General features: G+C 37.6%; 2 protein-coding genes across 3 annotated transcripts; both read right to left on the minus strand.

The window, feature by feature from the left end:
• Positions 1-10,121: 10,121 nt before the first annotated feature.
• PLIN3 (perilipin 3) lies at positions 10,122-45,713 on the minus strand. Of its 2 annotated transcripts, XM_074308427.1 has the most exons (9): positions 45,694-45,713; positions 25,485-25,692; positions 20,448-20,527; positions 18,121-18,316; positions 17,559-17,641; positions 14,844-15,207; positions 13,182-13,381; positions 12,551-12,673; positions 10,122-11,061 (listed from the first exon to the last, which is right to left on the minus strand). In XM_074308427.1, exons 3-9 carry the CDS (start codon positions 20,508-20,510, stop codon positions 10,696-10,698), a joined length of 1,395 nt encoding a protein of 464 aa, XP_074164528.1. In that variant the 5' UTR covers positions 20,511-20,527; positions 25,485-25,692; positions 45,694-45,713; the 3' UTR covers positions 10,122-10,695. The 2 variants fall into 2 exon arrangements, with proteins under 2 accessions (XP_074164528.1, XP_074164539.1); XM_074308438.1 differs by lacking the exon at positions 45,694-45,713 and having other exon boundaries at positions 10,122-11,058; positions 25,485-25,689.
• Positions 45,714-69,007: 23,294 nt separating this feature from the next.
• On the minus strand, positions 69,008-70,396 carry LOC141552206 (putative E3 ubiquitin-protein ligase TRIML1). Its single transcript, XM_074284647.1, has one exon. It carries the CDS (start codon positions 70,394-70,396, stop codon positions 69,008-69,010), a length of 1,389 nt encoding a protein of 462 aa, XP_074140748.1.
• Between the last annotated feature and the right edge of the window lie 1,693 nt (positions 70,397-72,089).

Consider the following 72,089-nt stretch of genomic DNA (forward strand, 5'->3'; position numbering starts at 1 on the left):
ATTCATAATACAAGAAAATTTCAAAACACAGAAATAACTTACACAATATCATTTATTTAAAACATGAGATGAAACTTATTGTCATTCATATGACATCAGCCTAGTTGGATGTTTTTCCAAATTATCTTACATAGAAAAAAATGCATTTCATCACTTTTAGGATTCTACTGGAAGACCGATCTGCTTAGATGACACTTTTTGCATTCTATGACAAACAAAAGTATTGCAGTATTGAATGAAATATTGACTACATTCAGAACTAATATAGAGTAATTTTTATAAGATTTTACCTTTAGCAAAATTTGCAGCTCCTAAAAAGATTGCCTTAATACGAAGTGTCTTTTCCGTTAAGGTTTGATTTCCTCAAGTGATTCCACACTACAAATGTATTTCTATGTTTTTCATACAAAGAATAATAACATAACATTTTTCAATTCCATTTATCTAAAAAGGATCAAGAACCTCCCTCAAATTTCAAATCTTTTACTTTCAAATCTTCTATTTACACTTAGTGCAAACAGATAATAGCTTTCTTTCATGGTCTATCTTTTCTTCCCTCATCCCTACTTGATTAAAATTTCCTTCCTTCTTTTTATATGCCCTAGTGGACTTAGATTAAAATCCTTCAAAACTGACACTTTTTTTTTCTTTCCATATTCTGATCTAACATTTCTCTTACTTTCTTCTATTTGCTTAATTTTACTTTTGTCTTTACTTCTCAATCATATCCCAGTCTATAGATAGAATTTATCTTTCTTACTCCACTTCACTGAATTTCTCCTTACAATTTTAGTACAAGTTGTTATAATACAATATCAGTTCATTGCAATATTGTTACCTTTTGGAGGTTCTTTAGAGCTGACAGATGCATGATCTATTCCAAAATCTTTAGATGACTTTACTTTTAGTTTACCTAAACAATTACATTTATGTGATTTAAGTTACAGAAGAAAATAGTGGTAACATAAAATGTTCTCCCAAATTAAATTTTATTCATTGAAGGGTTTTTTGTTTGTTGTTTGTTTTTAAGGCAATTAAGTGAGTTGCCCAAGGTCATGCAGCTAGAGTCAAGTGAGCTGAAGCCGGAATACTTTGTTTACTGGCTGGTGCTCTATCCCCTGCACCATCCAGCAGCCCAATTTTATTTATTTGTAAATTGATTCTTGTTGTAAGCAAGCTTCTTTTCTTTTTGTAGTTAAGAAAAGAGCTAATAGTGGGCAGTTCATAAGTACCAAATAAATTCAAATTACAAACAGCAAATTAAATTTTATTGCTTCACTTTGGAACTTTACTGATATTGCTTTCTAAACTAGCTTCAGTTCTTTTTTTTTCTAGTTAGTAAAATAACTTTCATCCTTGCACAAAAACACTTCTCCATTGCCTGGAGAAAAGAATATTTAAAAGTCTAATACCTAATTATTATTATTTGTTGTTGTTGTTCTGAGGCAATTAGGATTAAGTGACTAGCCCAGGGTCACACAACTAGGAAATGTTAAGTGAATGAAATTTGATTTGAACTAAGATCCTTCTAATTTCAGAGCTGGTGCTCTATCCACTGCCACCACCTAGCTGCCCCCTAATATCTATTTCTATGTAACTTTTGCAAAGTTTTATTTTTATTTTTCCTTAAAATGAATTCTACAGAGCAGTACTCCAAAACTTACTAACATATTTTAGCATTTATTAAAAACATTCAAACTACAATTTGGAAATTCATAGTATTTACATTTTAGGCACAAATTTGGTTCCTAACAAGTTTATGCCATAAATTTCTGCAGATTGAGAGGGGGGGAAGATTCCCTTCCCTTTCTCTCTTTTTTTGGTCACATAACTTTTTAATTTAATATTTTATTTCCCTTCAATTACATGCAAAAATAGTTTTCAACATTCATTTTGAAAACTGATTTACAAATTCTCTTCCTCATTAAGCAATGTAATAGAGATTATACATGTGTAATTATGCAATATTTCCATAATAGTCATGTTGTAAAAGAACACATAAACCAAAATAAAAGCCCAAGAAAAAAAAAGGAAAGTTAAAAAAAAAAAAAAAAAGTTTGCTTCAATCTGTATTCAGATTCTATTAGGATGGATAGTATTTCTCTAACGATGGATAACATTTTTCATGTTAAGTCCTTCAGAGTTGTATTAAACCATTGTATTGCTTAAAATAGCTAGGTAATACATATAATATTACGTATTTCATAAGACAATTCTGACTACACACCTGTCAGATTGGCTAGGATGACAGGAAAAGATAATGCTGAATGTTGGAGGGATTGTGGGAAAACTGGGACACTGATACATTGTTGAGGAATTGTGAATACATCCAGCCATTCTGGAGAACAATTTGGAACTATGCTCAAAAAGTTATCAAACTGTGCATACCCTTTGACCCAGCAGTGTTACTACTGGGCTTATATCCCAGAGAGATCATAAAAAAGGGAAAGGGACTCATATGTGCAAAAATGTTTGTGGCATCCCTCTTTGTAGTGGCCAAAAACTGGAACTGAGTGGATGCCCCTCAATTGGAGAATGACTGAATAAATTGTGGTATATGAATGTTATGGAATATTATTGTTCTGTAACAAATGACCAGCAGGATGAATGAGTGAAATGAGCAAGACCAGGAGATCATTTTATACTTCAACAATGATACTATATGATGATCAATTCTGATGGACGTGGCTCTCTTCTACAATAAGATGAACCAAATCAGTTCCGTTTGTTCAATAATCAACCCCATCATGCGACTTGTGTTAGGAAGTATCTTTGCAGAGTTTCTACTTAACATCAAATTTACCCCCTACTACAATAATCCCTATAACCATACCTACCTTCACAAAACTCTCCGCCTTAATCGTAACTGTATTAGGAATCCTAATTGCCATTGAACAGTATACCCAGCAAAAGAACTCTGGTAAATGAGTGTGAACTACTACATAGCATTTCCAATCCCTCTGTTTTTGTCTGCTTGCATTTCTGATTTCCTTCACAGGTTAACTGTACATTATTTCAAAGTCTGATTCTTCTTGTGCAGCAAAATAACTATTTGGACATGTATATGTATTTAACATATACTTTAACATATTTAACATATACTTTAACATATTTAACATGTATTGGACTACCTGCCATCTAAGGTAGGGAGTGGAAAGAAGAAGGGGAAAAGTTGGAACAAAAGCTTTGGCAATTGCCAATGCTGAAAAATTATCCATGCATATGTCTTGTAAATTAAAAGCTGTAATAATAAAAAAGAAAAAAAATACACATTTCATTTTGTACCAGTTCATATATGTTCTCCAGATTTGTATAAGTCTGCTCCAGGAGAGCATACAGCTTATCAATTTCTTACATCACAATAGTATTCCATCACAATCATATAGCACAAATGGGCCAGTCCTTCCTCAATTAATGGGTATCCCCTCAATTTCCAATTCTTTGCCACCAGAAAAGAGCTGCTGTAAATATTAGGGCATAGTTCTAAATTGCTTTCTAAAATGGTACTATCACTTCACAACAAATAGTGCACTAGGGGAGCAGTTTTCCTATATCACATCCAACATGATCATTCTCCTTTTCTGTCCTATTAGTCAATCTAATAAGTGTGAGGTAATACCTTAGTAATATTTTAGTTTGCATTTCTCTAATCATTAGTGATTTAGACTAAGATTGGCTAAGATGACAAGAAAAAATAATGATAAATGTTGCTGGGGATGTGGGAAAATTGAGACATTGTTGGTGGAGTTGTAAACTGATCCAACCATTCTGGAGAGCAATTTGGAACCATGTCCAAAGGCCTGTAAAATTATATATGATCTGGTAGTATCTCTACTGGGTCTGTATTTCAAAGAGATCATAAAAAAGGAAAAAAGACCCACATGTGGAAAAATGTTTGTAGTGGCAAGGAACTGGAAACTGAGTAGATACTCATCAGTTGGGGAATGGCAGAATAAATTATGGTATATGAATGTAATGAAATATTATCATTCTATAAAAAACAATTAGCAAGATGATTTCAGAAAAACCTGGAGAAACTTATGTAAACTGATGCTAAATGAAGTAAGTAGAACCAAGAGAACAATGAACACAGCAAGAAGAAGATTATATGATGATCAATTCTGATGGACTTGGCTTTTTTCAACTGTGAGGTGATTCAGGGCAATTCCAATAGACTTATGATAGAAAATAACATCCACATCCAGAGAGGAAACTATGGGGACTGAATATGGATGGAAACATAATATTTTTACCTTCTCTTGGTACTGGTGTTGTTTGTTTGCTTATATTTTTTTCTCAATTTCCCCCTTTTTATCTGATTTTTCTTGTACAACATCATGAATATGGAAATTATGTTTAGAAGAATTGCACATGTTTAACCTATAGTGGATTGCTTACTATATAGGAGAGGGAGGAAAAGAGGGAGAAAAATTTGGAATGCAAGGTTTTGCAAAGATGAATGCTGAAAACTATCTTTGCATGCATTTGGAAAAATAAAAAGCTTTTTTATTCTCCAAAAATATATATGTAGTGATTTAAATCATTTTATATGGTTATAGATAGCTTTGATTACTTCATCTGAGAACTGATGTTCATGATTTTTCATCATTTGCCATTTGATCAATGGCTCTTATTTTGTAAATTTTAATCATTTCTCTATATATTTGAGAGATGAGACCTTTATCAGAAAAACTTGCTTCACAATTTTTTTTTCTACACTTATGGTTGCTATTTTTCTTCATCCTTCTTCCTCCTTGTTTATTCTATCCTCTCTCTTCTTCCACTCTGTTCTTTCTTAAAAGTATTTTCTCTCTGACTATTGCCTCTCCAATCTATCCTCCCTTCTATGTGCAGCCTCCACTCCCTTCTGTTAACCCCTTTCCCTCCTACTTTCCTGTAGGGTAAGATAGATTACTATGCCCAAGAAAGTGTATATGTTATTCCCTTTTTGAATCAATTCCAATGAGAGTAAGATTCAAGTATTCTCTGCCACTTCTGCTATTTGCCCTCCCTTCCCCATTATACTTTCTTGCCTCTTTTATATTAGGTAATTTCCCCCCATTTTACCTTTCTCTTTCTCCATTCTTCTTTCTCACTTTTTAATTTTATTTTTAAAGATATCATCCCATTATATTCAACTCACATCTGTGCCCTCTGTCTATACACTCCTTCTAACTGCCATAATGAGAAATTTTTAAAGTTACAAGTATCATCTTCCCATGAAGGAATGTAAATAGTTTAACCTTAATAAGTTCCTTATGATTTCCCTTTCCTACTTACCTTTTTATGCTCCTCTTGAATCTTATATTTGGAAGTCAAATTTTCTATTCAGCTCTTGTTTTTTCATCAGGAAAGCTTTAAAGTCTTCTATTTCATTGATATCCATTTCCCCCTAAAAGATTATATCCAATTTTTCTGGGTAGGTGATTTTTGGTAATGATCTTAGCTTCTTTACCTCCTGAATAGCATATTCCTAACTCTCTGATGCTTTAATATAAAGGTTGTTAAATCTTGTGTTATCCTGACTGCACAATATTTAAATGATTTCCTTCTGGCTGCTTGCAGTATTTACTCCTTAATCTGGGAGTTATGGAATGTGGCTATACTATTTCTGGGAATTTTTATTTTGGGATCTCTTTCAGGAGGTGATGGGTGGATTCTTTCAATTTCCTTCTGGTTCTAGAATATTAGGGCAGTTTTCCTTGATAATTTCTTGTCTAGTATTTTTTAACCTAGTGATGTCACTATTAGGCATGAATCTCAAAAAAAAATTTTTTTTTAAAAAGGATAATGACTTATATGTATAAAAATATTTATAGCAGCTCTCTTCTCCTGGCAAAGAATTGGAAGTTGAAGGGGTGATCATCAATTGGGGAATGGCTGAATAACTTGTGATGTGTGATTGTGATTGAATATTAGTTCAATGGGAAATGATGAGCAGGATGCTCTCAGAAAAACCTAAAAAGTCCTCCATTAACTCAAACAAAGTGAAATATACTGGGTACAAAGTAATAGCAATGTTCTGGTATGATCATCTGTGAATGAGCTTGTTATTCTTAACAGTATGATAATCTATAACTATTCCTAAAGACTTATAATGGAAAATGCTATCCATACCTAGAGAAAGAAGGGATTGTGTTTGAATACAGAGTGAAGCCACAATCTTTTTCCTTTTAACCTTATTTTTCTTGATCTTTTTTTTTTTCCTAAAGGGGAAAGAGATCTATGTTCGTTTTTTACAACATAACTTTTATGGAAATATTTTTCATAACTTCACATGTACCTTCTTAAAGGGGAGAGAATTGGAACTCAAAGTTTTAAAAAACAAATGCAAAAAGTTGTTCTAATGTAATTGGGTAAAATAAAAATATTAAATTATAAAAAATAAATATAGGAAGAAAAATAAACATGATGTCTAGGTCTTTTTTTTATTGTGGCTTCCAGAGAGTCCAATAATTTTCAAATCATCTCTCCTGGATTTGTTTCTAGGTCAGTTCTTTGTCTAATAAAATATTTCACAATGTCTTCTATTTTTTTTTCATTCTTTTAATTTTGTTTTATTATTTCTTAAAATCTCATAGTCATTACATTCCATTTGTCCAATTCTAATTTTTAATAAGTTCTTTTCCTCAGTGAATTTTTCTGCCTCTTTTGCCATTTGGTCTATTCCTTTTTTTTTTTTTTTTTTTTGCTGAGGCAATTGGGGTTAAGTGACTTGCCTAGGGTCACACAGCTAGGTAGTGTTAAGTGTCTGAGATCAGATTTGAACTCAAGTACTCCTGACTTCAGGGCTGGTGCTCTACCCACTGTGCCACCTAAGCTGCCCTTATTCCATTTTTAAGATGTTTTTCCCCTAGTTTGTGTGTGTGTGTGCACACACACAATTGTGCGTACCAATCTGTTGACTCATTTTTCATTAATTTCTTATATCATTCTAATTTCTCTTCCTGGTTTCCTCTACCTCTCTTACTTGATTTTTAAAATCCTTTTTGAGCTCTTCCTTGGCTCAAGACCATTTCATATTTTCTTGGAGGCTTCGGATGTAGGAATTTTGACTTTGATATCTTCTTTGGAGTGTGTACTTTGATCTTCCTTGTCACGATAGTAATTTTTTATGGCCAGAATTTTTTTCTATTGTTTATTATTTTCCCAGCTTATTTCTTAACTTTTAAGTATTTGCTAAGGTGGGACTCTGCTTCCAAAGTGGAGTGTGCACTGTCCCAAACTTCAAGGATTTTGTACAGCTGTTTCCAGAGATACTTCAAGGTGGTGTGATTTAAAGAAAGATGTGTTTACAACTCTTCTGGCCTATGGTCTGGTCTGTGAGCAATCACAAGCACTCTTTTCTACCCTGGAATTATGATGAGTCCCTGCTGCACTGGAGCCCACAAGCTCTGGTATGCTAGTGCATCTCCTTGCCCTGGGATTGCTACTTAGGACTGTGACCCAGATTTGAGTATGGGCAAAGCAACAGTTCTACCTCAGTGCTAGCAAAAAGACATCTGTAATCTCTTTCTTACCAGCTGTCCAAACCCTTTACGGTCTAGCTAAGAGTCCTGGAAGTAGCTTGAGAGCTGCTGCCACTGGTGATCCATTCATCCACTTTCAAGATCTGCTCTTGATTTGCTGGGGCCTGCTCTTTATTGCCAAAATTTTAATTGTTTTTAGCTAGAACATTGTTGTACCCTATGCTTTTGTGGGTTTTGCCACTCCAGGATTTATTTTAGGGCATTAAAGGTCTTTGGAGGGATTTTGGGGGGAGAACCCAGGCAAGTTCGTGTCTTCTCAATTCCATTTTATTTGTTTTATTTGCATCTCTAACTTAGCTAGAGTTAGAAATGCGAAGACTTTCTTTTTGAAAGCTTTGTGAAGGCACAGAAAATTTTTCATTCTTCACACATTTTTTCCTTTGTCTGATTAAATATAGGAAGAAATCAACTTGGATTTATCAAGACACAAAACATAGACAACGCTCACAACATATTGAACATTATACAAATACAAATACTTTAACAGAAACAAAGACACACATTAGAAGCCCTTGCTGGCAAAATCGTTTTTGAATTAATCCAAAAAAACCAGTTTTTAACCCTGAACCAAACCAAACCAGACCAAATCATCTGATTAATTAGATAAGGGTGGAGGTGGATTGTTGCCATTTACAAATTAGAGCAGCACGGCAAATCCATGTCCAAGGTAGTGCAAATATTCATCAGATTCTCAGTAGCAACCTCTTCAAAACTCTCCTGAGTGCATGGTATTCTCAGATCATGATTCCTAGAATACCCTAGGTCAGCCTATTTAAGAATCCCATTGCCAGCCACAATTTATTGTGGTTAAAATTGTCAATGCCGCCACAACCCAGAACCAGAACCAAAATCCCAAACTTAATACCACAAATTTAGGAACTAATGATGATAGATTGAGCTCATCAGCAAAGGATTTTCCACACACAGTGGCTGTTGCTGGGGGTTGGGACAGAATGAGAGTTTTGATATCCTGTGTTTAAACAGAACTTGTTGCTTGGGACTAGTAACAGGACTCTAAATCAGATTAGCACTCTAGTAACTCCAACCTACTGAATAGGATAAATTGTCCTCCTGATTTCAGCAGTAAGGAAAGCAGGGAGGAGGGAAAGATTGCATATAGTCAGGGGCAAAGAGAGGAGCTACAGAAAAACTGGACTTTAGCTTTCTCAGCTACCCACAGCATCTAACGAAATAAAATGTGCAAAGAACTTCTGACACTGTTCCTGGTACACAGTAGGCACCACTTAATGCTTATTCTATCCCACCACCACTACCCCTTAATTTTCACATTCCATAAAGAGATACACAACTTCAGACAAAGGTGTAGTCTCCCATTGTGGGAAAGGAAAGCTGCTCTAGGACCAAATTGAGCTGTTGTCAACTAGCTTTCTTTCAACACTACCCCTACTCTTAACTGTAAAGCTGAGACTTTTTTTTTTAATTGGTTAAATGGGGAGAAAGAAGAGAACCACTGCCTACTTCATAGGATCTGATGATACTTTTTTGAATTAAATGCTAGGCCATCCTGGCCCATGTTATTTAGTATCTGTTCTATTTTCTTTTCTACATGGTTCCAGAAAGTAGGTTCCTTGGAAATATGAATTTAATTTATCATTACCTCCAGTACCCCAAAGGGACTTTATAAATGTGTGCAGACTACCATATTTGTTGGGTATGTGAGCTTGGACAAAATACTAGCCTCTTGTGATCTTCAATTTCCTTATCTGTAAAATAAGAATGTTAATTCTTGGAAGTACCTATTTAACAAGATTAAAGAATACTGTAAATTTTTTTTTTTTTTTTTTTTTTTTTTTTTGCTGAGGCAATTGGGGTTAAGTGACTTGCCCAAGACACACAGCTAGGAAGTGTTGCAAATGAGAACAGATTAGAGCTCAGGCCCTCCTGAATTCAGAGCTGGTGCTCTATCCACTGCACTACCTAGCTGCCCCAAACACTGTAAATCTTTATTATCACACACACACACATGCAAAATAAAAAAAGGGCACAGGAAGAAGAAACTATCAAACAGAAAATGACTTAACTTGCTAGAACTGTTACTCAATTTTGCCTTTATCTGCCACTTTGTGAAATTAAGTCTCAAAGTCACCGGAGTTTGGCTCTTCTCAAGAGTTGAATGTCACATAACAGCTCCTTTTTCATTCTCTCAATTTTTCCCATTCCCTTCAACCTACCTCACTGTCTCCAGCAAGAAACCAAGTGCTTTAACCCCCAGCTTCTTAAACTATAGTCTGAGATCCCATATAGGGATCTTGTAATTGAATGTAAGGTCCATGAAATTATGATTTATTATTAGCAAATGTTTGATTGGCATACCTATTTTATATACTGTTTACTTGAGGTGGGATACAAACGAAAAAAGTTTACAAAGTCCTGAATTAAATCTTTCATCCTACTTTTCATTCCCTCCAAACTATATGTGAAGCAGGTGAAGACCAAAGACTTTGTTGGCTACCAACAGCATTGAATCTAGTTTGTTTTGCAACTGCCTGCACTGCTAAATAAATTGTTTATTCAGATACTACTGTTTTTTTAACTTAATATTTAACATTTCCCTTTCAGAAACACACACTGTTAAATGCAAGTAAGATTTATTTGAGGCAATAAAGTTTAGTATCAAAAAAAAGTTTATCTGCAATGTTGTTTGGAGGAGTAGAGCAGAGAAAGAAAAATGTTATGTCTCCCCATTTCTTCCCCACCAAAACCAGGGAGTTTACCTCTTACTATTTATGAAAGGGTTATTACTAGTCTATTAGCCTCTATACCACCTGATTCAATTAGTAAAGTATAATTTCTACAAGTAGGGACGGGTTCATGGAAAGACAAGCATGAATTACTGGTTTCAGTTCAGACACAACATCCCAGTTACTCAGGGATGAGGTCTAGAAAGGTTACACTTCTACTTTCTGTTCAAATCTAGACCCTGGAGATGTGAGGGGAAGGTCTATTTCCCCTCTCACTTATTAATTAGAATCAAGACTGGGGTGAACTATAGGCTACACTGGTCAGCAGGTTTTTTTAAGCTGAGAATATCATAACCCCACTTGCCAAGAGTTAGGTTTAAAACACAAGTCTAGCTTTCTGATAAAGAATCTCAGAAATTGGGTAAAGATTCTATCCTTCCCTGTCTGTGCCATGGCTGGGGTCTCTAGTTGGTCTCCATTTTCTCTGGAGTTTTGTCTGACTCAGTAGAGGTCTGGCCAGATGGAAGAAAGGGTCCCACAAGCCACGTGAGGGGTGTGTTGTGAGCAACGTATTCAATCATCTCATCCAGGGACTCTCGGGCTTTGCCGACTCTCTCTTTACTCTGGGCCAGGACGGTACTGGAGAGGTCCTGAAAGGACTGGACTCCTGAAAAGGTGGCCCGAAGCTCTTCAATCTGGGCGTGAGCCTGCTGTACTTTGTCCTGGATGTTGCTAGGAAGGCCTTGGATACTGGATACAAGCTGTAAGCAGTTACCCTGAAGCTGTTGGGTGACATCCCGGAACATGGTAAGAGTATGAGACTCAACCTGCTGAAGAGAGGGAAGAGAGGGAAAGGTTGGCCCATCAACTTTGCTGTTTCCAGTGATTTGGGGACTGATTTAAAGTGGAAGTCACTAAGCTAAGCATGGCCCCCAAAAGAAATATGAAAAGCTTATATAATACATAATATTAGATGTAAACATATTATGATTTTGCTGCATTTTCTTTTTTTATCATTATTACAAGGCAGAGGTTCTTATATTTCATAGTGTTCTGGATCTTTTGGGCAATCTGGGAAAATCTAATGAACTTAGACTCATGGTTGAAAATACATAAAGATGTAATTATATTAAAATCATAAATCAGAAATTCTTTTTATTTAAATGGAGATGATAGACTTTGGGTTAAGTATCTCTGGGACAAAGGAAAAACCAGGGAGGCAGAGGAATCTGACCTTTCTTCAGAAATTAACAAGGGACACACTGAAGACAGGACAGTGTCACTATTAGATCTGTGACTAAGAAAGACTTCTCTAGCAGTGAGAGGATTCTGGATCATAACATAATATTTTCACTTTTTTTGTTGTAGTCTGCTTGTACTTTGTTTTTTTTTCTTATTTTTTCTTTTTAATCTGATTTTTCTTGTGCAGCATAATTGTGGAAATATGTATAGAAGAATTGCACATGTCTAACATATTGGATTATTTGCTGTCTAGGATGGGGGAAGGAGGGAGAAAAAGTATGGAACACAAGGTTTAGCAAGGGTGAATGTTGAAATATGCCTATGTCTTGAAAATAAAAAGCTTGAATTAAAAAATAAAGTTGGCCTTCTAAGTTTCACTATACCTTTTCAACACTGATCCTTCCATAGCCTTGTGTTCCAAATTTTCCCCTCCTTCCCTGAACCCCTCCCCCCTAGATGGCAAGTAATGTAATATATGTCATACATATTAAAATATATGTTAGTCACTACACCTTCTCAGTGAGAATACCTTGTTATAGGCATCTAGACTTTTGGATACTAAGGCAAGAGTGATCTAGATTTTTCAGTCCAGAAGGTTTATTAAAAAAAGGATGCAGAGTTATTTTATCAGATCTCAGTTCCCTCACCTGTAAAATGAGAGGCTGGATGATTTAAGATTCTTTTAATTTGGGTCATTCTTAGCTTCTGTGACTTGTTCTTAGTAAATTCATGCTAGTTCCTGGTGCTCATTTTCAGATACAAGGGGAAAGTAAGAGGGTGAAGAACAATGGAAAGCACTGCTTCTAGAAAAGAATCAAGAACCTGCTCTTGTGGGTAGTCCAATGGATATAGTAAGATCAAGAAGGCCTATCTCTGAATTCAAACCCAGCTTTACACACTTAGTAGCTGGGTGATGCTGAGTACAAGACTTTATCCCTGTTTGCCCCAGTTTCCTCCTATACAAAATGAGCTGGAAAAGGAAATGGTAAATCATTCTAGTACCCATGGCCAAGAAAACCCCAAATGGGATCAGTCAACCAAAACTCAACAAAAACAAGAACTTGTGGGTGATCTTACCTCAGGTTTAACATCATCACTAGAGTCCTTAAGTTCCTTCTGGTTCCAGCTTAGCCACATTTGATGAAGTTTATCTTGGCCATCAAGCAATTTCTGAACACCACCCTGTTTTACAGTTTCAATCTGCAAAAGGGAGAGAAGGAGAAGGGGGTGAGAGAATGATAAAGAAAAAACTCCTGAGAGAAAAACCATTGAGTAATCAGCAGAGAGAACATCTTATATATCTGAATAGCCTAAAGAACCTTAGAAAAACACAACATGACCTCCAAGAAATTTGCTGGGAAGATAAAGAATATTAATTCCTTCACACATAGGGATTAGGTCTGAGGACTTTGTCAATCTGGGAGACAAGCCATGGAGTGCTTCTGTGCTACAAAATTATATTATGGGCAAGAAGTTCTTTGAAGGACAGGAATTGTTTTTTGCCTATCCCCAGTGCCTTAACATAATGCCTGGCATATAGTAAGCACTTAAATGTTTTTTTGGTTCATTGATTGATTGAATAGTCTTTTCAACATGAAAGAATTATTCTTGTAGGATTTAACTAAAATTATTATTAAAGATGTCCTACAGAATCAAATCCATCTTAATGCTTACTGTCTGGATCCTAGGCTGAACAGTAAAACCTTACCAAGCTGATGGCCTGAGAGAGCTGTAGGAGGGCCTCTTGAGTATTTTGCTTGGTCTGCCTCAGTTTACCTAAGGAATGTTGGTAAGCCCGCTGGTGGAGCTTGGAGGACAGAGAGCCCAGGCGAACGAAATAACCTTGTTGCTCCTTCTGTTGCTGGACAGAGGCCATGTCAAATCCTTCTAGAGAGGTAGCAATCTTAGCTGTGGGGAAGAAGGAAGAAGTTCAACATTAATCAATCAACATTAGGAGAGGTAACATGCATAGTACTAAGACTTCCAGTCCTCAAGAATCTCACAATCTAATGGAAGAAACCTCCTAATGAGAGGCAAAGAATAGCCTCCTCATCTCTTGGGATAAGGCCAGAATACATCCAGCCATTAAGAGGGCTGAAAGGAGGAGAGATTTCTATACATTCATTTAAAGGGTCAATTGAATCCAACCAGGGCCAGTTATAACAAAAAGACAGTCCCTCAAAGAAATTGTATGCAGGTACAGAAGTGTCCCCAAACAAGCAAACCCCCCAAACAGGAATTAAAAATATCAAGAGTAATTTCAGGATATAGGAAGTCTTATAGTGAAAGGTTGTGAAATGAGAAAATAAAGGAAGTTCCCTTTGCATAAGAGATCATAACTAAACCTTACTTGGAAGCAAGCAATTCTAAAAAGCCAAAAGTGAAAGGGCTTGTGTGTGAGTTGGGAGGAAATAGGGTTTTCTTTCTCCACCAGAGCTGTAGTTTCAAGATTTTCTGACTTAAGGAACACAGGACTCACTGCCAATGCATACTAAGAAACATTAACTGGGGCAGCTAGGTGGCAAAGTGGATAGAGCACCAGCCTTGAATTCAGGAGGACCCGAGTTCAAACCTGGTCTCAGACACTTAACACTTCCTAGCTGTGTGACCTTGGGCAAGTCACTTAACCCCAACCTCAAAAAAAAAAAAACCCAAAAACATTAACATCTGGTAAGGTCAGGTTATACAGAATGGTCCCCTTGGGATAGTAACAAGAGTTGGGTGAGTTATTCTTGAGCATGATAATCAATAGATGAGAAGGTACACTTTTCAGCTCCTTTTTTCTCTTCCAGAGCTGGGAGTTGAGGAAAAATATGTAGAACGTTACACATAACACTGCCATTAAATTTACTTTTAATTTTTGCTGAATTGCATTTTTTTAGTCTTCATAGGGGAGAATTACATTTAGAAATTAAATTTAGAATTACATAAAAAAGGGAGCATTGATAAAAATATAAGAGAATCCTGACTCCTAGGACTTCACAAGTCACTTCATGTTTCAGTTTCCTTGTCTATAAAATAGAGAAGGAAAAAGTTATCTCATATCTATTACTTTGATGCTATTTTTCTTGCAATTGGAGACTGCATTAGAGTGATAAAAATACTAGTGTAATTAAATGATGTTACTCAGTGCCTTAAAAATAATCATAGTAATACAGGAATATGTGCCTTGTGAGATCATAATGTAAAGAATTTGCTTGAATTTCTGTGGTTGAAACATAATAAAGAACTGCCTGCTCTTACCTGTAAAGAGAGAGAAATGTGAGCTAAACCCAGAGGGGTTTTATGAATTTAAAAAGTCTACTTTACAACTTGGTACTTAATTCCTAAAGGATCTTCTCAAAGCAAGCTGAGGACAAAAAATTGTTACCTAGTTCTTCATCTGTCATGGGCAGGTAGTTGTCAACCCATTCTTCAGATTTTCCTAACACAGTATCCATGCCACTGAGGACCATTTGTCCTACTTTGGAGCCCATAACTGTGTTGACACTACTGGTCACCATTGATTTGGTTATGTCGACCCCACTCTGGACAGCTCCTCGGGTCATATCGACAGCCTCTGTCACTCTGGTGGCCACAGCATCCTTGGCACCCAAAACTGTACTGGAGACTGCATCCTTGGCACCTAAAACTGTATTGGAGACTGCATCCTTGGCACCCAAAACCGTATTGGAGACTGCATCCTTGGCACCAGTCACTTTGGAAGATACAAGTTCCTTAGTATCAGCTATAACCTATGAGGCAGAGCATAAAGTTTAATATTCCTGATGTAGAGCACCTCCACCACTATCCAGGCTCAAGTAAAGACAACTAAGTGGCTATAGCTCCTGTCTCCTCAGCATCCACAACTACTAAAGACATCAGAGATGTCTTACTACCAAAATTCTTGATATTATCAAATGGCTTATTATCAGAAGCTGATATAGTTTTATTAATAGAAAGGAATTAGATACATTACCATACTCTCTCTTTTTTTTTTTTTTGCTGTTTAATGAGGCAATTGGGGTTAAGTGACTTGCCCAGGGTCACAACTAGGAAGTGTTAAGTGTCTGAGGCCAGAACTCAGGTCCTCCTGACTTCAGGACTGGTGCTCGATCCACTGCATCACCTAGCTGCCCTACCATACTCTCTTGATGCTATTAAGGGCTATCAGGATCCCTCCACTTGAAATCCATGCCACTTTATTCCCTCTTAGAAAGTAAACTCTCTTGAGAGCAAGACTACTTGTTTTTTCATTTGCATCTTCAGTACATAGCATAGAGCTCTGCCTAGAGGAAGCAAGGGTTTACTGGGGGAAAAAAATTTTTTTTTACAAGAGTTCTGATAAATGCCTCATTTCTAAAACATCTAGAGAACTGACTCAAATATATAGGAATACAAGCCACTCTCCAATTGATAAATGGTTAAAGGATATGAACAATTTTCAGATGAAGAAATTAAAGCTATTTCTAGTCATATACAAATGCTCTAAATTACTACTGATTAGAGAAATGCAAATTAAGACAACTCTGAGATGCCACTTTACATCTGTCAGATTGGCTAAGATGACAGCTAAAGATAATGATAAATATTGGAGGGGATGTGGGAAAACTGGGACACTAAAAATAGACAATAGTTTAAAAATCTATTTTAAAATAGATTTTAATGAATTTAAATGAACTAAAATCAAATTTAAAATTTTTTTAAGAATAACATGACATTTTTTAAAAGGTAAAATATGAAGTTATTGTTCAAAGGGATCTGCAGGATGTTGGCTGGGTGGATATACTGTCTCCAGCTTGATTAGTTGTACCATTGTTGTGCCATCTAGTGGCTGCTTTCAATGTTATACATCTCTCCTCCATCAACTAGTTTTTGCTTGATCTAGCATAACCCTATCTTGTAGGATAGAAAAAGGCTTTGATCAAGGTTAGAAAAGCACTATGACAGCAGAAAATATCGACTGGGAGTTAGGAACACTGAGGAGGAATCCCAAACCTGAACATGAATTAAGTAAAACATGTCCCCAGGAGGCACTAATATGCACAGGAGCCTAGAGACAAAGATACAATTTGGTCCTTGTGGAGGCTACATTTTACTTTGAGGACAAGGAGGGAAGGGAGAAGGAAATATTTATAGCTAGATGAATAGAGAGAGAGAGATAGTAAACATATGTTTGTAGCTAGATGTTTACAGAGTAAACACAGAAATATTTGTAGCAGGATAGTAAACAAATATTTGTAGCTACATGTTTGGAGATAGTAAACAAAGTTAAAGGTAAAAAATCACTCATGATTCCAAATGACTGATAAAGAACAATGTTCACTTCATGATAGAGATGGTAAGTTAAGATTAAGAGTAAGGAATGCATTTTTTTGCACATGGCCAACTTGGAAATTTGTTTCCTTGATAGGGTTTCTATGAAGCAAGGGTTCTGTCTTTCTTTACAGTGGAGGGCAGTGAAATGGGAAGGAGAATAATAATAAATGCTTCATCATTGAAAAATTTAATTGAAATTATAAAAAAATTTTTTTAAAGATATTTGTTGAATTGGGAGAGGGAAAACAGAACCAGTAATTCACAGAAAGTGGCCATATAGAACAGCATTCCAGGCACAGGGGAACGGTCAGTACACAGACACAGAAATAGACAATGTCATGTCCTTCAGCCTTTGGAGCAAAGAGGCCCAGTAGTTAGCCTGAATTCAAGTGTACAGGAGAATAGAAAATATAGGTCTAGGAAATTAATGCCAGAGGAATTTGAATGACATGTTAGATGTTTTTTAAATATTTGGCAGATGTGTAGAGGACAGATGGGAGAGAACAGACACTTGGAATAATCCAGGTGAGAGGTGCTGAGGGCTTAAAATAGGATAAGGGCTCTATGAATAGTGTCATACCACTTGAACTAGTTTTACTGGGCACATAAAAAATCTTTATTGAATGATCTTTTCATCCATTGTCAAATGGGAGTAACTTAAGCTTTCCTTTCAAAGTTAGGCCTTCAAGTACCATCTGAGTTCTAGATTTAAGACAGAGTTTGAGTTAGAACCCAGCTCTCCCAGCTTTGGCCCAGGAAAGGTAGAAAAGCAAGGAAATGTATCTACCTTATCACTTGGCTGCTGAAGAATTGGCAATTTCTCTTCCAGTCTGTCTAGTCCTTTATGAGCATACTCGCTGGCTGATGCGACTTGAAGAGGAAGAAAAGGGAGAAACACAATGTTACTATTAAATTTTCACTGACACCAAAAGCTCCTTACAAAGGCCCACTTGGATTCTTCCTGGCACAAAGGTGACCTTGGGTCCTCAAAACCTAGGCCCTGCCAAGGCACTTCTTCTGAAGACATTTTCAGCACCAGCTGTCCCAGCCAATCACCAGGGTAGCCAAGTTCTGAGAATCCCCAGTTTAACCTTGGGCTGTTAATGTTTTTCCCCCTTTTCAAAGCAACTTTGAAGGTTGAATAGAATGTCACAGACCTCAACATAATCAAATCAGATCCCTTAAATACTAAGGTTCCGTAGTTGTCACTGTAGTACTCTAGTTAATGACGTGCTGACATGCTCTAATACTCAAAACCGTTAGATTACAACAGAATTAGGGGTAGATTCCCGTTTCCCAAGAGGAAGTTGCAATATTTCTAATGAGCTCTCCTGGAGGCCATTACTCACTCTGAGGCTCTAGTTTGGACAGGAGCGGCTGAGCCCCACTGGCAGCAGCTGCGGCGAGACTCTTCGCTCCTTGCTCAGCAAGACCACACACAGACTTGACATAAGGGTGGTTTTCTTTGGTGGATGCGTAAGCGGCAGACACCATGTCACAGGTGGAACTCACAAGCGGCATACTGACCACTCTGTTGACTACACTCTGACATAGAAAACAGAAAGGTCAAACTGGCTGTAAATCAAGGCACCATAGTATAGGAAGAAGAGGAAAAGAGACAGAGGCTGGTGAGGGGGTTGTGGAAGGAGGGAGAGAGAAAGAGACTAAAGAGACAAAGGGGAGAGAGAAGGAGGGAGAAGAGGAGATGGAGAAGGGAAAAGAAAAGGAAGAGTGGAGGGAGGAGAAGGCAGAGAGAAAATACAGCATTATAGATATTATCATGATTCACAGCCTGCTGAAAATACTTTCTAGCCATGTAACTGGGGGCAGGTTCCTTCTCCCAGCCATCTAGACCTTTTGCTTTAACTTTCCAACAGAAAGGGCTTTGCTATGGCTGAAGTTTCTTTTAAAGGTCAGGCTCTTCCTTCCAGACTTGCCTCCCTCTAAAAAGTCAAACTCTCTAAGGATCTTGGTCAAAACCCCTCATTTAATAGAAGAAGGAATGTTGGCAAGAAAAAAGAAGGAAATTGTCCCAAGTTAAGATCAGTGTCTAAGTCAAGGCCAGTGACCTTTTCTGCCACAAAAGCTTTTTGCTATTTCCAAATTTCTCCTAATTAACTCCATTTAGTCTTCTTTCACCAGATCCTCTTAGTGGTTGTTTAGACTGTATGAGGGGGAAGGGAGGATTACTGTGAAATTAAGACTATTGAATGCATTTTTCTACCAAGTTAAAGCTCATCAAGAACAAGGATTGGTCTATTTCTCTAATCTACTCTTCCCCCCCCCCCCCCCCCACAGCTAACATGATTTGGGAAAAGAAGGGACAAAGCATTTATTAAGCCTCTACCAGACTCAATGGATAGACTCTAGGCCTAGAGTCAGGTAAAGCTGGCTTCAAATCTGGCCTCAGACATTTACTAAACTATGTGACCTTGGAGAAGTCACTTAACTATTTGCTTCAGTTTCTTTATCTGTAAAATAAGCTGGAGAAGGAAATGGCAAAACACTCCAGTATCTTTACCAAGAAAACTCAGGGACAATATTGGAAAGCTGTGATCCAGAATGTCATGAAAGTCAGACATGATTGAACAACACATGGGTACAATACATTTGTAAAGTATAAAAAACTTTACAAAAGTTATCTCCTTTGATACTCACAATAACTTTGTGTATGTGTGTGTGGTGGGGGGGAAGATACAATTATTATCATCCTCATTTTATGGTTGAAAAAAACTGAAGCAGACAGAGCTTAAACAATTTGTCTACGGTCACACAGCTAGTAAGTATCTGAGCTTAGATTTCAACTCAGATCGAGATTCTTTCTAGTTGTGGTGCTCAGATCCATCTAGCTAGATTGGCCAGGTTGATAGGATATCTCCCATCACTTCTGATTGTCCTTTCCTTGCAATGCTTCTTTCTTACTCATCTTGGTTCCTTTAAGAATTCCATCTAAAATTTACTTTCCTTCTTATATGTACCTATTTATATGTTGTATTTCCCATTAGAATATAAGCTCCTTGAAGATCAAGTTTTTGTTTTTTGGCATTTCTTTTGTGTCCTCCACACTTAGCACATAATAAATAAGTGCTTGACAATAATATGTGATATTGGCAGGATATTCTGTGACACCCAGATACCTTAGAGAACAGCTTTTTTTTAGTTTCAAGCCATCCCTTGCTGAATATATAACAGGATTATTCCCTCCTCCCCACGGAAAATCAAAGTAGCTCAATTATACTTTAGGGAATAAATTTCCTAATTTCCATTCCCAACACTGTCACCTAAAGCAGACTGGAGACCAGGGAAAGCTAACCTGTTACACAGTCTATCATCTACATGCTTATGCTGCCTTAAGGTTTATGAAGCTTTCTCTACAACAAACCTGTGAGATAAGATTTTACAGATGGGGTGGAGACAGAGTGAAAAAGGAGTGATTGACTAAAGTCCCACAGAATATAAACAGCCCATTTAAGCTTTGTACTTGGGTCTCCTATTCTAGCCCAGCCACTTAAGCCACAGTTCCTTTTACTCCCTGGTTCTGGGTCCAGGTACCCAATCAAACACATCTGGAAATAGAAGCAATCTCCCCTCTCTCTCACCCTTGATGCTTCCAGTCTGGAAGTGTCACCAACTCAGGTTGCTACCACCTTGTACCTGGCTCATGGGAGGGTCATACCTGCTGCATCGGCTCTTCAGCGGCTGGGATGTTGGCTCCCGTCTCAATTTCACTGGAAGACATCTTCAAGGCAGAAGGCACTAGAAGTCAAAGAGGAACAGTTGTTGCCTCACAAATCTCTCATCGAGCTAAAGTTCAACACCACGTAGAAACTGGGCAGAGGTCAGCCCAGCCAAGACTACTTCTATCCTTTGCCCTAGAAACAGGTAGCTATCATTCAACTCCAGCTAAACCTGACTTCATTAGCTTAAGAGCTAGCTAGGGCACAACTAGGGCAGACGTTACTACTATGGTTCTTGAATATTCCAAGGGCTGACTTAGAAAGACTTCTAGAAACATTGAGATGATGATAAACCCGATAAAGTGTTTTCCTTCAAAGTGGGTGGACACAGCTTAACAAGTTAGCTTTCCAAGCCAACCCAAAAAGGAGCCAAAGTGAACAACTTTCCCTTCCAAGTCACCTTTATCACAAAACCAATATATTTCCATTGGATTCTTACAACCCATCCCATAAAGTAGATGACACAAAACAAGAAAAGGGGACACGCTGTCCAGGGTCACTTGACCAAAAATCAGCAGGATATGAACGATGGTCCAGAGAAGGGTGTGACTCTGTGTATGGCTGGATGAAAATGGCATTTGATGCTTCTGTCTCCCCATTCTGCCCCATGATATATGATCTGTTTTCCAGGTGGAAATTTTTCTTTAGCCTCAAGGCACAGGTTCAGATATTAGGAGAGACTTGCCCCTTACCCTTGTCCCACACTGTCTTTTTCCTAGGTACCAATCCACGATAAGCTATCTGGCCCTCCATATAACCAAAGTAGATATTTGTGTATTTATATTTATTAAATCTGAACATTCCCTTAGAACATAAAATGCACAGCCTGAGCCTTCTCTCAAAGGGTCCTTTCTAGACAAGAATGAATTAAGAACAGGAATGCTCTCTTAAAAGTGCTTTCAACTGCCACCCATTCATTTCTAGTTACCAGGTATCAGAATTTGGCCTCTGCCTTTGATTCCATTGTTTCAAAGCTGGCACAGCTGGGGCTGATCTGATCTACAATTACTTATACAGCTGGTACTACATAAGGCTGCAGAAGGGTCAACTATAAGAAGGTGGTAAAATGTAACATAACAGGTTAGCAGGTTGTACACTAAGAACAGGGGATGACAAGGTTGTGAAGCGGGGAAAGAGAAAGATTAAAAGGCAGGCTTGGGTGGATTATAATCTGCATTCTTGAGGGCTTGGGAATGGTGGAGGTAGAGATCACAAATTAAATACTGAGGTAATGCCCAAGTTTTGACTCATATCTAACCATCACTTGGCTGTTGGCCCAGAAATTCTCAATCACAAGCCAAAACAACTGTCATCAAAATCTGGAGTCAGGGGACCTGAGTTCAATTTTGTCTCATGTTCAATAACAGAGGGATCCAGAGCCACCTTAGTTTCAAAGGGATTCCTTCCAGCACTCCCAAGGCAGTAAAGAAGGGGCTATTTCTCAATTATTATTCTCCCAGACTCATCCTTCCACTTTCCATATTCAAAAGTCAAATCCGGATCTAAAGCTATATTATATAGCAGCAGTCACCAAAACCATTTGGTATTGGCTAAGAAATAGACCGGTCGATCAGTGGAACAGATTAGATACAAAGGACAAAAAAGTGTACATCTATAGCAATTAGTCTTTGACAAACCCAAAGATACCAACATTAGGGATAAAAATTCATTATTTAGAAAAAACTGTTGGGAAAACTGGAAATTAGTATGGCAGAAATTAGATATGGATCCACACTTAACGCCATATACCAAGATAAGCTCAAAATGGATCCATGACTTAGGCATAAAGAATGAGATCATAAATAGATTAGAGGAACAGAGGATAGTCTACCTCTCAGACCTGTGGAGGAGGAAGGAATTTATTACCAGAGGAGAACTACAGATCATTATTGATCACAAAATAGAAGATTTTGATTACATCAAACTAAAAAGTTTCTGTACAAACAAAACTAATGCAAACAAGATTAGAAGGGAAGTAACAAAGTGGGAAAATATTTTTAAAGTTAAAGGTTCTGACAAAGGTCTCATTTCCAAAATATATAGAGAACTGACCCTAATTTATAAGAAATCAAACCATTCTCCAATTGATAAATGGTCAAAGGATATGAACAGACAATTCTCAGATGATGAAATTGAAACTATATCCACTCACATGAAAGAGTGTTCCAAATCACTACTGATCAGAGAAATGTAAATTAAGACAACTCTGAGATATCACTACACACCTGTCAGATTGGCTAAGATGACAGGAACAATAAATGATGAATGTTGGAGGGGATGTGGGAAAACTGGGATACTGATGCATTGTTGGTGGAGTTGTAAAAGAATCCAGCCATTCTGGAGAGCAATTTGGAACTATGCCCAAAAAGTCGTCAAACTGTGCATACCCTTTGATCCAGCATTGCTGCTATTGGGCTTATATCCCAAAGAAATACTAAAGAGGGGAAAGGGACCTGTATGTGCCAAAATGTTTGTGGCAGCTCTTTTTGTTGTAGCTAGAAACTGGAAGATGAATGGATGTCCACCAATTGGAGAATGGTTGGGTAAATGATAGTATATGAAGGTTATGGAATATTATTGCTCTGTAAGAAATGACCAACAGGAGGAATACAGAGAGGCTTGGAGAGACATCAACTGATGCTGAGTGAAATGAATAGAACCAGAAGATCGCTGTACACTTCAATGCTGTATGAAGATGTATTCTGATGGAAGTGGATATCTTCAACATAAAGAAGATCCAACTCACTTCCAGTTGATCAATGATGGACAGAAATAACTACACCCAGAGAAGGAACACTGGGAAGTGAATGTAAATTGTTAGAACTACTGTCTATCTACCCAGGTTACTTACACCTTTGGAATCTAATACTTAATGTGCAACAAGAAAATGGTATTTACACACATATATTGTATCTAGGTTATATTGTAACATATGTAAAATGTATGGGATTGCCTGTCATCAAGGGGAGGGAGTAGAGGGAGGGAGGGAGGGGATAATTTGGAAAAATGAATACAAGGGATAATATTATTTTAAAAAAATTACTCATGCATATATACTGTGGGAAAAAAAATTATATAAAAAAAAAAAGAAAAAAAAAAAAGTCAAATTCGAATTCTTCAGGTCACTATCCTCCCCTGCCTCCAGGCCCAACTGCTTCCTGTAGGAGATCAATCCACTTGGAAAGGAACTCAATTCAAGCAGTTATTAAGAGGATAAAGAAATTTTAATTGGTAGACCAAGGGCTAAACAAATCTTACATTTTCTGACTGGTTACCTACATACTGACTTGGGGCTGAAAGAAATGATTCAAATTAATAGAGCTGTGTGTTAAGGTGGGGGAGAGAAAAAAGGGGTGGTTTCACCAGCTGGAAAGAGCTCTAAACTTTAGGGGCATTAGCCCCTCCCCGATTTCCATACCTATTCCAAGTAAAGGGAAGGGGTGTGGATGGCTGCTCTTCCCCTATAAACTGTGAGTAGGACTTGTGACCTTTCCCTCAATTAAAGGAGAGCTATTATATCCTAATTTTGACAGGCTATAAATATGTCTGGATTTGGGAGGAGGAGAGTATTAAAGGGGCTAAGGGAATACAGTAGTATTTTTATGGCAGATTATCCACTTGTAAACTCTGGAATACTTTCTCAAGGAAACACTGCTTTGACCAATTAAGTCAGTGATTTTCTAAGTAAGATCTCAGTTACAAAGAGGTGGACAACATTCAACAAGAGGGCTCCTAAGACCAATACAAGGAACAGCTAAGTGGTGCAGCGGATAGAACACCATGCCTGGAGTTAAAAAGACCTGAATTCAAATCCAGCCTCAAGACACATACTAGCTGTATGACCCTGGACAGGTCATTTACTTGTCTTGGCTCAAGTTTCCTTCATCAGTAAAATAAGCAGGAGAAGAAAATGGCAAACTACTCCATAAAGCCAAAACTCCTAAAAGGGTCACAAAAGAGTCAACAGTAACGGATCCCAGACTTCAAGCAGTAGGTAACTTTTAAAAGCCTTTAAAAGACCAGAAATTGCTAATTTATCCCCTTTGTTTTGCATAAGAGTGTGAGCCATGCTCCTGGGCACTCCTTATGCAGGCTGGGACTAGAGCTCCAAATCCTATTCTTTTAACTTCAGCAAAGCGACCCCGGACGTGAAAGTCCTTCTAGTCCCAGCCCCTTCTAATTGGGGGCTTATAAAACCTTAGCGTAGCCCTAAAATCTTCCGTCTCGAGGGGTTTGGGACTTCTGCTAAAACTTCGATCTGCATCTTCAGGTCTGGCTCACACAGGTTGGGACTTTGCTCAACTCCACCCCTTCAGTAGTAGAGAAGGAAGGAATTAAATGGGAGCCATCCGGAACTAGCTGATAATGGATGAAGAGTGGGGCAAATAAGAGGGATCACCTAGACCCTTCACATCCTCCTTCAGGCCCCAGGTCAAGGCTTGCCTTCCGATACTCGACCCAGGAAGGGCAGCGAGGCAACTTAGAAAGGATGAAGGGTCCCCGAGGTGAGGAAACTCTCCCTTCTCACAAGGAGCTGGGGGAAGTTAACTGGCAGGCTCAAGGGGGAAATAAATCTACTTCCTTGGTAAAGCCCTCACCCCAACGATGGCATTGAAGGCCATAAACAACGGAGGAGATGGCAAAGTACCCGGCGACCGGTCCAGGCCCTCTCAACAAAGTATCCTGCACCCCGCCCACTTTTACCCAGGAAACTGGAATAGAGGCGGCCTTCGAAGGAGTGGGGGCGGGCGGGGGTAGGAGCTCCTGGAGTGGCGAGTTTGGCCAGTGGCTCGCGCGTGCTTTTTGCTCCATACGTGGGCACATATGGCATCGGCAAAGAAAGCCGAGGTGCTGGATTAACGACTGACCCTTCACCCAAATGCACAGGCACCCAAAAAACTAAGCCACACCTGGTCCGTGGGGCAAGCCAGGCCCTTCTCCACCTTGTCTGGGTCACCCCCCCCCAGTCCACTTACCCAGGGGAAATGTTTTGGGTCGACGTGGATGGTCACCTACCACTCACCACGCGGAGTAGCAAAGACTTAGGGGCGGAATTCGGCAAGCTGGACTGGGATCAATAGGAACTCCAACTTGTGCAGATCACGAGCGGAGGGACTTTTAAAGTAGTCCAGAGGAGACGCCTGATGGACAGGCCCTCGGAGCGAATCTAGAATCGGGGCCTTCCTCACGCCAGCCAATGGGGAGTTCGGGGCTGGCTAGAATGTTGCAACTTGGGGAAGTGGTGGCTGCCCGGTTCCGAAGCCTCGGGACTTTGCGGGACTGGGCGGGACTGGGCGGGGCAGGTTGAGGGTGGGGAAGCATTCTTTCGAGCCCCAGAGCTGGATCTTAAAGACCTCTTAGGGGGCTTAGTCTGCTGGGGAGGTAACTGGTCTCTGAATTTCCCCGCTCTGTGCCTCGACTTCCCCTCGGTGTTTGGAGGGGATACCTCTAAGCAACAGGAGGCTGTGGCCGGCCTTCAGGCTTAACCTCGCTCCGTGGCCCTTCTCCCCCATCACAGCCCGGGCCTTTGTGGGCACTTCTCCCGCGCCTCCGTGTGGCCTCCCGGATCTGAGGCCGAGGATAGAGCGACGCAGATATTGTGTATTCGCTCGTCTCAGTCGGCCGCTTACGGCTGTACCCGACGGTGATGGGGGCTAGACCTTCTCCAGCTGCCCCCGGGCGCCCCGCACACAAAGCTCTGCCGCCGCAGGTGCTCGATAAACATTAAATGAATGAATTGTCCCTGGGAGGGAGTGGGAGAAGCGATCTAGCGGCCCGAGTTCAAAATCCCAGCTTTGTCACTTACTACCCAAGCCATAATAACAGCAACCCGTATTTACAGTTAAGACTTTAGGCATAGTATCTTACCCAAACCTAATTGCTGGTGAAACAAAAACGGGGCGGGGGGATCCCTCTTCTCAAGGAGCAGAAAAAAACACAAATAATGCGACTAAAGGCAAGGGTAATGTTACTTCTCTCTTGTAGGGAGAGAGCAATTTAAAAAGTATAGATGAGGAGAAAAAGCAGCTAGGTCAGATCAGATTTGAACTCGTGAAAGTGAATGTTCTTGATTCTAAACCCGGTGCAGGAAGCACTTCACCCTGTAGCTGCCCCACAATTAGAATGGCCAGTGTTTTAAATCTGGAATCAGATATTTACTAGTTATGTGACCCTGAGGAAGTCACATAACTTTGCCTCAGTTTCCTCATCTGTATAATGAGCCGGAGAAGAAAATGACAAACTACTTAAGTATCTTTGCCAAGAAAACTCCAGATGGGGTCAGGAAGAGCCGGACTTGACTGAAAATGACAACAAAAGCAGATGAGCAGAAAGTGAATTTCAGGTATGAAGGATGACTTGCTGCTCTTGAAAACTAAAAGTTGTCAATTGTGAAGGAGTTGCCCATTTAAATTAGTGCACGGAGTTTCTACAATGGGAGTCTCCCAGGATCTCTCCCTCCCTGCCCCATCCCACTTTTATTGGTAGAAGGAACAGTCAATTTAATGAAGTTACAAATCAGTCAGTTAACATTCATTAAGTAATTTCTGTGTGCCATACTATGTTAAACTAGGGAAAAAAAAAAAAAGGCTAAAGCATTTAAAGTGTGTATATCTTCAAGAAACTTAAGTAGAAATAAGGAATACCATGTAAAGAAATAGTTAATTGTTGTCCATGAAAGATAACCAGATATGAAGCATCTTAAAATAGTATATAGAAATTACATACCGTGAATGGATAGAGTTCTGGATTTAGATTCAGGAAGACCTGAGTTTGATTCCTATCACAGATTGTTTTTAGCTGTGTAACTCTGAGTTATTCACTGGAGGGTCAAATACTAAAGCTGAAGCTTAAATACTTTGGTCAGATATGAGAAGATGCGACACTTTGCAAACATGGTGATGATGGGAAAGATTTAAGGCAAAATGAATAGGCCACAGCCTGGGATGAGATGGATACTAGATATAATATTATCGTATCAAAGAAATAAACACGAATGTGGACAGACTTCAGGAGATAGTCGAGGATAGAAGGGCCTGGTGTTCTATGGACCATGGGGTCAGAAAGGTTCAGACTGGACTGAAAGTTGTTGAGTCTATGCACCAGCATGACCAGAACATTGAAAGGGAACTTTCTCCCACCCAAACCAGCCATGAATGCATGTTGAGTGTCATCTCTATGCTATGACTAAAACCTCTTTTTTTTAAACTATTAGATGGTTTGTGAATCTCATTGTGTTCTGATCAAAACTGAGCCCAGCCTGTGGTAGAAGTCTTCATGGATTACTTGGGCTGAGTCTCAAAGAAAGGAGTCAGAATCACAAGGACAAGATTGGGATGAAGGAATATCATCACTTTAAGATGAAACCTTAAGAAACATTTTATAGAAGCAATTGAGGCCTCCAGGTAATATAAATTGTAAAACAGCAAAGACAGGATTTGAACCTCTGTTTCCAAATTCAGTACTCTAACCACAAAGACACAGAGGGGGCAAGTCAGCCCTATTTGCCTCAGTTTCCTCAACTGTAAACTTTGTTGGACAAGGAAATGGCAAACTACTCCAGTGTCTTTGCCAAGAAAATTCTCAAAGGGGACATAAAGTTGGATGTGACTGAAAAGTGACTAACAGGAAGCTGTGAAATAAAGCTAGAAAGGTAAATAGAACCAAAACTGGAAGATTTTTGAATAGCTAAAGAGTTTATATTTTATTGAGTAGGAAGAGGGGTATTTCTTTCTTTATTTTTTTTTATTTTTTAAATTTTATTTATAAATTTCTTTTGACAGTATATATGCATGAGTAATTTTTTTATAACATTATCCCTTGTATTCATTTTTCCAAATTATCCCCCCCTCCCTCCATTCCCTCCCCCCGATGACAGGCAATCCCATACATTTTACATGTGTTACAATATAACCTAGATACAATATATGTGTGTAAATCCCATTTTCTTGTTGCACATTAAGTATTAGATTCCGAAGGTATAAGTAACCTGGGCAGGTAGACAGTAGTGCTAACAGTTTACATTCACTTCCCAGTGTTTCTTCTCTGGGTGTAGTTGTTTCTGTCCATCATTGATCAACTGGAAGTGAGTTGGATCTTCTTTATGTTGAAGATATCCACTTCCATCAGAATACATGGAAGAGGGGTGTTTCTAAAACATTTTAAAATTTGGATCAAAATTACTGATCCTCAAGGGGTACAAAGGGTAAAAGTAGCAGAAAAATGCATTTGGCATCCCTGTAAGGAAATATTTCCTCACAATCTGAGTAGAATAAGCTACTTTGGGAGAGAATGGAAGCCAATTAAGTACTTGTATAGGTATGAACTAGATGGTTATGAGATGTCTTCCTTTGATTCCTATTAAATTTCATCTTTTTAGGATTTTTTTTCCATTTTATTCTAATTTAGCCCAACATTCTAGGGTGTTTAGATCTTTTCGGACCTTTATTCTATCATCCAACATAAATCCATAAATTCAATAAGCATATCTTCTTTATTTCCATTCAAGTCATTGGTAAAAAAGAAAAAATGGTCAAAAAATGGTCAATGATAGAGCCCTATGGTACTTCAATGTAAATCTCCTTCTGGGATTCATGAATTGTTATTTTTTGACTCAAATATTCAGCAAATATGGAGTAGGAATCATCCTAACTGATCATTCAGCCATAATGCTCCAGATTGTGAAAGGTTTTTATAAAATGTCCTGAAGATATCCTAGGATCTCAGAAAGAGAATATGGAGGCCATTAGTTCAGCCTTCTTATTTTATGCGAAGAGAAAACTGGGGGCCTGGTTAAAGTAAGTGACTTACACAAGGTCAAAGCCGTTCTAATTAAAATTAGTGTTTTTTCCATTATGGAAGATTTTTAAAATTTAGTTATATAATACCAGTTCCCTAATAATTTAATTGAAAAGGAAATAAGGTTACTCTAATAAAATTTGTTTTTAATTAATCTAATTAATCAATAAATCAATATTTAGCAAGCCTCTACTAGGTGCTAGGGACTGTGCTAAGCTCAAAATACAAAAAAAAGAAAAGGCTTGTTTCCGCCTTCAAGTACTTTATAATCTAATGGTAGAAACAACATACTAAGAAATGTGTGTATGTATGAAATCCTATAAATATATATATGTACACACACACACACACACACATATATATATATGAAATACTTAACAGAGGGAAGGTACTAAAATTAAGAGGAATGATTCCTTGCTGGCTTTAAATGACTATTGTTCCCCTTTCTCAGTATTTATAAATGTGCAAAGTGGGAGAGGAGGATTTTTATCTGCATGGCTATTGAGGGTGCAGTCCCTGCATGGGACACCAGATAGCGCTCCAAACTGGAGCTGCTTCAACATGGGACTTCATCTCCATGTCTTCAGTACCTTTCAGTATATACACAGCATGTGTCTGGGTGTTGAGCTTTCCAGCCCAGATTTAATCAATCAATCAATCATAAACATTTATTAAGAACCTATTATATGTTAGGCATTGTGCTAAAAAATTAGAAGTGAAATTAAGTTGGAAAGGTTGAGGCTGGATGGTGAAGGCCCTTGAGTGATAGATGAAAAAGGCTGGACTTTATTCTATGGGAAATGGAGAGTCACTAAGGTTTTTGAGTTGGAGAGGACAGGTGCCATAATCATTCAAAGGAGCAGTCCAAAAATTTTCTTGCAGAATGTGAAAGATGGATTGGACAGGGAGAGATTAGAGACAGCAGACCAGTCAATAGCCTGTTTCTGTTGCAAGGGGTTGGTCTTTCATTTCTTTAAGTGATTGTTCAAATGACCAAAAGAGCTTCTGCCCAATTTCCATGTAAGCTTTGATTTAGGTCTTGCATGAAAATCCTTCCTTAGAGAATGAAGGGCAAAAGGCTGGAATAGGCATTCAATATCCCTTCTTTCTATGATAAGTACAATCAAGACAAGTTTATTCTTAACAAGATCCTCACATTGCCTAAGACGAGCTTAAAATAAACCAAAATCATTTTTTTATTAATTTTATAATTATACATTTTTTTGACAGTATATATGCATGAGTAACTTTTTTATAGCATTATCCCTTGTATTCATTTTTTCCAGATTTTCCCCTCCCTCCCTCTACTCCCTCCCCTAGATGACAGGCAATCCCATACATTTTACATGTGTTACAGTATAACCTAGATATAATATATGTGTGTAAATCCAATTTTCTTGTTGCACATTAAGTATTGGATTCCGAAGGTATAAGTTACCTGGATAGATAGACAGTAGTGCTAACAATTTACATTCACTTCCCAGTATTCCTTCTCTGGGTGTAGTTGTTTATGTCCATCATTGATCAGCTGGAAGTGAGTTGGATCTTCTTTATGTTGAAGATATCCACTTCCATCAGAATACATCTTCATACAATATCGTTGTTGAAGTGTATAATGATCTTCTGATTCTGCTCATTTCACTCAGCATCAGTTCATATAAGTCTCTCCAAGCCTTTCTGAATTCATCCTGCTGGTCATTTCTTACACAACAATAATATTCCATAGCCTTTATATACCACAATTTACCCAACCATTCTCCAATTGATGGACATCCATTCATCTTCCAGTTTCTAGCCACTACAAAAAGGGCTGCTACAAACATTTTGGCACATACAGGTCCCTTTCCCCTCTTTAGTATTTCTTTGGGATATAAGCACTGCTGGATCAAAGGTATGCACAGTTTGTTAACTTTTTGGGCATAATTCCAGATTGCTCTCCAGAATGGCCGGATTCTTTCACAACTCCACCAACAATGTATCAGTTTTCCCACATCCCCTCCAACATTCATCATTATTTGTTCCTGTCATCTTAGCCAATCTGACAGGTGTGTAGTGATATCTCAGAGTTGTCTTAATTTGCATTTCTCTGATCAGTAGTGATTTGGAACACTATTTCATATGAGTGCATATAGTTTCAATTTCATTATCTGAGAATTGTCTGTTCATATCCTTTGACTATTTATCAATTGGAGAATGGTTTGATTTCTTATAAATTAGGATCAATTCTCTATATATTAAACCAAAACCATTTAACAGAGTTTTGTGTGACATTCAAGAATCGCTATCAAGATGATAGGAAGAAGTCCCAGGAAAATCAGGTCTGTTGAATTTTGACTTCAGTAGAACGTCAATCTATGAGCTCCTTTGAGGATAAAGATCCTCTCTTATTTGTTTACTTTTATAAAGTTTTAATAGATTTAATGGGTGAACATTAATGTTGCTGTTTCTAACACCGAAGGATTCCCTATCATGTTTGGCAATTTGAGCTTACTTTAACATTGAAGTCACCTAGAATTATAAATTTATCTTCTTTTGGCACATTGATGAGGGTCTTCAGATCTTCATAAAATTTTTCCTTGACCTCATCAAGGGTCATTATGGTAAGGCGTAGGCAGTGATGAAGGCTTAGCACTTTCCTGCAAGTAGCAATTGAATTGTCATGTTATTCATTCCTTTTGATAGGCACATAAACTTATTGACTAGATTAATTTTGATTGAAAAACCCATCCCAGCTCTGTGTCCCAAAGAAATTGTAAAAGAGGGAAAAGGACCCATACATGCAAAACTGTTTATAAACAACTCTTTATGGTGGCAGAGAATTGGAAAGTGAGTCCATGCTCATCCACTGGGGAATGGCTGAATAAGTTATGGTGTATGAAAATAATGGAATATTGTTATTTTATAAGAGATGATGAATAGGCTGATTTTAGAAAAGCCTGGTGAGATTTGTTTGAACTGATGCTAAAACAAGCAGAACCAGAGAAACATGGAACATAGTAAAACATGATACACGGAATAGCTTTATTGTGTCATGATCAACTATGATAGATAGACTTGGCTCTTCACAACAATTTCAGTTCCAATAAAGTTTGAGTGGAAAATGCCATCTGTATCCAGAGAAAGAACTATGTAAACTGAATATAGATTGAAACATATTATTTTCACCCTTTTTTCCCTTCTGTTTTCTTGTTCTAATTGTTTTATCCTTTTGTTCTGATTTTTCTCTCCCAAGATGACAATTATGGAAATATGTAAAAAAATGAATGTACATATATAATCTAAAAAATAATTTTAAAAAACTACCCCAGCTTTGCAGAATACGTCCTTTCTTTGCAGTCACTCTAGAAAAATGTTTCTAACTCCAACTTTGGTAAACTGGCCAAGTTTGTCTTGGAAAGACATTGTCTTGGAAAGATTCTGAAGATTGCCTAGCAGGATAAGGTACCAGACACCAGTCCTTTCTCAAACTGAACTGCCAACCATTCAAAATCTACTGATGACCAGCCACATTGTTCATATGCCAAACATAAGCTTGCCTAAAGCACTATTTTAGAAGAATTCACACAAAGCAAGTGCACACGTGGTGGTCAAAAGAAGCAGGACACTCTCAAGTTCTCTTTTCAGAACTTTGGAATTGATTGTATGACGTGGGAGACACTGGCAAAGGACTGCCAGGAATGACATGCCTTCATAAAAAAGGTGCTGAAAAAAATGAACAAAGCAGAATAAAAGTAGCTCAAAAGAAACTCAGTATGCACAAAGTTAGAAAATCCATGCCAAATGTTCACGGGAACTATTTGTGCTCGACCTATGGCAGAACGTTCCAAGCATGGGCCACAGTTGTGAACACTATAACTTCACTCTAACATCATGATATTATTTTGGCCCTCTGTGAGACCAAAGAACAGTAATCAATCCATGCCAAAACCTCCATCCACTTTCCCCAACTTATTCCTTTAACAAAGACCTAGTCTGATAGCAAATGTATATAGCATAATAGATGTAACATTTAACATTATCCTAAAAGGGTGGGGAGAGTATTTTGTCTGCCTACTTTTACCCTGCCAAAGCTTGTCACTTCATTTAATCTGAGTGTAGATGTTTATTCTTAAACAGTTTGATATAGTAAATAGATTACTTTTCTCAGAATAAGGAAGATCTTGTCTCAAATGTTTATCATCTCTGACCCAAAGAAAGTCTTTTAACTGCTGAACCTCAGGTTTTTCATCTGTAAAATGGGGATAGTAACTGTGGAGAACTTATATCATAGAGTTTTGGTGAGGATAAAATACTTGTAAAGTTTTTTGAAAGTAAATTTGAGTTTTTCAAAGGTGAATGTTGAAAACTATCTGCATATATTTAGGAAAATAAAATATTATTAAAAAAGAAACTAAACTTGAGTTTTGATTTAATAACAATAACTAGCATTTATATGCATCTACTATGTGTTAAGTACTATACAAATTGTGGTTTCATTCTCACAACTCTGGGAGGTAAGTGGTATTATTTCATTTTATGGTAAATTGGGGTAAACTGAAGTTAAATGACTAACCCACAGTCACATAGTAAATGTCTGAGGCTGATTTGAACTTGGATCTTCTTGACTTCAGGCATAATGCTTTATCCACTATATATCCTCACTACCTAATTTTCATTCTTTCAAAGAAATTTCCATATGGCTATTAAGAGATGGCATTTGTTCTTATAACCACTATTGTATCCTTTGACTACTTATCTTTTGGAGAATGGCTTCTCTAGCAATTTCCTTTATGTCCTGGATATCAAAGATATTTGATATATATATATATATATATTTAAATTAATGATTACTTTTCTTATCCTATGATGGATTTTATTCACGTAAGAGATTTTTATTTTTATGTAATTAAACTGTCCATTTTATCTTTTGTGATCTTACTGTTTCTTGTTTGATTATGAATTCTGTTAACTATAGTTCTGAAAGAAATGTTTAGAATTTTATTTTTAATTAATTTTCTTTTTTGCAATTCACAAAAATCTACCTTCTTTCTTTACCTTCCTTTGCAAAGGAAAGGAAAAAAATACACACACACACATATATATAAAACATATGTAATATAATAAATACGTATAATGAAAAGCAAAATAAATTCTTTCATTGGCCATGTCTAGAAAAATATGAGTTTTAATAGTGTTTTGTGTAATATACGCAAGAATTCTTATTGTGATGAAGGGGGAATAGTCTTAGAAAAATCAAAGCTATTCCACAATGTAGCAGACAAACGGAATTCATTGAGCATTGATTTTGGTGGAGCTGCCTCCGGTTCTTTTCAGATTTTTAGAATTATAAAACCTTTCTACGAGCAGCAAGGTTATTGTTATTCTTCTGTCTTTAGTTACTCTGTAGTGGATAAAATGTCTGGCATGGAGTCAGGAACATCTGAGTTAAAATGTGGCTTCAGACTTCTTACTACCTGTGTGTCTCTGGGCAAGTCACCTAACCTGTTTGCTTCAGTTTCTTCATCTGTAAAATGAGCTGGAGGAAGAAAATGGCCAACCACTCCAGTCTCATTGCCAAGAAAACCCCAAATGGGGTCCCAAAGAGCAGGACAGGACTGAGGACTGAACATTTGTCCACGTGGACCCTTATTCCACAGCTAGATGGCGCAGGAGACCTCTGGAGTCAAGAAAATCTGAATTCCACTCCAATCTCATATATAATCTATGTGACAACCCTGGGCTTTTAAATCATTTAGCCTCTGTCAGCTTCTGTTTCCTCATCAGTAAATGGGGATATTAGGACTGCAATATTAGGGCAGTTTAAAGTTTACCTTAAGGAAGACTCACTATTGGTCTCTGTCATTTCACCAAAAGGAAGCTCTCAGCTTCCTTTTCTGTATTATGTTGCCCCATTAGATTGTAAACTCCTTGAGGGCAAGGGCTAGCTTTCTTTTTCTTATTTATATTGTGCCTAGATGACAGTTTGGGGAACTTCGACAACTCTAGTTTGATGGTAGAATGTAGTGCAGGTAGAGAGGAGTAATGTGAAATACATCCAGAGAGAGACTGGACCCAAACAATAAAGGACTTTACTTCCCAAGCTAAAGCATTTTTATTTTGTCCAAAAGGCAATAGGGAGCTATTGAAGCTTCATGAGTAGGAAAGGTCACCCCTATGCTTTGAAAAAATTATTTAGGTAGTTTTTCCAGTGTGAATTAGCAAGGGAAAAGATAGGGAGCAAGGATTTCTGTTAGGACAAGTATTCTTGATTTTTTTGTGTCAGAAAAATCCCTTGTCAGAATAAAATAAAATAATTTTGTTGTTGTTCAGTCATACTTTGACTAGAGCTGCTTCCAAGTAGTCAAATGGGTTTGGCACAGTTTACTTTATATGGTTGTTACTATTGTTCAGTTATTTCAATCATGGTCAACTCTTTATGATCCTAATCGGGGTTTTCTTGGCAGATACTGAAAAGGTTTTCCATTTTCTATTCATTTTTACCGATAAGGAATCTGGGGCAAACAGAGGTAAGTGACTTGCACCAGGAGAAGTAAGTATCTGAAACCAGATTTGAATTTAGGAAGACAAGTCTTGCTGACTTCAAGTCCAACACCTGGTTGCCCCTATAAAATAAAATACATAGGATTAAAAAGAAAATCAATTATATTGAATTATAGTTATTAAAATATATATAAAAAAACAAGTTTATGGTTTTTAAATTTAAAAACTACTGAGTGAGGCAGCTAGGTGGTGCAGTGGATAGAGCACCAGCCCTGAAGTCAGGAGAAACTGAGTTTAAATGTGACCTCAGACACTTAAACATTTTCTAGTTGTGTGACTCTGGGCAAGTCATTTAACCCCAATTGCCTCAGCAAATAAATAAATAAAATAATTTTTAAAAATTAAAAATTAAAAAAAAAAATACTGAGTTAGGAAGTTATTTCGATGAGAAAGAATGGATGAAAGTCAGAACCAGGATTATAGCTCTGTAAGTCCATCAAGTATTTATTTAATACCTACTATAAGCCAAGTCTCAGGCGCTAGGTGGTGCAATGGTTTCATTGCTGGAGTCAGGAAGGCTCCCGTTCCTGAGTTCAACTCCAGCCATAGACTCTTACTAGCTCAGTTCTTTACTTTTCATTAACCCTATCTGCCTAAATGAATTGTAGAAAGAAATGGCATTGTACTCCAGTATTTTTGCCAAAAAACACCTCCAAAACTCAAATGAAGTCATGGAAAATTAGACACAACTGAAAAGGACTGAATAATGAGGAAAGCACCGTCCTAAATCAGGGGATACAAAGTAAAACAAACAGCACAAACCAATCCCTGTCCTCAAGGAGCTTACGGAGGAGACAATAAGAGAATAATCTTAAGCAAGTTTTAGGATCAATTGAGCATGACAAAGGCAAGGCATTAGCATTAAGAGGAACTGGGAAAGGTTTCCGGTAGAATTTTAAGGAATTTAAAGAATTAGGGATTTTTAAGGAGATGGTAGAATATTCCAAGTCTGTGGTCCAAGGACAGGAAACGCCTGGAGACTGGACTAGGAGTGTCCTGTGCAAGGAGCAGCACTGAAGCTTGCGCTGGAGGCCATGTATGGAGGGGGAGTAAGGTACAGTAGTCCTCAAACTTTTAAAATAGGGGGCCAGTTCACTGTCCCTCAGACTGTTGGAGGGCCGGACTATAGTAAAAACAAAAGGTCACACTCTGTTTCCGCCCGTCAGCCCATTTTGCCATAACCCCAGCGGGCATAAAGGCGGGCTGCATAACATGCATACCCGTCCTCAGCACGGCATAACCCTTCGTGGGCGGCCGCATAACCCGTCGGTGGCGGCCGCATAACCCGTCGGTGGCGGCCGCATAACCCCATCGGCGGCGGCCGCATAACCCGTTGGGCGGCGGCCGCATAACCCGGCGGCGGCCGCATAACCCGTCCTCAGCGGCCGCATAACCCGTCCTCAGCGGGCCGCATAACCTGTCCCGTCCTCAGCGGGCTGCACAACCCATCCTCAGCGGGCCGCACAACCCGTCCTCAGCGGGCCCCATAACCCGTTCTCAGCGGACCGCATCTGGTCCGGGGCCGTAGTTTGAGAACCCCTGGAGTCTGGAGAGGTGGGAGAGGGCCAGGCTGGGAAAGCTTTCTGCGCCAAATAAAAGAGGATGTGGAAAAAACCTTGGAGATGGGAAAGAAGGTGGTCATCTCAAGACAAACAGGAGTTGGGAGGAGAAGCTAATTTAAGGAGAAAATGACGGGCTCCTTTGTGGATGAGTCCAGTTGGACCCTAGCACAGAGACCCGCTTTAGGCCCCACACTAATTGGGTGGGTCACATCCCATTGAGATGAGATCACATGCTTGCAGTAAATGGCTGAGTCAGCTGTAGGATGAATTCAAGTTGTCTGACCCAGAATCCCTTAGGACATTTCTTTTCAGGGATAAGAATTCCAGCCCTTCCTTCCTCTCTCAGCCCTCCCATCCCTCGGGGTTAAGAGGCTTTTGTAAGGTGGGGAACAACTTGAGTCTCTCAGTTCCTGCCAGCATGGTCGGTAGGTATCTGGCGTTTTGGGGGATGTTGTTCATCCATCGCCCCTGGTTGAGCAAGACGCCAGGCAGCCATCGGTGCAGGGCCAGCATTTTAATGTCCGACTGGACTGACCTGACCTTCCACGCAGCAGGCGCTCAAACCATTTAATGCAAACATTTTTGTGCCCAGCTCATTTGATCCAAGCATTTGTGTTCCTGGCCTCGGGGCAGGAATGCAGCCCAGGTCTGAGGGACTGGGGGAGGGGACCGGCCAGACATGCGCTCTCTGCAGGAGAAGGGAGTCTGTTTAGATATAGTCAAAGGTATTTATTAGCGCCACTGGATAGCCCGGGTCTTTGAAAATCCCCGAGTTGATGAAAGGGAAGAGAGGCCTGGCTTTCGGCCTACTGCAGATCCTGCCAGGCCTCCCGCAGGCCCAGAATGGTTCATTTTTGTTCAGACACCTGGCCTAGGACCAAAGGGTTATCTTTCTCTAGCTTTTAGCCCCTCATCATAGAAGCACATTTATGTGCAGGGTTGTATGCATATTGAGCAAAAACATGGAAAAACATCCATTCCCTCTTCTAGGAAAATCATCCTTCCAGTTCCCTCTCCAAAAAACAAACAAAAAACATTTAAAGTTTAAGGAGAGGCAAAATTAAAAGATGGAGAGTAGCAGCTTGGGGACAGCTGTCACCCTCTCTAATTAATCCTTTTGTATTTATTTGAGTCTCTTCTCCTTCCAGCAGAGTGGACCATTTTTCATTGTCATAGTTCCTTGTGATTTTAGAGACCATCTCTTCTAAGGATTCTTTTTTTTACCCCTAAGGTAACTGGGGTTAAGTGACTTGCCCAGTGTCACAGTGTTAAATGTCAGCTCAAATTCAAACTCAGGTCCTCCTGACTTCAAGGCTGGTGCTCTATCCACTGTGCCACCTAGCTGACCCTCTTCCAAAGATTCTTAATCCTTTTTGGCTCATGGACCCTTTGGGCAGGTGGGTAAAACCTATGGACCTTCTCACGATATTTTCAAATGCATAAAATAAAATACTGAGAAACACAAAGGAAAACAATTATACTGAAATAGCAATGGGGCTTCTCTCCCATCCAGATTCATATTATTGTTGTTGGTCATTTATTTCAGTTGTGTCTAATACTCCATTTGAGGTTTTTTGGCAAAGATAATGGAATAGTTTGCCATTTCCTTTTCCAGCTCATTTGACAAATGAGGAAACTGAGACAAATAAGGTGAAAGACTTGCTGGGGATCACCCAGTTAGTGTCTAAGGCTGGATTTGAACTCAGGAAGATGAGTTTTCCTGACTCTAGTCCTAGCAATCTGTGCACTACGGCACCACCTACCTATGGATCCCAGCTTTAGAACCCCTTATGTAGTCCAACCAACTCATTATATGTATATATGAAGAATCTGTAATGGCTTGGCCAAATTTACACAGCTAAGTCAATGGCTGAACATAGCAGGTATTTAATACTGACTTGAATACCTGGCTTTGTTGAAAGTTTACTAAGAGAGGTTCTGTCAAGCTGAGTCCTGATGTTGAAGGTGACAGTAAAGAAAGGATCATTGATCTGAACTGACCATTGATCTGAACTGTTTGCCTACAGAATTACCTTAAACACTCACGCTTCTGTAGGGAAGCAGACTGGACCATTATCAGAGGTTTGGGGGCTACCTGGGAAGACCATCTGTGCTTTCTCCCATGTGCAAGACTATTGAGAATAAAGACTGTCTTGTGCTGAGGCAGATAGGAGTCAGCTGAAAATTCGGTTTTTATTCTGTGGAGTGTCCTTGTCTAAAGGAAGTTTTGAGGAGAAAATGATTCTTTCTGTATTATTCACTCCCAGCCTGTGTCCATCTAATAAAATCCTGCCCTGATATCTTCTTGTATCCAGGTCTTGCCAAATTGCAAGGACTCCCTGGGTCTTAGCAGAGAGCTAGTGCCAGCTGGTTCAGGGAGACTTTATCACCCTTGACTGCATTATAATGATTTTTGCTTTTTGGTCATACAATTCTGGAAGGATCATCTATGAAGTTGGCATGGAGTGCGGTCTGCTTTGATGAAGGGGAAATTGCCACACTGAGAAAAATCATAGATCCCAGGATAGCAGTGAACAGGAAAGGCCACAGAAATCTAATTTTCCAATCCTAATAACACATCAAAGTCTGGAAGTTATCTGGAGAGACTAGCTAGTCCAAGTTCCTCATTTTAAATGGAGAAACAAAAGCAGCATAGTGTTGTGATTTTGCAAACAGGGAACAAACATCTCAGGTAAAATTTGAACCCAAGACTACTGCATTGAAACTCTAATGGAGTTCTTAATCTTTAGCGCAGTGGAACTCAAACTTTTTAAATAGGGGGCCAGTTCACTGTCCCTCAGATTTTGGAGGGCCGGAGTATAGTAAAAACAAAAACTATGAACCTCAACCCAGTGCCGGAAGTGTGCGTTGCTAACGCGCATTTAGGTCACTTCCAGTCTGATTTTGCCATAATCCAGAGGGCCGCACAAAAGTCCTTAGCGGGGGCCCCATCTGGCCCGCTGGCCGTAGTTTGAGAACTCCTGCTTTAGTGTTTCCTGGTCTCCCTTGGCAGTATGATGAAGCCCATAGGATAATTCCTTCTCAGGAAAAAATTTTTAAATGCCTAACATGAAATATACAGGATTTCAAGAGAAATTAATTATATTGAAATATAGTTATCAAAAGAAATTTTAAATTTCACAAGTTCACAAGTAAATGCTCTTGCCATTGGATGATGCTGTTTCCGATTGCCATCTTTGTTTTCTAATATGAAAATGTTCCTGTGGGTAGGGTCAGGCTTGTGCTGGGGTAGGAAGCCCAGTTTGAGAGAACTCCCCATCTGGCTCCAGTTCTCCCCCACTGGTGCTCTTAAATTGCTCACCTGATGAGTGCAGATCATGTAATCTGATGACTATTCTAGCAGTCTTGCTGTCCAAGTGAGCAATCCTGAGTTGTCATTTCCCTCCCCCCTTCCCAGTACCCCCATTGCAAAGGCAACTCTGCCTCTCCTATTTCCCCCCTTTCCCCAGGAGACATTAGTATTCTTCTCTTTTCTGATAATCTCTGCATTTAGTTAGATTCATATGGCTTTGATTTTGCTAAATCTAAAACTATCAATTTAAAAGATTGCTCTGACCTTCTGTGAAATATTCCATTATGTCCCAGACACTTTGTAAGCATGGCTAACCCTTCATGTTATCTTATAATAACTCACATTTCCTCTATGTAGGGTTGCTTTACATGTATTATCTCATTTGATTCTCAGGGAAACTCTGAGAGATAAGAGTTACTATTTATCCCACTTTATAGATGTTGAAACTAAGGGGGAAGGATGGTCAGTCTCCTGATTGTCCTAGGATCATGTGTGTAGTAGATAAATCTGAATCCCAGTTCTTCAGATTTCCAGTCTGTGTTCCTCTACATCTCTCCCCTCCCTCGGGGTGCATTGTTGGTCTGGGGAATTAAAAACAATTGATAAACCTGCATCTGTTTTTGATAAAAAACAAACAAAAACAAAAACAATGTTTAATGAAGAATGAAAAAAATTAGTATATTATAATTCCTCTAGCATTTTATCTGTAAAATGGGGTCAAAATGGAGCTAGTAATCCTTGTTCTACTGACTGACCTCATGGGGATGTTAGGAAGAAAATGCTTTGTAAACTTGAAAGTGCTATAGAAATATTAGCTATTTCTTTTCAACAATGAGATGATCCAGATCAGCTCCAATGATCTTGTGATGAAGAGAGCCATCTATAGAGAGGACTGTGGGAGCTGAGTGTGGATCAGTGAGTATGCTTTTTACATAACATTTTCATTCTTGTTTGTTTGCATTTTATTTTCTTTCTCATTTTTTCCTTTTTGTTTCAATTTTTCTTGTGCAGCAAGATAATTTTTTAAATTAATTTTATAATTATAATTTTTTTTGACAGTACATATGCATGGGTAACTTTTAACAACATTATTCCCTGTATTCACTTTTCCAAATTTTACCCTCTCTCCCTCTACTCCCTCCCCTAGATGTCAGGCAATCCCATACATGTTAAATGTGTTACAGTATATACTAGATACAATATATGTGTGTAAAACCAAATTTCTTGTTGCACAGTAAGAATTGGATTCCAAAGGAATAAGTAACCTGGGTAGAAAGACAATAGTGCAAACAGTTTACACCCAATTCCCAGTGTTCCTTCTCTGGGTATAGCAGCAAGATAATTGTATAGATCTGTTTGCATATATTGGATTTAACATGTATTTTTTTTTTTTTTTACCATGTTTAACATATTTTGGATTACTTGCTGTCTAGGGGAGGGGGGTGAGGGAAGAAGAGAAAATTGGAGCACAAGGTTTTACAAGGGTCAATGTTGAAAAATTATCCATGCATATCTTTTAAAAATTAAAAAGCTTTAATTTAAAAAAATATGAGCTATTTCTATTACTGGAAAGAAGGATTTCTAGTCAGAAGACTTTTACGTCTCCCTATTACATTTATATAGCCTTTGCAAGTTGTTACCCCTCCAAGGGTTTGTTAAAAGATTACTTGAGGTCCCTTTTGCTGTTCTAACCTTTGGTGATTCCGGATGATATAGAATGGGATGAGAGACAAGGTGAAGGGGATGTAAATATCGATAATTCACACCTTCCTTTAGCCTTTGATACTGGAACCCGTTTTCTGATTCTGCCTTAAACTTTCTCCCAGACTATGTGGGTCAGACCTTGAAGAAGCTGCCTCAGAATGGGGGACTCCTGGCTGTTCCCTAGGAGACTCGGTGTGCAGATGGACGGAGGAGGGAGGTCCCAGCTCCCAGACCCTCCCTCTCTCCTCTCTCTGTGGTGACTGGCAGCTGCCCTGGTCCCGCCAAAAAGGACAGGCTGTTCTTGGCCTCGGGGGACCTGGAACTTCCCTTTGTTCTCAGCTCCCGGAATATGGGGAATATGGCCGGGCAGATCAAGTACACCTTACACAAACACAAGACAGGAAGTCTCACCTCAGAGCTGGTAGTCCTCTCTGTTTCTGGGTATCCGGTAGCAGGACATGATTGGGGGGGGAGGGTCTCTTTCATCTGGGAGGACCATGGGATGCCCTAGGGCTCCTAGGAGGCAGCTGCTCCTTCCTCTGAGCTAGGCGGGGAAAATTCAGTGCCCAGGATCCGCTGAGCCACAGCCCTATCCTAGGAGGTCAACAAATGTGACGGGTACAGCCCCATGAGAGAAGGGGCTGCATGTGCCATAGGAGAGCACCAGACTTGTTTGATATCTTTTGATGGACCAAATGGTGGGGTAGGGGGCTGGGCAGGATGCTCACTCAAGGGATTCCCTGAAGCAGATCCATGTATTCCTTACATACCGATCCTAGGATTTAGAACTCTAAGGAAGCTCTCTGTTTGGGGAGGGGATGGCAGAACTGAGACATAGAAAAAGGGAGGAATTTGTCCAAGATTCATTTCCTTTGCCAGCAAATCCAGTTGTCTTTCAGCCACATAATGGCTTCATACGTTTTTGTCGAGGGAATGGATTGGTAATTCTAAGAGAACTCTTGATTTGAGGGGGTACTGTTTAGGAGGTTGGGAGTGGGGCAATGAAGTGTGAGAACCCTCTAGAGAGGGCAGGAAGTGAGCGTGTCCCTTAAGTGCTTCTCAGAAGGATTTCCAGTTGGTCCACCTGGGTTCCTGGCCTTCCTTTGTTACCAACCCCACTCCCTCAGCCCCCACCACACAGGAAACCCACCCTTAACGCTCATTATTCTTACTGACACCTGTTGAGGTGACAGTTGGGGAACTGGTAACTCTAGAAAAGGATAACATTGTCTCATTGTCGTCCCCCCATGTTTACCCAAATGTTATGAGGAATGGGGATGGGTAGGAGGAGGAACAGGGCAAGCCATACCCCCAGCCTCAGTTTACTTACTTGTAAAATGGGGATAATAACAATAGTATTTTCCTTATAGGAATCAAGAAGAGAATATATGTAAAAAGCTTCACTATCTTTATAGCATTATGTAATTATCATTGTGTTAAGAAAAAGGGATTAAAAAATCTATCCCCAAAGAGTTTACACTCTAATGGGGGAGACAATATGCAAATAGATATATACAAAGCAAGCTATAGGCAAGATAAATAGGAAATAATTGATAGAGGAAAGGCATTAGAATTTTTTTATTATTCCTTTTTTTATTAATTTTATAATTATAACATTTTTTGACAGTACATATGCATAGGTAATTTTTTACAATATTATCCCTCGTACTCCCTTCTGTTTTGAATTTTCCCCTCCTTCCCTCCACCCCCTCCCCTAGATGGCAGGCATTCCCATACATATTAAATATGTTATAGTATATCCTAGGTACAATATATATGTGCAGAACCGAATTTTATTGTTGTTGTTGTTGCAAAGGAAGAATTGGATTTGGAAGGTAAAAATAACCTGGGGAGAAAAACAAAAAATGCTAACAGTTTACACTCAATTCCCAGTGTTCCTTTTCTGGATGTAGCTGATTCTGTCCATCATTGATCAATTGGAATTGGATTAGATCTTCTCTATGTTGAAGATATCCACTTCCATCAGAATATATCCTCATATAGTATCATTGTTGAAGTGTATAATGATCCCCTAGTTCTGCTTGTTTCACTCAGCATCAGTTGATGTAAGTCTCTCCAAGCCTCTCTGTATTCCTCCTGCTGGTCATTTCTTACAGAACAATAGTATTCCATAACATTCATATACCATAATTTACCCAACCATTCTCCAATTGATGGGCATTCATTCATTTTCCAGTTTCTAGCCACTACAAAAAGGGCTGCCACAAACATTTTGGCACATACAGGTCCGGAAAGGCATTGGAATTAAGAGGGATTGAGAACCCATCCAGTAAAAGGTGGGATAGTAGTTGGGACTTAAAGGAAGCCAGGGAGGTCAGTAGTCTGAGAAGAACAGGGAAAGAGCATTTCAGGCCTTGTGGCATTCAGAGAAAATGAAATGACTTGTTTGTGAAACATCTAGGAAGTCAGTGCCTCTGGATCAGAGAGTACATGTTGGGGGAACAGGTATAAGAAGACTGGAAAAGTAGCAGGGGACTAGATTATGAAAGGTTTTTGGTGCCAGATCTAGCATTCCATATTTGTTCCTGGAGGCAATAAGAAATTTATGGAGTTTATTGAGTAGGGAGCTAGATGACATGATTGAAACTTTGCTTTAGGAAAATCACTTTGGTAACTGAACGGAGAACGGATAGGAGCGGTAAATATGGTAATAGCATATTACTATTTGTATGCTAATAGTATATTACTAAACATAGCAATATGTAGTGATACATATATTAACTATAAATATACCTATATGAAATATACAACATATAACCTACAAATATATTTATATGTATATATTATATGATTAAATATATATTATAAAACAGTGATAAATATAGTAAATATAAATATATCTATATGAAATATGCAACATATAATCTATAAGTATATGTTTATATATATATTGTTTGTGTATATATTATTAAGTATAGTACTATATAGCAATAAACATAGTAATATAAATAATCTGTAAATATGTGTGAATATTTTATATAATTATACTACCTGTGTATGTTTTATGTACTATGTATTATATGTATTATATTTGTATATATGTGCATATATATATATATGTATATATATGTATACATACTCAGTAACTGTATTTCACATTAGAGCTGGAAAGGACCTGATCTATCATATATATTACCCCCACAGCCCATACCCCCATTCTAAAAATATATAAACTGAAGCCTAGAGAGATGAAGTACTCCTACTAACTCATGTTTTTATAAAAATTTATTTACCTTGCACTTTCCATACCATAACCCTGCGAGGTTCATAGCACAGGCATTAATATGCCCCTTAGAGATGGAAAACAAAATTTTCCTAGAGGTTACGTAATTTACCTGTGGTCACACAGCTAATGAGTATCACAGCAGAATTTGAATGCAGGTTCTTTGATTCTTTTTCATGACATTGCAGGATTTGTTGACAGATTAAAACATGTGTGAGTCATAGTGTCATCTTAATAGATTTTTAATGTTCAGAAGTCAGTAATATGCTTATTCTTGGTGCATGGGTCCCACTGGTACTTTTTTAAAAGTTTAAACATTATTTATTTAATATTTTCCCTCATTTACCTTTAAAACAATTTTTTGTATTTGTTTTTAAAAAACTTTTGAGTACCAGTGTCTTTCTCTTATCCTCACCCCCCAGATCCCATTAAGAAACCACATATGAAGTTATGCAAAATATTTCCAATAAAGTCATGTTGTGAAAGAAAACACAGATTTTTTTCATCTTAATTTTTAAAAACCTAAAAATCTCAAGTAAAATAAAATTTAAAAAAGAGAGAGAGAGTATGCTTCAATCTGTATTCAGATATAATCATGTCTTTTCTAGGAGGTATGAGTAAAATTTTTCATCCTAAGTTCCTCAGAGCAGTCATGGGTCATTATACTGTTGAGAATAGCAAAGCCATTTACAGCTGGACATTCTAGAACATTGCTGTTTCTTTGTATAAAATATATTTCACTTTGCTTGTGTTCATGGAGGACTTTCCAGGTTTTTTCCTGAGAGCATCCTGCTCATCATTTCCCATAGAACAATAATATTCCATCACAATCGCATGCTACAAATTTATTCAACCATTTCCCAATTAATGGGTACCCCCTCAATTTCCATTTCTTTGCTCTGAGAGGAGAGCTGCTACAATATTTTTGTACATATAGGTTCTTTACTTTTTTTTTTAAATGTCTTTTGGTATTCATGCCTAGTACTGGTATTGTTAAATCAAAGGATTTGCATGAATTTATTGACCTTTGGGCATAAATCATATCTTTTTATCATTTATCAATTGGAGCATGACTCTTCTTTTTTATAAATTTGACCCACTTCCTTCTATGTTTGAGAAATAAGGCTTTATCAGATAAACTTGCTTTAAAATTATTTTTGCAGTTACTATTGCTTACTATATTTCCCCCCATTTATTCTGTTCTCTCTCTCCTTTCATCCTGACTGTCCTCAAAAGTATTTTTCTATTGACCACTCCCTCTTTCAATATGTCCCCTCTTTTATCACCCTACCACCCTTCCCATATCCCATTCTCTTCCTATTTTTCTGCCGGGTAAGATAGATTTCTGTACCCATATTGAGTGTGTATATTATTTCCTCTTTGTGTCAATTCTGATGAAAGTAAAGTTCACTCAATTCATTCTCCCCTCATCTTCCCCGCCACTGTAAAAGTTTTTTCTTTCCTCTTTTTTATGGCAGATAATTTACAGCATTCCACTTCTCCCTTTTTGTTTCTCCCAGTACATTCCTCTCTCACTCCTTAATTTCAACATTTAAAAAAAATATATTATCCCTTCTTATTCAACTCATACCTGTGCCCTCCGGCTATATGTACTCCTTCAAACTGCCATAATAATGAGAGAGCTCTAATGAGCTACAAGAATCATCCTCCCATGTAGGAATGTAAACAGATAAACTTTATTAGGTCCCTTAAATTCTTGATTACCTCTTTATGCTTCTCCTGATTTTTGAAAATCAAATTTTCCATTCAGCTCTGGTCTTTTCATCATGAATGCATGAAAATCCTCTATTTCATTGAATATTCACTTTTTCCCCTGAAGGATTATACTCAGTTTTGCTGGTTAAGTGATTCTTGACTATAGTCCTAGCTCCATCTGGTTATGTTGAATTCTTCCCGAATGTTGGGAATCTTTGGGATTCTTTGGGAAATCTTTTCTGGCAAGCTGACGAGTATTTTACGGGAAGAATGGAAATAGGGAGAAAGTGATTATCCTCTTAGAGAGGGGAAACTGAACAGTCTCTTGTGTTCCTTTCTGCTACAGGTTCTTCAGTGCCTTTGAGACTTTGTTGCTAAATGTAGGAGTAGAGGGCAAATGCAAAGATCCTTCAATGGTTGCTAGTCTGGTTGTGGACCTGGCTTATGAAGGTGGTGTCTTATGCAAAGGTGTTTTTCTCCCTCGGGTTTCAAAGGGAGATAGTCACCTGGGAATGTCGAGGTAAAAGGATATTTTTCTCTGAATGAGTGAGGAGTAATTTCCAGAAAGAAAATAAACCAGATAGAACCTTATGTTTATCCCAGATCAAAGAGAAGGACTAATGACAGACAATTGGAGAAGCTGGTTTCGGAGTCCCATTCTAGTATTCAATAGTTAGTGCTGATTTTTTTTCAATGTAAACATTAAGTTTATTAAGTTCTGTATGATTCCTATGGAACCCATCCCTCATCTTTCTGATAAAAATAGTATTCACTTGTTTGAAAGCAGTTTGTGAATGGTTAAGCTCTGGAATCTGTAATTAATAGATCCTATCAATTTTTTTCAAGTAAAATAAACTCTTTGGATGTTATTTGTCAAAATTACTGTTTGATGTGGTTGATGTCATCAAATGTTGAGATTGACGGAGGTACCAAATATTGGGGTTCGGTCATGTGAAAGATTCACAATGGCCATTCTCTTTAGCAAAAGGTAGGTTTATTTAGAAGAGGTACCGACAAAATGAAGAGATTCAATCAACACCAGAAATTGTAAATTTGATATAGAATTGGGAGAGCATATAGTGAGTAAGGGGGTTTTTATAGTTAATGATGGAAAAGACAAGTTCCCTAGTGGAATTTACAATTAATCAAGAGAAAGGGAATACCCCATGAAGTTGGGGCATGTCCTTAGCTTTTAGGCTAAATCCTTAAAGGGATTTAGGATCCTAAACAAGTTAGTTAGCAATAAGACAGAGAAAGACACCCTAAGGTATAGTAGGGGGATGAGAGGAGAGACATTAGGAGGCATGGGAAAAGGGTGAAGAGAAAGACACCAGCGTAGTGTGATGGGCCATAACTCCAAGAGGGATTCAGCAAAGATGGTGACGGGAAAATTTAACCTTAGGGTTTTGACATAACTTGGATTTCTTTGTTGGATACAGCAAGGTGGGGCCATCCACAAAGGGTGGGACCATGAGACTAAACTGATGCCTATCAATGTCCTTACTCAGGGAGCAATTCCATCAACATGTCATTCTTTCTTTGCCAACCACACCCAGGACCTCATCACCATTTATAAATTTTGTTTGTTTTGTTTGTTTTTTACTCCTGGTTCTCCTTCACCTAACCTGGAAATGCTATGACCATTCATGGCACTTATCCCAGTGCTGATCACCACCACCATGGAAGCTTGAGCCTTCTCCATTTTCATTCCAGGCCAGTTTGAGCATCTCCTTTCCTCCATTAGGCAGCCCCCTTGCTTCCAAGGGTCCATCTTATTGGTTTTAGACTTAATGTGGATACCTGATCAGCTTTAGCTCAAAACTCCCTGACTCAAGCAAGCCACATACCTCTGCCTTTTTAGTAAGACATCTCCCATCACATGTGACTAGAATTTGTTTTAAGAAAAAAACAAATTTATATTCCCATAATCTTGATATATCTGGGTAGTTACAGGTACACCTCAGCAGCTCATGCTAGAAAATTAGATAAGGCAAACTTTTAGTTTGGATTATATTTTCCAAAAATAGTAGGAAGGTCAATTTTTAGTAAGATAAGAACTGATTTCTATTCCTTTCACTTCTGAAAACATAGAATCTGATTCAAATTATGGGCAAGGCTGCATAGTATAAGATTGTGGATTTAAAGCTAAATGGACCATTGAGTCCGACTTCCATGATCAAAAGAATTAAATAGTTAACTAACTAACTCAAATTACTTGCCCAGGGTCAACAGTTAATATGTGAGATTTGAATCTCCTGTCTCCAGTCTCCAGTACTCTATCTACTACCCTCTCATCTGACAAGTACCCATGGTTTTCTAATTTATATCTTTGACAGTCAGTGATCAACTGAAGTCAATGAGTCAATAAACATTTATCAAGTATCCACGAGGCAGCTAGGTGGCACAGTGGATAGATCACCAGGTCTGGAGAAAGAAAGATCTGAGTTCAAATTTGACCTCATACACATTCTAGCTGTAGGGACTTGGCATGTACTTATGTGTGCCTCAGCTTCTTCATCATAAAATGAGTAGGGGAAGGAAATGGCAGAGCACTGCACTATATCTGCCAAGAAAACCCCAAATGGGGTCATGAAGAGTGGACCATGACTGAAATGAATGAACAACAACCAATAGATACTGTGTTGAATGTTGGGGAGACCAAAAAAAGACAAAAATCAGTCCCCGTCTTAGGGGATCTTTTCATCTAACAGAGGAGAAATCAAGCAAACAGATATGTACAAACAAGCTATGTATATGTAGTCATTAAGAGAAGGAAGATCTTAGAATTAAGAAAGATTTGTTGACTTTCTTTAGTGTTGCTCTCTCCAGGAATATGGAATGTTGGAGGGGACTGTTAGGAGTAAAGATATTGAGGTTGGTTTTGGATATATTGAACTTAAGATGTCCATTGAGCATCCAATTCAAGATATAGTAAAGGACATTAGTAATCAAAGATTGGGAGGTCAATAGATAAGGTAGGGTAATATTTAAGAATGATCAGCATAAAAGTAAGACAGTTCTGAGACACAACTTCATAACTTTCAGATTGGCTAAGACAGCAGGAAAAGATAATGATAAATGTTGGAGGGGATGTGGGAAAACTGGGACACTGATGCATTGTTGGTCAAGCTGTGAATTGATCCAGCCATTCTGGAAAGCAATCTGGAACTATGAACAAAGGGCTATAAAACTGTGCATCAGCGTGTCTGTACTGGGTCTGTATCCCAAAGAGATCATAAAAGAGAAACTAGCCCACATGTACAAAAATATTTGCAGCAGCCCTTTTTATAGCGTCAAGGAACTAGATATTGGGTCGATGCTCATCAGCTGGGAATGGATGAATAAATTGTGATATATGAATGTAATGGAATATTATTGTTCTATAAGAAATGGACAGACTGATTTCAAAAAAGCTAGGAAAGGCTTACATGAACTGATGCTGAGTGAAGTGAGCAGAAGGAGGAGAGCATTATATACAGTAACAACAAGATTACGTAATGATTAAGTGTGATAGACTTAGCTCTTTTCAATAATGAGAGGATTCAAGGCAATTCCCATAGTGGAACCAATCAGAATATTTTCATGATAGGTGGTAGTGTTATAAACAGAGTTGTTCAACTGCTCCCATTTATCCTTCCCTGTTCTATTACTGACTCATTGTCCATATAGGTTTCCTGATATAAATACTTTTTTTTTTTTTTTTCCAGTTCTGGGAAGTTGTTATCAAAAGATGTACAAAGATCTATAATTCCCTCTTTTTTTTTTTTTTTTTTAAATACTGAGTCCCAACTAGAGACAGTGCTTCAAAAAGTAGCTCAGTTTGTTTACTTTCTTCTCTGAGGATGCTTCTCTCTATTATTTCCTCTTTTTCAATTATTTCTGCTTTTCTCTTTCCCAGCTCTACATGGCTCATCCTAGCCTTCCATTTCCCATCTATTTGTGACTTCTACAGAACTCTTCTCTTGGATTGCCTGAACTATTTATTTATTTTTGAGAATATATAACAACCTGTTAATAAACATTTATTATGTACCTACTATGTGCCAGATACTGTATAAATTATTTTTTCTTGTCCTGCTTAGTTCACTCTGAATCAGTTCATGTCTTTTCAAAGTTACTCTGAATTTTTTTTTTAAATTAAACCTTTTTAGTTTTCAAAACATATGCTGGACAATTCTTCAACATTAGCCCTTGCAAAACCCTATGTTCCAATTTTCTTCCCTTTCCCCCATGCCCTCCCCTAAATGGCAAGTAGCCCAATATATGTTAAACAAGGTAGAAATATATGTTAAATACAATATATGCATACATATTTATACAATTATTGTGCTGCACAAGAAAAAAAGTGAAACAAAATAAAATGCAAGCAAACAACAACAAAAAGAATGAAAATTCTGTATTGTAAACCACACTCAGTTCCTACAGTTCTCTCTGTGAGTGGAGATGGCTCTTTTCATCATAAGATTATTGGAATTGGTTTGAGTCATCTCATTGTTGAAGAGAGCCATGTCCATCAGAATTGATCATTGTTTAATTTTCTTGTTGATGTGTATAATGATTTCCTAGTCCTGCTCATTTCACTCAGCATCAATTCATGTAAGTCTCCCCAAGTCTCTCTAAAATCATCCTGCTGGTCATTTCTTACAAAACAATATTATCCCATAACATTCATATACCATAACTTAGTCAGCCATTCCCCAACTGAGGGGCATCCACTCAGTTTCCAATTTCTTGCCATTACAAAAGGGGCTGCCACAAACATTTTTGCACGTGTGGGTTCCTTTCCCTCCTTTAACTGAACCAATTTTTAAAGAATTATCTGGGACATAGTCAATCCCTGTTGAGTCTATGACATTTGTTGCTATGTTGTTTCACTTATATCAGATTCTTCATGATCTTATTTTTAGTTTTTTTGGCAAAGATACTGAAGTGGTTTGTAATTTCCTTCTCCAGCCCATTTTGCAGATGAGGAACTGAGGCAAACAGAATTAAGTGGCTTTCCCAGGGTCACTCAGCTAATAAGAGTCTGAGGTCAGATTTGAACTCAGGAAAATGAGTCTTCCTGATGCTAAGTCCAGTGCTTTGTGCACTATGATGCCTCTTAGCAGCCCACCTATGGCATAACTACTTCTTTTCCAATTCACTCAAAGGGGTTATTCATACCTCATGAAGAGATCATTGACATGGCCTCATTTTATATGTTTGTTTAGTACTTTCTTATCAGCCCCTTTTCTATTGTCCTCAAGTGTTCAAGGAATGATTTTATATCACACATTTATATATGATATTATCATGTGTTATGATTTTCTTTGTATAATTCAATCAATAAGCATTATTAAGCACCTACTATTTGTGAGATACTATGGATACTCTGGAGATATAAAGAAAAAGGTTAAACCGTCTTTAACTCAAGGGACTTATCAATCAATCAATCAATATTTATTAAATGTTTACTACTGTGCTAAATGCTGGGGATACAAAAATGGTGCAAAAATAGTTCTTGTCTTCAAGGAGTTCACAAGGGGACAACCCAAAACAAATATATACAAACAAGATAGATTATGAAAGGCTTTAAAGCTAAACTGGATTTCATATTTGATCCTAGAGATAATAGAGAGCCACTGGAGTTGATTAAATGGGGAAGGGGTCTGATATGGTCAGACCTGTGTTTTAGGAAGATCATTTTGTTAACTGGATAGAGGACAGACTAAAGTGGGAATAGATCTGAGGCATGATGAACCAGAAGTTTATTGCACTGATCTAGGAATGAGTTGATGAAAGTATACATTAGAGTGCTAGCAGTGTCAGAGAAGAGAATGGAGCATCTATAAGAGATGTTTTATAAGTAGTATTGATAAGATTTGGCAACAGATTGGATATAGTGATGGTGGTGGTAGGAAATATGAGAGAATGAAGCATTGAAGATGACTCTTAGTTGTGATTGTGGGTAGCTGAGAGGTTAATAGTAAGGTTAGAAAGAGGGGAGGGTTTGGAAGGAAAGATAATGAGTTCACTTTGGGATATAATGAATTAAAGATATCTGTGTTTCATAGACATATAGGAGATATCCAACAGACAATTGGTGAAATGAGAGTAGAGATCAAAAGAAATCCTAAGATTGGATAAATAGATATTAGAATCAGCAGCATAAGAAATAATGGAATCCTTGGGAGTTGATGAGATTCTAATTGAAAAAGGATAGAGGAAGAAGTGAAAAGAGCCTCAGCAGACACGTGCTTAGTAGGTATGACCTGGATGAAGATTCAGCAATGGTGACTGAGAAGAAAAGACCAGACACATAGGAGAAAAACTAGGATAGTGTTATGAAAACTTAGAGAGAAGAGAGTAATAGAGAAGAGAATGATGAACAATGTCATTGGATAAAGAGAAATCTAGAAAAGGTCACCATAGAAAAGGCCACTGGATTGGGCTATTGAGACATAATTAGTAACTTTGGAAAGAGTGATTCCAGTTGAATGAGATAAAAAATGTCAAAGAATTAAGAAGAAAGAGAAAAGGAAATAAACTATCTGCTTGTAGATCATTTTCTCAAGATGTTTAGGTATGAAAGAGAGGTGAAATATAGGCTGATGCCTGTTGGGATGGATGAATCATTGAGATCTTTTAGAAGAGGAAGGGTATATTTGTAGGCAGTAGGGAAACAGCTTCTAGACAGGCAAAAACTGAGTATTAGTGAGAAGGTAATGTTAATAGAAGGGACAAGTTGTTGGAAAAGACAAGATAGATCATCATCTTTTATGAATGTAGAGAAGTTTCCCTTGACAAGAAGGGCATTCACTTCTTCATGTGAGACCAGGGTAAAGGTGGAGACGGTGATATAAAACATCTGAAAAATATGAGATCAGGAGGAAGGGATTATGGTCTATTCCAAAAGTTAGTTGCCCAAGTATAAATTGGGGGAATGATGATTTTATAATTTTATAATGTAATAATTATTATTTTTTGGATATAATTTGAAGTTGAGGCTATTTCCTTTTCCTTTATTTTTTCATTATTTGCTTTAAGATTCTAGGCTTTTTGTTCCTCCTGTTGAATGTTATTATTATTATTATTATTATTAATTTTTTTTTTTTTGCTGAGGCAATTAGGGTTAAGTGACTTGCCCAGGATTACATAGCTGGGAAGTATTAAGTGTCTGAGGTCATATTTGAACTCAGGTCCTCTTGACGTCAGGACTGATGTTCTATCCACTATACCAACTAACTGTCCCTATTGTTGTTTTGTCTTGATCTATAAAATACACTTTTGTTATTTTGATTACTATAACACTAAATCGGTAAATTAATTTGTGTAGTATACCATTTATTATATTTGTATGACCCAATCATGAGCAATAAATATAATTATGATTTAAGACATTTTAACATTTCTTTAAACAATATTTTATGATTGTATTTATATTCAATATATTTTGCTAAACTTACTGTTAGATACTTAAATATTTTGTAGGGTTTTTTTAAATGGAATTTTGCTTTCTACTATTTATTTCTGGATTTTACTGTGACTATATTAAAATGCTGTTGATATTTGTGGATTTATTTTGAGTCCTGTTACTTGGCTACAACCATTAATTGTCTCCATTTCAATGCTGACAATCCAGGATTTTCTAAATAAGTTATCATTGTTATCAGCAAATAAGGATAATATTATTTACTCTTTGACTATCTTTATGCCTTTAATTTTTCTCATTTTATCACTACTACTAGCATTTTTATATCTACAAGACTTATTCCCATATTTATTGGAAAGCACCTAATGTTCTCTCATTACTATTAATGCTAGCTTTTGGTTTTAGGTATATATTTGTGTTATATTAAATGTTATAGGGTTTAACATTCATTTTTTGTAAGTTTTTGAATTCTAAATTTTTTCTCCCTCTTTCCTGGAGAGGGCAGGAACTCTGGAGAGGTATACTTGAAACAAGGATATTTATAACAAGGTGTTAACTTAGTGGAATTGATGAGTATAGTTTACATATACTTAGTACTTAGTATGGTGATATAATGGTTATAATGGATTACAGGGTTGTATGCAGATGGGATCACTGAGATATCCCTTGGAGAGGTGAAATCTGTCTCTGACTGGCCTATGGATCCTTTGCCTCCACACACAGTCGGCTTGATCATTTCATCTCCCAAGAGTATTTACAAAACAGTGTCCATCCATATACTGATGTGGGAAACTGGGGAATGTGTAAGTAATAGCTCAGTCACTAATACAGGTAGACAATGTGTGACTTATCAACCAGGAGAAGTAGTAGCATCGAATTTACTGATACAGACTCCTAATAGGCATTCTGATGATAGATGCCCAAATTTTTGACTCCCAACAACAGAATCCAGGAATATTCTAGACAGCAGCTGTTACAGCTGATTATCTTATGATCACTATCTGTGTAAATAGCATACCATTGAAAGGGTTGGTAGACACAGGTGCAGACCATCCAGTTATGAAAGGTGCCAACTGGCCCAATCACTGGCTAAAGATTAAGGCAGACACCTTTATGTCTGTCTTAGGAGGATCGAAAGCAGTTGAAATTAGTGCTGCCCCTATGAGATGGATATTTGAAGATGAAACAGGAGTTTTTACTCCTTTTATAGTTAAAAAAAATCCCCCCTCAATCTGTGGGGAAGAGACATTTTACACAATTAGGATTACAAATGAGTACTTTGGATTTTTAAGCAGGGATGTTATTGAAGGCCTGCCAACACTCTCACCTGTTCCCATTCAAAGGAAAACTGATACACAGTATGGATAGAACAGTGGCTCTTAGTAAGTGATAGAATTCAGGCCTTATTGGATATAGTACAAGAGCAACTTGACCAAGGACACCTATACTTTCCTATCTTCCCTCTCCCCAAGACAATGCAAACTGATATAGGTTATACATATATGATCATGTTAAACATATTTCCATATTGATCATTTTGTGAAAGAAAAATCAGAACAAAAAGGACAAAAAAAAAAAAAAAAAAAAACATGAGAAAGAAAAAGCAAATGAGTACACAAACAAGCAAACAAAAAAGTGCTGCTTTGAACTACATACAGTCTCCAAAGTTCTCTCTCTGGATGCAGATGGTCTTTTCCAAACCAAGTCTATTGGGATTATTTTAGATCACTGTATTGCTGAGAAGGGCTAAATCCATCATAGTTATCATCACCCATTCATGCTGTTACTGTGTACAATGTTCTCCTGATTCTGCTCCTTCATTCAATGTCAGTTCATGTAAGGCTTTCCAGGCTTTTCTGAAATCAGCCTGCTCATAGAATAGTAATATTCCATTACATTCATATATCATAACTTATTCAGTCATTTCCCAAATGATGAGTAAGCCATTCAATTTCCAATTTCTTGCCATTACAAAAAGGATTGCTATAGATATTTTTTGATCTCTTTGGGATACAAACCCAGTAGAGACACTGCTGGATCAAAGGGTATATAGTAATAGAGCCAAAAAAGACCTGCTTCTTTTTTTTAGCTCTTTAATGGCTCTTTAATCTTGATCAAATCACTTAACCTCTCATGGCTCCAGGCAACTAAAATGCAAAGTACCCACCGGTGTTGGTAGAGTTTCTTCTTCTGAGACTTTTCTATTATCAGTAAAATCACAGGTTCAGAAGCTACTCCCTCATATTGAAAAATGGCCCTTTCTCTTCTTTGTAGGATTTTTTGTTTGTTTTGGAAATGAGCACTTCACTTTGTTTAAGGACTTTTTTTTTTTTTTTTAAGCACTTAGTGATATACATAAGTGATTTGGAATATTTCGTGAAGTTGGTTTCCTGAATGCAAGTACAAAAATTTACATTTGTTCCCTTTCAGTTTCATCTTTTTAGATTCCCCTTAAAATCCTACACCCATCAAGAATATTGAATCCCATCTCCTTCATCTCTTGTGCTATCCATCTCTCTCAATTTTGAATCTTTCAATGTCCTGACAAGAAAATCTTCAGATAAAGGAGTTGATGGTCTCACTGTGCTCTGGGCTGGTCAGATTAAATCTGGAGTAATGCTATCAGTTCTTCCTGCCAAAGCTCTGGATGGATGTTCCTAAATTTTGGTTTCCAGAAAGGAATAAGCAGGATGAGAAAGGGATTTGATTGATTCATTTATTCAATAAGTATTTTATGATTATTGCAAGAATAATGAAAGGTAACTGAAAAGACTTCCATAAACGGATGCGAAGTGAAATGTACTGTGTACAAAGTAACTGCAACATTGTAAGATAGCAAGCTGTGAATAACATAATTACTCATACAGTGATCCAAGGAACTCTGAAGGATTTAGGTTAAGAATGCTCTTCATATCCAGAAAAAGAACTGAATGTGTTTGAATGCAGATTGAAGCATATTTTTGTTAACTTTATTTTTCTCACAGTTTGTTTTTTTATCCATTTTTTAAAAAATATGACATTATGGACATAGTTTTGCATGACTACCAAAAAAAAAGAGCAGTGTGATATAGTAGAGAGAGTATTAGGATTATAGTTGGAACATCTGGGTTCAAAGACATACTCTGAGATGTAATAGCTGTCTAACTCTGGGCAAATCAAACTCGTAGTACACCCAGACAACTTTCTAAGACATAAATTCCTGAACAGTATCTGTTCTGCATTAGTGATATGTTTGAGGTTCAGCATCAAATGTTGAGATTGAGGTGAACAATTAGCACCAAATAAGGGGATTAGTGTAGACACCAATTGTTGGGACTCAGCCATGTGACAAATTCACCACGGTCTTTCTTTTTGGCAAAAGGCACATTTGTCTATGAGAAGAGGTTACAGACAAAATAAAGAGGTAAAATAGGCACCCGAGAGGTAAATATGAAATAGAGTTTGAAGAGCATGTCTTTAAATCATTTGTCTTAGAGAAGAGGAATTAACTTCATTCATTTAGTAACTAAATGATAAAAAAAATTCCTAGATCATTTTATTCTCTTAAGCAATTCTCCTCTATCTTTCCTCCTCTTTTCAATTTAGAATAGTATTTTCATCATAAGTCCTTCAGAGTTGTCTTGGATCATTGCATTCTACAATATTGCTGTTACTTTGTACACAGTACATTTCTCTTTGCATGAAAGTCTTTCCAGGTCTTTTCAAGAGCATTCTACTTATCATTTCCTGTAGCACAACAGTACTCCATCACAACCACACACCACATTTTATTCAGCCATTGTTCAATGCCTGAGTATCCCTTCAACTTCCGATTCTCTACCCTGAGATGAGAGCGGCTATAAATATCTTTATATATATAGGTCCTTTCCTCTTTTTTTTAAATCTCTTTTGGGATATAAAGCTAGTAGTGGTATTGTTAGGTCAAAATACATTCATGGCTTTATAGCTCTTTGGGTATAGTTCCAAAGTGCTCTATAGAATGATTGAATCAGTTAACAATTTCAGAAAAAAATGCATTAATGTGTCATTTTCCCCACATTCCTCTAACATTTATCATTTTCTTTTATCTGGCCTATTAACCAATCTGAAAGGTATGAGGTGGTACCTCAGAAGTATTTCAATTTGCATTTCTCCAATCAATAATGAATTAGAGTATTTTTATATAACTATAAATAGCTTAATTCATCTGAAAATTATTCATATCTTTTTAAATTTATTAACTGGGGAATGGCTCTTATTTTTTATATATTTGACTCAGTTTCCTATATGTTTCAGAAATGAGGCCTTTATCAGAGACTTTTTTCAAAGAAATTTGCTTCAAAATTATTTTCACAACTGTATTCTCTCCCCCTCCCATTTATTCTATTCTCTTTCACTCTCACTTTCATTCCCTCTCTGTCTCTCTCTCCCCCCTTTTACCCTGATACTCCTCAAAAGTATTTTGCTTCTGACTACTCCCTCACCCAATCTGCCCTCCCTTCTATTATCTTCCTCCTTCTCTTTCCCCTTGTACTTTTCTGCAGTTTAAAATAGATTTCTATACTTGTATCATGTGTATGTTATTACTTCTTTGAGCCAGTTTTGGTGACAGTTAGGTTCACTTAATCTCTCTTTACCTTCACTGTAAAAGCTTGTTCTTGCCTCTTTTATGATAGAAAATTTAAACCTTTCTACCTTTCCCTTTCTCCTAATACATTCTTCTCCCATCCCATAATTTTATTTTTCTAGATACTGTCCTTCATATTCAACTTACACATGTGCCCTCTGTTTCTGTCTTTGTCTTTCTGTCTCTGTCTCTCTTTCTTTGGCTCTGCCTCTCAGGCTCTATATTTTTCTCTGATTCTATCTTTCTCTCTATTTCTTTCTTTCTTTCTTTCTTTCTTTCTTTCTTTCTTTCTTTCTTTCTTTCTTTCTTTCTTTCTTTCTTTCTTTCTTTCTTTCTTTCTTTCTTTCTTTCTTTCTTTCTTTCTTTCTTTCTTTCTTTCTTTCTTTCTTTCTTTCTTTCTTTCTTTCTTTCTTTCTTTCTTTCTTTCTTTCTTTCTTTCTTTCTTTCTTTCTTTCTTTCTTTCTTTCTTTCTTTCTTTCTTTCTTTCTTTCTTTCTTTCTTTCTTTCTTTCTTTCTTTCTTTCTTTCTTTCTTTCTTTCTTTCTTTCTTTCTTTCTTTCTTTCTTTCTTTCTTTCTTTCTTTCTTTCTTTCTTTCTTTCTTTCTCTTTCTTCTTTCTTTCTTTCTTTCTTTCTTTCTTTCTTTCTTTCTTTCTTTCTTTCTTTCTTTCTTTCTTTCTTTCTTTCTTTCTTTCTTTCTTTCTTCTTTCTTTCTTTCTTCTTTCTTTCTTTCTTTCTTTCTTTCTTCTTCTTTCTTCTTTCTTTCTTTCTTTCTTTCTTTCTTTCTTTCTTCTTTCTTTCTTTCTTTCTTTCTTTCTATCTATCTAATCCTTCTAATTTCCCTATAATGAGAAAGTTCTCAAGAGTTAAAAGGACCATTCTTCCAAGTAGGAATGTAAATAGATTAATTAACCTTATCAAAACCCTTAGGATTTCCCTTTCTTGATGACCCCATTTCGTTACATTTACATTACATTTACATTACATTACATTTCTTCTGTGTCCTGAAGTGAAAGTCAAATCCTTCCTTCCCTTTCTCACCAATTTCTGGAAAGAGGTCAGCCTTTTCTTCCTCATCAGCCTCCTCACTCTTCAAGCCATTCCTGCTACCTTGGTTTTGTCTCTAGGCATTCGAAGGTCAAAAATTGCATCCTACCCAAATCCATTATAGGACATAGGATGTTGGGAATAACCAGAGCTTAATATTTAAAAAGGTCTGAAATTTGAAACCTAGTTTTAACTTTATCCATTCCATGACTGCTATAATCTTCCCTTTAGACTTCCAAATCCTTTTTTATCACATGGATAAGGGATTGGATTTAACTTATTTAATTTATATTATATTATTATTTATTTTATATTACATTAGATTTAACCTATTTATTTTATATGCCAGATCTCTGGCATATATGCCCTGTATATGCCCTGACCTCTTTGCTAAATTCTCTCCAACTATCTGCTAAACAGCTCTATTGGAGAGACCCATGCTTGACCCAGTCTGTATCTCAAATTCAAGAAATCTAAAACTGAACTTCTGTTCCTCTCCCCCCCCCCCCACACTTCCTTCCTAATTTCCTTATTTACTCTGATGATGCTACCTTCTTCTTAGTTATTTAAGTTTATAACCCTAGTGATATCTTTGACTTGCTTGTCCCTTACTCTGAAAATGCAGTCAGTCACCAAATATTATTCCTTTTACTTAGACAATATCTCATATGTCTGTCTACTCACACTGTTACTATCCTCAATCACCTTTCCTTTGGACTATTGCAGTTGCTTCTTAATATGTCTTGTTCTTTTCTGTTTTTAAAGGTCAGAACAATTTTCCTACTGCACAGATCTGATCACAGCCCTCTTTTTAAAAAAAATTAATTTTTTTCAAAAAACAAAAATCTACCTTCTTTCTTTTCCTTCTTCCTCCCCCCTCCCTCCACAATGAAAAAGAAAGCAATCCTAATTCATAAGTTATACATAGCCAAGCAAAACAGATTCACAGATTCCTTTAATGGCCCCCCCCCACACACACACACAATTTCTCTATCTATACCTTGAATGCTGTCAGGAGATATGTAGGAACAGCAGTTGTACCTAGGGTAGGTGTTGGCCAGGGAGACATGGAATCATAGGAGTTGTCATGAATTCTCTAAAATCATTGTAGGCATCCTGGGGATCAGAACTTTTCAAAATTGTTGTCTTTATAAGGTTACATCCCAATCCTATTTACAAAAAATTTCATGGCTTTCCCATTGCCTATAATAGCATTTTCTAGCACCAACCATCGGCAAGTCATTTAAGCTGTCTCTTTGAGCCCATTTCTTCATGGGGGAAGCAGGAACACTCCACTGCACTCTTTAATGAGTGACTTCTTGTGCCTTTTCCCACTTGTGTGCTTATACCAATGATTGTCTTAAATGACTCCCCTTTTAGCCTTAACTGCCAGCTAGGTGGTACAGTGGATAGAGTGCCAACTCTGGAGTCAAGAAGACTCGTTTTCAGGTCTAACTTCAGATACTTACTAGCTGTGTAGTCCTGGGCAAGTCATTTAGTCCTGTTTACATCAGTTTTTTCATCTGTAAAATCAGCTGGAGAAGGAAATGTCAAACCACTCCAGTATTTCTGCCATGAAAACCCCAGATGGGATCACAAAATGTTGGACACAACTGAACAGCCTCCATGGTTCCATCTTGGATGCCACTTTCTCTGACTGATCATTCCATCTGTCCCTGGCTGTCACTTTCCCCAGGTGCAGCTGCTGTTCTAGCCTCCTAACCAAAACTTCCAGCTACCGTGTCCGGAAAGAACTAAAGGGTGGGTAGCTTTAGAATTCCTGTCAACTCTGTGCCCCCAATCATGTTTCACTCTCATCCATCTTTCTGAAACTTTTCCTAGTTGTTGCTTTTGTTGCTACTACAAATACCCAATAGGGCTTGTCTCTTGTGACTAAGGCTAGGGGGGAAGTAAGCCATTCAGCTATGGGACTTCCATTCTGTGACCTTGCTGTCTCAGTTGGTGAAAGACATGGGTATGTGCTTGTAAAATATTTAAAAACCAGCTAGAGGGAAGGATGAGTAATGTCAGTAGGCAAATGGGGTTAAGTGACTTGCCCAGGGTCACACAGCTAGGAAGTATTAAGTGTCTCAGGTCAGATTTTGAACTCAGGTCCTTCTTACTTCAGAGCTTGTGCTTTATCCACTCCGCTACCTAGTTGCCCCTACATTTTTAAATTTAATCTCCATTGTTAATTTTTTGTATCATTTTCTTAAGTCTAGACAACTAAAAATAAAACAGATAAATCAAGCCATGTTTTGTTGTCAATTTGCCATTTTCTGAGGTGTAAATATTCATATTGGAAATTTAACATTAGGCTTTATTTCCAAAAGCTGGTCCAGTTTGAACTAGCTTCATCACATCTCTGAGCCCACCTTATCTAACTAGCTTGTTTCACCATGGCCAACTTTCTCCCATTCTGCCACATATACTCTCTTACTCCTCAACTTTTGCTCTGTAAACAAATCAACACAAATCAAACATTTGATGTATATCTGTGTTATGTTGTGGGATTATGATACTTTAGAGCCAGAAGGGACCTTAGACATCATCTGTCTTAAGGTTACATAGTCAGCAAGCATCAGAGGTTGGATCTGAACCTCTGAATCTGGAACCAGTGAACTTTCTGCTCTACCAAGCCTCTCCAAACCAAAATCCTCTTTCTCAGCTCCCACTCCTGGATATGGTCTATCTTCCACTTTCACTGAGTAGAAGTTAACTCTTTTTCTCTATATCCCTCCCCACTTCAGTGGTTAGTACAAAATAAGTCGATGATAAATGCTTTTGGATTCATTTGCTCATCTTTAAATCTCTTACATCATCCGTTTTGGACTTCTCCCACACTCATGCTATCATTCTAGTTTTTTTGTTTTTTTTTCTATGTATATTTGTGTCTCTTCCTCAGCCCCCATTAAGACAAAATGCTTCATCTCTGTCTTTGTGTCCACAGTGGTTAGTCACAATATATTATACTGATGGGCATTCATTCAGTTTCTGGTTCCTTGCCATTACAAAAAGGATTGTTACAAATATTTTTGCAAGTGTGATTTGTTTTTCCTTTATTATGATTTTTCTTGGGGATATAAACCCAGTAAGGACACTACTGAATCAAAAGGCATGTACAATTTTATTTTATTTTTATTTTAAAATTTTTGATAATAGCTTTTTATTTTCAAAATACATGCAAAGATAGTTTTCAACATTCACTTTTGCAAAATCTTATGTTCCAAAATTTTCTCCTTTTCTTCTCCTCCTCTCTTACAACAAGTAATCCAATATAGGTTAAATGTGCAGTTCTTCTAAATATATTTCCACATTTATCATGCTACACAAGAAAAATCAGATCAAAAAGAAAAAAAAAATGAGAAAGAAAGAAAAAAGCAAGCAAACAATAATAAAAATGGTGAAAATACTATGCTGTCATCCATATTCAGTCCCCCCAGTCATCTCTCTAGCTGCAGATGGCTCTCTCCATTACATCTATTGAAATTGGTTTGAATCATCTCATTGGTTTTTTTTGTTTGTTTGTTTTTTTCTTTTTTTTTATCTCATTGTTGAAAAGAGACAAATCCATGACAGTTGACCATCATATAATTTTGCTGTTATTGTGTACAATGATCTCTTGGTTCTACTCTTCACTCAGCAGCAGTTCATGTAAGTCTCTCCAGGCCTTTCTGAAATCAACCTATTGATTAGTTCTTATAGAACAATAATATTCCATCACATTCATATACAATAACTTATCCATCCATTCTTCAACTTATGGGCATCCACTCAGTTTCCAGTTCCTTGTCACTACAAAAAGGGCTGCTACAAACATTTTTGCACATGTGGGTTCTTTTCCCTTTTTTTTTTAATGATCTCTTAAGTGTCTCATTTAAAAGCTAAACAAAACAGGGGGGATAAAAGGGGAAAACAAAGATGAAGTGGCATTGTATAATTATAAAACATGTTCCTATGAGGAAATCCAGTGGCCAGAAAGAAGTGTGACAAGAAACCATGGATGGAGGCCAGCAGAGGCAAACATGAAAACTAGTGTTGTTATAATTTGCTGCAGATAAACTGGAAAGAAAGAGGAAATAGATGATATTATTAATAAAATATTTTTAAAGATTTTTAAAAATTTAAATTAAAAATTTAAAAACATATTTTAAAAAATCAAGAGTAAAAAATGTCTTTCTTGTGATGGAAAGAGCTGAATGTGAATCAAAGCATAGTATTTTCACCTTTTTGGGGGTACTTTGTATTTGTTTTTCTAGTGTTTTTTTTTCATCTTTTGATCAGATTTTTCTTGCACAGCATGATGAATATGGAAATATGTTTAACCTACATGGGATTGCTTGCTGTCTGGGAGTAAAGGGAGGTGGAGGAAAGGAAAGAAATTTGAAACACAAGATTTTGCATGTATTTGGAAAAATAAAAAGGCATTAAAATAAATTTATGAATGAATGAATGAATGAATAAATAAATAACAAGATGTCTTTTTGTTTAAGGAGGAAGTTTGGGATCATTAAGGACACTGTACAGTTCTGTACCAAATTCATTGTCCATGGAATCTATTTATATGAACTAAGGGACCAGTTCTATGGATTGTCCATTTAAGTGCCTATCAAAAACATTTTTCATCTCCTTTGCTTTTACTCTGGATAGTTACAGTGAACTCTTGAAGACTTTGGATTTCATAGGAGGCTTTGGCTGCTGTATGACATCATCATAATGACATTTGTAAATAAGAGCATCTGGGAAATCTCAGTTATTAGGGAATTCTTTTGAACTGGGAATTGCCTGCAAGAATGTCAAAGATCTCCAACAAGCATATTCCATACTTTTTTTTTTTTTTTTTTTGCTTCTCTTGATTTTAATAAATCACCAAAGTTATCTCTGGGCTTGTTTGTTTTACAAGGCAATTAGGTGACTTGCCCAGGGTCACAGTAGGAAGTGTTAAGTTTCTGAATTCAGTCCTCTTGACTCCAGGGTCACTGCTTTATCTAGCTGCTCCACTTATCTCTGCTTTTATATCTTTCACCCACTGGACTCTTGCATGCCCAGGTTAGAGCATCATCCTTCATTCAAAACATTATTCCCTTGGTCATCTATCCTTTGCCACCCAACCTTCTTTCATTGAGGAAGCAAGAAAAGATCTGGATGCTCAGCTGCCTATTCCCTGGGAGGATAAAAGAAGGGCAGCATTGGGTCTGAGAGAATTGACTCTGGGATAGAGTTTTGACATCAGGCAGGCTGAAAGGAGACCAGTCTGATTTGGGGAAGGACAAGAACTGGAGGAGATTCAGAGTTCCCAAGAAATCTACTCACAGAGGAAAAGATTTTACAGATCTCCTCCCAGAGAATAGGCATCTGAGAACTCAGTGGGGTGTGGGGAAATACTTCCACCAATGAACTTGCTCCTCTTAGAATTCCTAAGGTGTAAACTCCCTTTAAAGGTCTGAGCCAGAGAACTGTCAAGTCAACCTGAGTTCTCACTTGATAATCTTAACAAGTTAGGAAAGATGCTCCTCCGTATAATTTTGTATATGTGCAAGGAGAGTGATAAGATTGAAGAGAAATTTTAAGCAGTGTTTAGTTATACTGAATCAAAGACTTTTCTGTGGTAAAAACAAGTGGTAATATGGTCCTTGCTCTCTCCGAATTTTTGTCCTTCTTGGGGGAAAACAATTTGTATACAGATAAGGACATTCAAAATGTAAAGACAATCAAAGCCAGTTAATTTATGTGTGTGTGTGAAGGTACCTCTCAAGAATAATCTGGGAAGGCTTCATGTTAAGAGGTGCCCCTGGAGCTGAGCTTCCAAGGAAGCTGGGGATTTCAAAAGGTAGGGTGTGGAGGGTGTAAAGGGAGAATTTTCCAGTTAAAAGGGACAGCCAGCCTGTGCAAAAATCCAGATTATTTGAGGAAGAATAAAGAAAAGTAGGCCAGTTTAATAGAAACAAAGAATGCTTGAAGAGAAATGATGTATAATAGACCTGGAAAAGTGGGCTGGAACCAGGATTATAAAAGAGATTGAAAACCAAACAGAAAGGTTTGTGTTGTGAAATGTTATTTATAAAAGACATGTGAGTCATGGATAATAGATAGGGCAGCATAATAGATAGGGCACCAATTGGGAAGATCTGAGTTCAAATTCAGCCTCAGACACTTATTAGCTGTGTAATCCTGGGCAAATCCTTTTCACCCTGTTTGCCTCCGTTTTTTCATCTATAAAATGAGCTGGAGAAGGAAATAGTAAAACACTCGAGGTTCTTTGCCAAGAAAACTCCAAATGGGATGACAAAGAGTTGGATACAACTGAGCAACAAAACTGATTTTAGAAACATGATGCTAAAGTAGTGAACCTTGAAATCAGGAAGAGATGAGTTAAAAACTACATCAATGACAGAGACTTATTTGTCTATTTTTTATCATAATAAAGTCCTCTTATACTGATTCCTTGACCCTCTTAAAATTGTGTCACACAGAGTGTGGACCACAACATAGCATTTTTACTCCTTCTGTTGATGTTTGCTTGCATTTTGTTTTCTTTCTCAGGTTTTTTTTTTCCTTCTTGATCTGATTTTTCTTGTGCAGCAAGATAATTGTATAACTGTGTGTACATATATTGTACTTAACATATATTTTAACATATACTGGACTACTTGCCATCTAGGGAAAGAGGGAAAAATTTGGAGTAGAAAGTTTTGTAAAGGTCAATTTGAAAAATTACCCATGCATATGTTTGTAAATAAAGTTTTAATAAAAATTTAAAAAGAAAGCTGAATTTAGACAAAGAAAAGATTACCCATTTTGTCTGTTCATTTTCTTCCTGCCAGGTTTAATGTTCTTCTTTATGTTCTCTGGGTGACATAACTTAGGTCCTTTGCCAGGCTTTTAAAAAAAATGTGTTTTACCCTCCATAACTTATAGCAGAAACAGGAGACCATTATATATGACAACAAGATTATGTGATGATCAATTCTGATGGGTGTGACTCTTTCCAACAATGAGATGATTCAGGCCATTTCCAAAATCTGTGGCTGGAGGCTAGATTATAATTGAGAGACAATGGGATACTACAATTTACTAGGTGCTAACTGATTTGATTTTTCTTGTGCAGCAAGATAATTGTATAGACATGTATGCATCTATTGGATTTAACATACATTTCTATCATGTTTAACATTTATTGGACTACTTGCCATCTAGGGGAGGGGTGGGAAGGGAAGGAAAAATTGGAACACAAGGTTTTGCAAGGGTTAATGTTGAAGAATTATCCATCCATATGTTTTGAAAAATAAAAAGCTTTAATAAAAAAAGAGTATAGCACCCTCCAAAATCTATTAAGAAACAAAGAGTGAGGGATGGGGGGGGATGAGGAAGCAAGGAGTGAGGGGAGAAGACAAAGAAGGGAGGTTAAATAATAACAAGCCAAATTAAAGAACAGAATTAAAGCAAAGAGTTAGCAGGGATAGGAAAGATTTATGTGTGTGTCTGGGGGTGGGATGATGTGTATATGTGTGTATATATCTACATATGTATACATAAATATGTCTTTTTTAACTATAGCTTGCTTGGAGGTGGTGGGGGGATGAAAAGGAAAAAAATGAAGTAAATAAGGTGTGTAGCAGAGAACAAAAGAACAATTTACAAGAAAGTAAGGAAAAGATAAACATTCATGAATATAATTTCTTCTACAATATTTATATACTTTCTTGAACTTGTAATTTGTTGTTATATATTTTGAACCTTCCCTGATGTTCTGCTGGGCACATGACAATATTCTCTTTTATTTTGTTTTACTAACTGGAGTAACAGAAGGCCATTCATCCATTCAATCATATATTCAATTCATATAAATCATTTAATAAACATTTATGAAGTGCTTACTAAGTACTAGGCACTCTCCTCCCTTCTTCCTTTCTTCCCTCCTTCCTTCCTTACAGGAGCCACTTGCCAATGGCTACTGGAGATCTAACTCAGACCTGTAGAACGGATCTCTTAATGTAAGAGGATGATGATGATACAAGGAGACTGAGAGACTGTTGCATTGTCTGACCTCTCTCCTCTTCCCTTTGCCTCCAATGTATTTCATTCCCAATCCACAAGCAACACCTGTATTAGTAAAGGCTGCTTTGCAACTCCCTTAGATCCACAACTGTGGAGGCTCTCGGAGAATTGACTTGGCCCTTCACACTTTCTTCCTTCCTTCTTTCCATTCAACATTATAGGCACCAGATATACAGAGAATATACACTGATATAATAATACATTGATATAATATAGCTTATATTTTATTGCAGTCAAGAGAAAACATATAAATAGGAAAAGTGCCCTGTCACAGGGCATATAGATACAATTATTTTCACATAACAAATGGGGGAGCCAGGTGGCTCAGTGGATAAGCACCAGCCCTGAAGTCAGGACGACTTGAGTTCAAATCTGATTTCAGACACTTAAAACTGTGTGACCCTAGGCAAGTCACTTAACCCCAACTGCCTCAAAAAAAATTGAAAAAATACCATGCCTAAAGTCCATATTAGTTAATAAGCATGTATTTCTTGATCTCTCTCAATTAGGGGCAGATTGAAAGAGAACATTCTTTCTTAGGAAGACAGAATAAGGGCAGAAAGGGTCCAGAGAATGAAGTAGGAGGAAATGTATAAATTAGATATCCATGTGTTGCATCATAAAATGACATCTCTCCACCTTCATAGTCAAGGAATATGCCCACCTTTAAGTTGGATATACAGACCTGGCGGTATTTTAGATGGATTTGGGAATAAAGATGGTGCCGAGCCATAACATATAGACTGGGGACATTTTGTATCAAGGTATTACTAAGCACAAAGTAGTTTTGACTGTTTTTTGATTTTTGATGGATGCCAACACACCAGTTAATGATTCCTGGCACTTCCACCTCCCAGTAGTATCTTCCTGAAATGCAGGCCTGAGCACCAAGAACTTTGACAAAGTCTTTAGCTCTCTCATAGCTGTTGAGCGCTTCCCCTTGGCTCCCTCCGTACCTCATACTCTTCAGATTCTCAGATATGATAAGACCTGCATCAGCTGTGTTGCAGTCCAAAGTGATGTCCACTTTCCAGTTGTATATCCATTGCATAACATCTAGGATGGGCGGGACTGTCAAACGGATAGTGAAGGCTTCTATTTTCCTTTGTAGCACACAGTTATTCTCGCTTAAAATTCCTTTCATTTCCTGGAGCAAATCTAGATCGGGTTTCAGGCACTCTACCTCTAACTCTGTGATCCTCTTATTTAATTCTTTCTTTTGTTGGGAGAGTAGACTAATTCTGTTGCTCAGGCTTTCTGAACTGATTGCTCCCCATGTTTGCACACATTCTAGATAGAAATCCATCTCTTCCTCCAGAAATTGTTCCATTTTCTGGAATTCAAACAAAACATAATTCTTTTGATTTTCTCTTTGATTGTTAAATATTACGAAATTACTCCTTTCCCTGGACATTTGTAACGCAGAATTTTTAGTTTTTTTCTTCAAATCAGTCATGATTTCTTGGAGCTTTTCTCTGAAGATTTTAGCAGCCTCATCCATGCAATAGAGTGTGTGAGATTCATGTTCCTCAGTTTGAGAACAAGACACACAGACTGGTCTCTGGTCATCCTCACAGAACAGCGTCTTCATGTTTTGATGCACTTCACACTTGCCACGATCTTCAAGGTCCTGTGGACTATGGGGTTCCAGGTTTTTGGCAATGGCAGCCAGTTTTCCAAGTCGTTTATTGACTTTGAAATCCCTCAGCTGGAAGGCCCTCTTGCACTCTGGACAGGTGAGGCGGCTTGAGACTTCTTGCCATTTTGTGAGGAGACAATAATGGCAAAAATTGTGGCCACACTCGACAAACACTGGGTCTGTGAAGAAGTTCCCACAGATGGAACAGAGAAGCTCTTTCTGGAGCTCTTCAGTCGGCTCTAGGAAAGAGGACATGGCTGCTTTGTTTCTTCTGAAATGTTTCCTTCAGTCTCAAAAGGTTGCCTTTTTCTCTGATACTTCTCAGGGAATATCTGACTCTGCCTTATGTCAGCCCCTTTATATAATCCTAGAATCCTGAAGCTCCTCCTTCCTTGGAGGTGTGAATCCTAGTTTTAACATTTAAAGGTGTGAAACCTAGTTTTCCCTTAGAGTATGAATCCTAGTTTTCCCTTAGACTGTGAACCCTAGTTTTTCTTCAAGGTGTTGATGGGGGTTGAGGTCCCTTTAAGACATCAGGGCTTTGCTGAGTCCCGCCCTGGATCTGAGCTGGCTTGGGTTTTCTAGCCCCCCCATTATCTGCTCAGGTTTCCCCAACCCTCACAAACAAGTTTCTTCCTTATCTAAAACCTGCCAGGAGCTTGGGACTTCAACTACCTTCAAGATCACCAAGAAACCCCATTATAAAAGGGGCTACTTTGGAGTCCATGCTTTGCAGAAGTCCTGAGCATGCATCCTTATGTCAGTCATGTCAAAGGTTTTTGCCCACCAGACCTATTCTGGTGCCCTTTTTATCTCTACCCTCAACTTTACTAACTAAACTTTACTTCCAAATCCTACAATAAACCTTTTTCTCAATCTAGGTTTTCGGGCCTGTAAATTCCTTTACAGGGCACTCTGCGTTGTCACAGGACTATCATTGCGCCAACCCAAAAGGGGTTCCCCCCTTTCCTCACTCTCATCAGTGTCAATTTCTCCTTATATTATTTATTATTGTTATTTTTTATGAGGCAATTGGGGTTGTGACTTGCCCAGGGTAACACAATTTGAAAATGTTAAGTGTCTGAGGTCACACTTAAACTCAGGTCCTCCTGAATTCAGGGCTTTATCCACTGTGCCACCTAGCTGTCCCTTATTCATTACTTAAGTAACTGCTCCAACTAGTTGTGAAAATAAAATGAGATAATCTTTCAAAAATCTCTGCAAAACTTTTAAGTGCTATAAAATTGCTGACTCTATTATTCTGTCCCCTTGGTAGAGTAATATTTCATTCTATTAGCTATTGCATTTTGTTTAATCTTTCCTCAAATAACATGTATATCTCATCAATCTTTTTTTCTATTTCTTTGTCACCACAAAAATATGTTATTATTTATGGTATTTTTCTTTGGTTTTGACCTCCTTTGTGTGTGGACATTGAGGAATTTAGGACATTTAAGGAATATTTTAGTAATGATGTTTAAAAAGGATCAAGAGGCATAATTTCTAGATAATTTAATAATTGTATTCATAATGCTGATATTTTAATAAAAGGATGGTCATTTGTCTCTCTCCTAGACCAAAGACCAATTTCTTTTTCTTTTTTTACTTAATAGTATTTTTTCAAATTACATGTAAAGATAGTTTTCAACATTCATTTTTATAAGATTTTGAGTTCCAAATTTTTCTTTTTCTCTTCCTATCTTTTCCTTTCTGCAAGACAGCAAGCAATCTGATATAGATTATACAATTTTATTTTTTAATGTTATTTGGCTCTTGCCATGTCTAGCACCTCCAGCTCTCTTAGAAGAAAATACTTATATGTGTCCATTTATTGGTTGCTAGATGATGAGTTCATATTTAAGGTATAAATTTAGAGTATAAATGTGGTCATATAAAAATTGTGTGATTCTTTCTGCCCTCCTTTTTGATATCACTTTGAAGGGGCAAG

The sequence above is a fragment of the Sminthopsis crassicaudata genome, chromosome 1, assembly GCF_048593235.1.
Source record: "Sminthopsis crassicaudata isolate SCR6 chromosome 1, ASM4859323v1, whole genome shotgun sequence".
NCBI classification, from domain to species: domain Eukaryota; kingdom Metazoa; phylum Chordata; class Mammalia; order Dasyuromorphia; family Dasyuridae; genus Sminthopsis; species Sminthopsis crassicaudata.

Coding starts and splice junctions, on each gene's coding strand:
- PLIN3 (XM_074308427.1), bottom strand. CDS start 20,510: ATGTCTTCCAGTGAAATTGAGACGGGAGCCAACATCCCAGCCGCTGAA. Junction 13,382..14,843: donor CATGACAGATGAAGAACTAG/GTAACAATTTTT, acceptor TCTTCCCCACAG/CTAAGATTGCTACCTCTCTA. Junction 11,062..12,550: donor GTGATGATGTTAAACCTGAG/GTAAGATCACCC, acceptor CCCTCTCTTCAG/CAGGTTGAGTCTCATACTCT.
- LOC141552206 (XM_074284647.1), bottom strand. CDS start 70,396: ATGTCCTCTTTCCTAGAGCCGACTGAAGAGCTCCAGAAAGAGCTTCTC.